Genomic DNA, 72,089 nt, shown 5'->3' with positions numbered 1-72,089 from the left:
TTACCACCAGAAGCAGCAGTAGTTAACTTAGCCAAAAGTTCACACTCACCCATTAACCTCAATGGGAGAGATCCCATTAATGGCAACTGACAGGTAAAAAAACAAACAAAAAAAAAATGGATACTTAATAAAAAAAAAAAAAAAAAAAAAAACTCAACCACAATAAATAGTTAAGTTGGCAAGGGAAACAGAAGTATCCAAACAAAGCCAAACACCATTAGCACTTTTATTCTTTTAATGTAAACTCTAAGAACTTCATCAAAAACAGACCCACAATTCTCACAGCACATACACTTACAAACCACATGACAAACCAATTACATAAATAATAATCAAATACAAAAATATATATAAGTTGAAATATACATTACATCTAACAAACTAATTAAGTAAATATATCAATTAAACTAGATAAACCCTTCTGTCTTTTAAAAATGCATTTAATGTTTATAACATCACTAAACCTGATAGCGTGTTAGAAGATAAACGCATCTGCCATAATGCTTCCTTGACCTCAAATTTTGTATTAGGAAACATGGCAACACTATCCAAACCATGAAAAGAAAATTTCCTAAAATTAAAGCAAACAACTGCATTTTTAGCTAAGGCATTCTTTAAATCGTTGTTTTTAATAGCTGTAACATGTAGGTAAATAAGGTTAGCAAATTTTCTGTTTTACTCACATACAAACTGGTGCAGGATTCACAGAATGCTAGATGAAGTGCTCTTTGATGTAGCAAGTGAACCCGTTTTTTAGCCCAAATTTTAGCTTTATTGTGCTGTAAAACTACAGAAGAACCTTCAAAAATACATCTACAATATGTCTGAACGTGAATTTGTCTGTGGGGCATGAATGAAGGGGGTGCCTGTGCCAACAAGATGCATGGACTCCAGTTTGTGATTACAATGCAGTGCTTCTCACGGCTTCTGGTAATCAGTAAACAGCTAAGAGACATGCATATTAGCTAATAACAAGGCCTTTGGTCATTGTAGCTAACGTGTGTTTGACACTGTTATGTGCAATCTCACTAAAAGGCCATTATTGATGTGCCTTACACTTCGTGGCACAGCCTGTTTCTAAATTCTGGCCTAACAGTTTAGAGGTGGTAGTCATATTACCTGTCTTCCAAAAAAAATTTGTAAGAAAGTTTGAAAATTTCTATATGCAGTTTTAGAATAACTGTATCTAATTGCCTTTTTAAGAAAAAATGATTGTTATATAGAAATCTTACTGCTCAATTTTTTCTTTGTAATGTGCTATCACAAACATTTAACATGTATAATGTTACAAAACACAGCTAAACACTAACACCCTCATTAAGTATTTTAGATCTGTTTGCCCGTGGCAAGTTTTACACAAATCACTTTAGAAAAACTATAGAATTCTAGTGCCTAACACCCACGTGATTTTGCCTACACAGTTTGCCAGTGATTGCATTTCACAGTTTAATCACGTATGACATGGATAGGACAATATGAAAGGGATTTTGCAGTTGCATAGCTCTCAGGTTTGTGGATAAATATGACCAAAACAATATGAGCTGCAGAATGTGTATGAGTAAGAGAACATTTTTATTTAGGTATAACATTTATACTGAATATGAGCAATGTTACTGAAGTCAACTAAAATCTCTTTATTAGAAGAAAGTAACAGGTAAAGTGTTGTCTCAAGTCGTTCTTTCCATTTCTAAGTATGTTTCAGGCAAAAAAAAATGTTGTTGCTGCCCAAGGTTGTATTTAGTATTTATGGTAAGGTATTTGATGCATTTGTTTAGTTTTACAGATGATAAGAAGTATAATACTTAATAGGACAATTTTTGTGTGGAAGAAACTAGGGCTGCAGTTCAGAAAACGTTCCCTGCATTTGTGGAAACTGCAGTGTCCAAAAGTTGTAGTTTTTGAAATAGTTTGAAATGCATTTCAGAGATTTGTTTAGCTCCAGTGAAGACCTCATTATTGGCTAATTTCCATATCTATGTCGTCCTCTTCTTCTCTTTCGGCTGTTCCCATTAGGGGTCGCCACAGCGGATCATCTGTTTCCATTTCTTCCTGTCCTCTGCATATTGCTCTGTCACACCAACTGCCTGCATGTCCTCTCTCACCATGTCCATAAACCTTATCTTAGGCCTTCCTCTTTTCCTCTTACCTGGCAGCTCCATCCTTAGCATCCTTTTCCCAATGTACCCATCATCCCTCCTCAACACATGTCCAAACAAACACAATCTTGCCTCTCTGACTTTGTCTCCAAACTGTCCAACCTGAGCTGGCCCTCTATTATACTGATTCCTAATCCTGTCCATCCTTGTCACACCCAGTGCAAATCTTAACATCTTTAACTCTGCTACTTCCAGCACTGACTCCTGCCTTTTTGTCAATGCCACCGTCTCCAACCCATACAACATAGCTGGTCTCACTACCCTCTTGTAGACCTTCCCTTTCACTCTTACTGGTACCAGTCTGTCACAAATCACTCCTGACACTCTTCTCCACCCATTCCACCCTGCCTGTACTCTCTTCTTCACCTCTCTTCCACACTAACCATTACTCTGAACTGTTGATCCCACGTACTTAAACTCATCCAACTTCACCAACTCTACTCCCTGCATCCTTACCATTCCTCTATCCTCCCTCTCATTCACACACACATATTCTGTCTTAGACCTGCTGACCTTCATTCTTCTCCTCTCTAGAGCATATCTCCACCTTTCCAGGCTCTCCTCAACCTGGTCCCTACTCTCACTACAGATGACAATGTCATCTGTAAACATCATAGTCCATGGGGCCTCCTGTCTGATCTCGTCTGTCAACCTGTCCATCACCATTGCAAATAAGAAAGGGCTCAGAGCTAATCCTTGATGTAATCCCACCTCCACCTTATCTCTCCCACTGCAGACCTCACCACTGTCACACTACCCTCGTACATATTCTGTACCACTCTTACATACTTCTCTGCTGCTCCTGCCTTCCTCATACTATACCACAACTCCTCTCTAGGCACCCTATCATATGTTTTCTCCAAGTCCACAAAGACACAATGCAACTCCTTCTGACCTTCCCTATATTTCTCCATCAATAGTCTCAGAGCAAACATTGCATCTGTTGTGCTCCTTCCCGGCATGAAACCATACTGTTGATTGCTAATCATCACCTCCCTTCTTAAGCTAGCTTCCACTATGCTTTCCCATAACTTCAAGCTGTGACTGATCAGTTTTATCCCTCTGTAGTTACTACAACTCTGCACATCACCCTTATTCTTAAAAATAGGTGCCAAAATACTTTTTCTCCACTCCTCATGCATCCTCAGACTTTCCAAGATTTCATTAAACAATCTGGTTAAGAACTCCACTGCCATTTCTCCTAAGCACTGCCATGCTTCCACTGGTGTGTCATCTGGACCAACAGAGTTTCCATTCTTCATCCTCTTCATAGCTGTTCGTACTTCCTCCTTGCTAATCAGTTTCACTTCCTGATTCTCTATCTCCACATCATCCAACCTTCTCTCCCTCTCTCTCTCTCTCATTCTCTTCATTCAACACACCCTCCTCGCTTGTGAGTATGATTCCCTCAATATCCTTTATTACCCTTACCTGCTGCACATCTTTCCCATCTCGGTCCCTTTATCTAGCTAATTGGTATAGGTCCTTTTCTCCCTCTTTAGTGTCCAACCTTTCATACAACTCTCCATATGCCTTATCCTTAGCCTTCATCACCTCTCTCTTTGCCATGCTCCTCATCTCCTTATACTCCTGTCTACTTTCTTCATCTCTCTGACAATCCCACTTCTTCTTCGCCAGACTCTTCCTCTGTATACTCTCCTGTACTTCTTTATTCCACCACCAGGTCTCCTTGTCCTCCTTCCTCTGTCCAGATATCATACCAAGCACCTTTCTAGCTGTCTCCCTTACCATCTCTGCTGTAGTTTCCCAGCTATTCCGTAACTATTCACTGCTCCACAGTGCCTGTTTTAATCTTCCCTGAACTCCACCTCACAATCACCCTTTTTCAACTTCCACCATTTGATCCTTGGCACTGCTCTCACACTTGTCCTCCTCTTCTTGATCACCAACGTCATCCTACAGACCACCATTCTATGCTGCCTAACTACACTTTCTCCTGTCACCACTTTACAGTCTCCAATCTCCTTCAGACTGGCCCTCCTGCACAGGATATAATCCACCTGTGTGCATCTTCCTCCACTCTTGTATGTCACCTTATGCTCCTCCCTCTTCTTAAAATACGTATTCACCACAGCCATGTCCATCCTTTTCACAAAATCCACTACCATCTGACCTTCTACATTCCTCTCCTTAACACCATACCTGCCCATCACTTCCTCATCTCCTCTGTTCCCTTCACCAACATGCCCATTGAAATCCATTCCAATCACCAGTCTCTCCCCTTGGGTACACTCACCACCACTTCATCCAACTCACTCCAAAATATTTCTTTCTCATCCAACGCACACCCAACTTGCGGACCGTATGCACTAACAACATTCATCATTACACCATCAATTTCCAGCTTCATAAACATCACTCTATCCGACACTCTTTTTACCTCCAAAACACTCTTGGCATACTGTTCCTTCAGGATAACCCCTACCCCATTTCTCCTCCCATTCACACCATGATAGAACAATTGGAACCCACCTCCTATACACCTGGCCTTACTTCCCTTCCATCTGGTCTCTTGAACGCACAATATATCAACCTTCTTTCTCTCCACCATATCAGCCAGCTCTCTCTCTATACCAGTCATACTGCCAACATTCAAAGTTCCTACCCACACTACTACACTCCTAACCTTCCTCCTCACTTTCTGCTTTCGGGCATGCCTTCCTCCTCTTCTTCTCCTTCTCCTCCTTTGGCCAACAGTAGCCCAATTTCTGCCAGCACCCTGTTGGCTAACAGTAACAGTAGTGGTGGCGGTCATTGTTAACCCAGGCCTCAACCGATCTGCTATGGAAATCTGTATTGTTGTGTGCATATGTTATTTGGCAGAGGTTTTACACCGGATGCCCTTCCTGAAGTAACCCTCCCCATTTATCCGGGCTTGGGACTGGTACAAAGAAATGCACTGGCTTGTGCATTCCCAGTGGCTGGGTTAATTTCCATAGCTATGTATAGGATTTAATTACTACCAATGCTAAACAGCATGTTTCAGTTTTAATTCCCACTGGCAGCCCATACTTTGCATTGGCAGAGGCACCCTCCTTATTCACTCTGCCCCCCTCCCACACACACATACGCACACACACACACACACACACACACACACACACACACACACACACACACACACACACACACACACACACACACACACACACACAAAACCACATGCACACACACAGTCACAGACATTCCTGCACATGCATAAATAGTGACTCAGCATGACCCCACCCCCAATTAGCACACGGACCTATTCAAGCATGCAGACTCCCACTCATAACTCTTAGCTGTCACTGATTTTACAGAATGTCCCTGATGTTGCATGTTATTTTTGCCTTGTCCCTCATAAACAAATCACTAAGGACTACAGCTAGTCAGTGATTCCTGAACATAGAGTTTCATACTTCTTATTCTACAGAAAATGCACTGCGACACCAAACCTGTTATTCTATTAACCTTTTAAGTAAAATGGTATAATAGTTAAAAAATGTTCCTTAGATGGAGGTCTTCATTCCTACATTATCTTTGTTTTCCTTAGTTACTTTTTTACACACTTGCAGACATTCATATGTGCACACACTACACACACAATCACACACACACACACACACACACACACACACACACACACACACACACACACACACACACACACACACACTCACTCACATGGGCATTCGCTTTACAAGATATACTCACCCCTACCCAATCGCACTCACTGACACACTCACACATTCACCTGTGTGCACAAAAACATACCCTACCAATCCCCTAACTATCTCCCTACTGTGATCATCCAGGCAGACACACACTGAGTCCTCCAGACACACACACACACACACACACACACACACACACACACACACACACACACACACACACACACACACACACACACACACACACAAACAGGCTCACCTGAGACCACTCATTTCTTGCTGACATGCACATGTGCAGCCACACACACATACACACACTCATACATACTCACCCACCACTACATCTCTTCTAAATGTCCGAACACTTTCCTGCACCATGATGTCTTCACTATAATGGCAGACTATAACATTTTGGCCATGTTCATTAACATGGTCAGTTGTGTTAATGTATGCTTTTGACTTGCTATGCAAAACCCTTTCTGCTAGTATTTCCAGGGCAGAGCACATGGTTAGTTAGCATATACCACTCCCCAAAATGCCTCATTCACATGTAGCATAGCGATGGAGATGATACACTGCAATTATCCTACTGACTGTATGGAATCACCATGGGTGGCCTGCCTTTGAATCAGAAAGAGCATCCACCATTGGTATTCTTTCAAAAGTAAATTATGTGTGCCTGTTGTCAGGAAAGGCTTGAGCCCTTTAGTATTAATTATGACATGACTGTGGTGGGAGGACAATATCTAAGAGCTAGAGACATGAAAATGTAATGAAAATGTAATGTGGTTCTATTTGGAAGTGGTGATCATATGACAGTGTTAAGGGAGGTGTTGAAAATATAATTTAGAACTGAGCATAGTTGGTCTGTACAGCCTTTAAGTACTTTGCCCAGTATTTTATAAAGACCAGCATCCTTCCTGGCATTCAACTTCTTAAGTTGAGATCTCAGTTCATTGGAGTTAAGGCTGAGCATCCCCTGTTCCTAGTTCTTTGGTAGTCTTGTAGCAACCACATTGTTTTTCTTGTCAAATCTGCCAAAGAAGGAGTTCAATCTCTCCAGGAATTCAATGTTGTCTTCACACTGAGCTGACATAGTTTTATAGTCAGTAACTGCTGTATCCCTTGCCAGGGACTCCTGGTGTCCCTCATGTCTGCAAACTGACTTTATCATTTCTTTCCATATTTCCTCTTGGCCTCTTTAATGCCCCTTTTAGGTTTGCACTAGCTTTTCTGAGACCCTTCTTGTCCTTGGCCCTGAATGCTGCATGTTTTGCCTTCAGGACATCATAGACTTTGTTGTTGACCCATGGCTTTTGGTTTGCTCTGATTGTGATACTTTTGATGTCAGATACATCATCAACACATTTTGTGATGTCAGCTACTACTGATTCCATGTAATCATCCATGTTCACCTTCTCATCTGACATAGCTGCCTCTTTGAAACTGGCCTAGCAGGTACTATCAATGCAGCCTTGGATACATTCCAAAGACCCTTCATTCTAGCCACTGTTCTGCTTAACTGTGGGCTTTCTCTGATCAGAGCTGGTTTGTTGGCTGGTAGAAGCATGATGGTAAGATAGTTAGAGCTTCCTAAGTTAGGTTGTTGTATTGCTCTGTAGGCACCTTTGATGTTGGAATATATCTTGCCCAGAATGTTTGCACCTCTTGTAGGAACATTTACAAATGGATACTAGTGGAGTAGCACCTCTCTCAGATCCGCTTGATTAAAATCACCAGCAACCACATGTGCAAAGTCTGAGTTTTTTCTCTGCAGCTCACAGACAGAGTAATAAACATTTCTCAGGGCCTCAGTGGTGTTTGCACTGGGTGGAATGTATACCACTGTTACATATATTCCATTTAGCTCTCTAGGTACATAAAAGGGTCTGCATTTCAAGGACAGGAACTCTAGATTATCAGAACAAAGTGACTGAACAATCTCACAGTTCTTACACCATCTTTGATGCAGACTCCACCTCCCATGGCCTTTCCACACAAAGCTTGACATCTGTCTGCATGACATAGTGTGAATCCTTCTAAGCTAACAGCACTATCATTGGTATTGTTATGCAGCCATATCTAAGTCATCATCAATAAACAGGTATTTCTCTTCTTATTTTTGCTGTAGAGTTCTAGCCTCAGGTCATCCATTTTACTGTTCAGCGAGCATGCATTTGCTAGCAATATTGAAGGCAGAGCAGGTCTGTGAGGATTATTTTTCAGCTTTGCAGCAATTCCAGCCCTGCAGCCCCTTTTTTCTGGTTCTCTGACATATTTTCCTCTTCTGTCTTGTCCTGAGTGTTCCAGAACTTTCTGTCTCATGTTTTCGGCACTTTAAGGTATGCTGGGTTAAAGTACACAGCTCCAATATTTCTGTGAGTTGTGGTAGGCTGCAGGAACTGGGGCAATGGCGGGTTCAGTTAGAATAAATAATGGAGGTGCGGCATTTAGAAAAAAAGAATAATGTGCTGACACAATGTTGAGTAGTATGAAGAGAGCAGCAACCTATTAAGGTTACACACACATCAGTGAAGGGCAGGACTGTATAATGAAACTCTGAAGCTTTGATAGTGACAGTAACTGCACTGCCAGAACAACTGGGCTATAAGTGGTCTTATGGCCCAAGTAAAAGCATCAGGTAAGTGGCAGGCCTAATGCTATGCATATCTACATGCATAAATAAGTACACTATATCCATGATGTGGGCATTATGGCAACTCATACGTGTTCACTATAGCAAAGTGTCTAGCCAGTTTGGCAAATAAATGAGGTATAAAGAAAGAGATATTACTAATAAAAATGAAAAACAACAAGCAAATCAATATCCAGAAAGATAATAAGAAAGAAAGAAAGGTGTGGGCCAAGAAGAGTATACACACACACACACACACATATATATATATATATATATATATATATATATATATATATATATATATATATATATATATATATATATATATATATGTGTGTGTGTGTGTGTGTGTATATATATATATATATATATATATATATATATATATATATATATATATATATATATATATATATATATATATATATATATATATAAAAACACACTTTACTGAAGTTCAATTAGACAAATTCAGTTTTGCAAAAGTGCAGTTATTCAAAAATGCACTTTTGCGAAAATCAATTCAGCAAAGAGAGGTCGCTGGTTTCAGGATCCTGTGGTGTTATAGGTGTATTACTCCTTCAGTTGTATATATGCCGCGGTGGTACGGCGGTAGCGTTGTTACCTCATAGCAAGAGGTTATCCCGTTCGATTCTTGGCTGGGCTTGGGAGTGCCTTCTGTGTGGAGTCTGCATGTCCTCCCCGTGGTTGGGTAGCGTTCCAAAGAAATACGTGCGTAAATGGGCATGCCTTCGTTGAAGGTTGGGTGTCGAACTGGCACCTTGGCATTTCGTAAAAAATCTACTGCCAATCATTAGCAGAATGGAGTTCCACTGTGGCGACCCCTTACCAGGAAAAGCTGAAAGGCAAACAACAACTTCTTCAGTTGTATATGGGAGAAGAACCTATAATGTAAAGATAGCTTGCTGTTGTAAATCACAGTACAGTAAAGATAAGGGAATATTCCCTTTGCTCCACTGTAGTGCGCTCTCGGAGTTAGTATATATAAGTAGTGGGGGTATGGGGGGTGCAGCACCCCTGCATAACTGTGTTTACTGTATTTGTTTTTCTGGTTCAGTGACTTGATTTTTGCGAATGTGTGTGTTTCAATAACTGCACTTTCACAAAACTGGACTCACCTACTATATATATATATATATATATATATATATATATATATATATATATATATATATATATATATACAGAGAGATAGATAGATATAGATATATAAATATATTTTAATGGCTAGCATCACATTTTTACAGAAGGTAGAGTTGGAGGGTTGCAGGGGAAACTGTGGATAGAATGGAAGGTAAGGGGAGAGGTAGTAGAGACAGAAAAAATAATAAACATATAAAGCAGAAAAAAAGACTGACAGGGGAGGTACTTAAACATAAGGCAGAAAAGATGAAGACACATGAACTTAGAAATGAAGGACAACTGGTTGCAATGTGGACTCAACTACATGAATTAATTGTGAGGGACAGAAAAGGATGATGGGTACAATGATTGAGAAAATGAGGTGTGATGAGGGCCTGCCAAAACAGTCCAGTCAGGAATCCAGTCAAATGTCACTCACACCTCACATCACGAGTGGGTGCCTCATAAGGTGGTCTGATGAATAGAACTGGTTGACTATGTGATTCTATCAAATGTGCAAGGAGGCACTTTAGGTTGTCAGAACAAGGACACAGCCTCCAATTCACCTCTGTTATCATCATCCAGTGCTCTTTGTGCAGGGTAACAAAAAAGCACCCCTCTACACCATCACAGGTTAGAATCCTTCACTAGGCCTCCACAGAAGGTATTACGGAGGCAAAAGGGTGATGGTAGGACAGGCTGAAGACCATTTGAGGGCTTCAGTATGATAGGGCACAGAGGATAGTGCTAGACAGGTTGCAGTCCTGCTAGGGTTGCTTAGCACTCAGGGGACTGGACAGGACATGCTGCATTTCTACTGCATGGGCTCAGCATGAAAGAGCTCAGGGGATAGGGCAGGACAATTGCTATTCTGCTGGAGAGCTCAACCCTGCCAGAGTATAAGAACAGAGTGAGGTCTCTTTATTTTTCTGCTAAGAAAGTTGTTTGAAATAGCACTCCATATTTACAAGGATAGTGTGACATGTTACATGAGATATATGGCCTACAGTTCACCAAGAACAGACTGTGGTACCAGAATAGATACAAAGGACAATAAGTATGCTAACATGCTCACCATATCTCATAACCTCTCAGCTCAAGAAATCTGAACAAAGACAGAAGTAATGGGGGGCAAATGCCCAAAAATAAGGGCAAATTTTAAATATTGCTCCTATAACCTTAGAAAGTTGTTAAAATAACAGGTTTTGAATTATTAAATTAAAAAAAATTCTAAGCTTGTTTCCTGCCTTTCCTGTAAGTCGTCTAGTCCAGATACAGATTTGCTGTATCCAGGACTGTTTGTTAGCTTTTGAGCCCCCAAACCTTTCTGTGTTGGAAGGAAGCCTTCTAGCTTAATTTCGTTTCTTAGAACTAGCCAGTTTTTAGTTTCAGCACTCAGATCTGTTTCTTTGAGCTCAGCACTTGTTCAGAACTCGTAAGCACTAAATAAGCTACAAATTACTGCAGCACTCAACTTTCCTCACTTGTCTAGAGGAAAATAGTGTTTAGTACTTAATAAATAAGCACCTATCCAGGCATGTCTAATGATCAGCTCCCGGTGTTTTCTCCTGTCTACCTGATGAATCTGGGTATCTCGGGGCAATGCAGCAATTGCCTCATATACACAGACAATCCTCTCCTCCTACCTTCCAACACTACAACCTGTGAGAAATGCACATATATAGCCAAACTGGTAGCAAAGCTTTCCTCACCCAAGACTGGACTAGACAGTTAAGAGGAGAAGGTAAACACTTTCACCATACCACACTCATCACATAGTCCCTCAAAACCTACACCACCAAAACACACCCATAGAAACACAAAACACACACCTACATTCACGGAAGCTCTCAATAAAAATCTACCCAAGCAACAGGGAACTCCAAAGCAGAAATGCAAGCAACCTCCACCCCTCCAAAACAACCCAAATGGCACATAGCCCACAAACTCAGTGAGCCACTCAACCACAGCCCATAAGGCATAAAAACGTACCCAACAGTCTAGTCATAGGCACACTGATGTTCCACTCACTAGGCTAAACAAGGAGAAAGTTACTCCTTCTCCTGCTAGCCCCATAATGCACACACTCAGGTCACTCCACAACAAGTACAAATATGACTCTGTCATTGTCCATGTTGGTGTGAATGACCTGAGACATACCTCCCTGTTCTACATGGAAAGAGACAGGGAGGAGCTGTCTGATCTTGTAGCCCAGGCAGGTATGACCCTAGCCATGATAGGCATCCTGCCATCACCCAGAATGATACCACAGTACAAGGACAAAATGATTGACCTCAACAGTTGGCTAAGCTTCTGGTGTCATTCTAAGGGGATCCAGTATCTGTCTGCCTAGGATGACATGATCAACAAACCATGGTGCTTTGCCAGAGTTGGCCTGAACCTGTTGCCCTCGGGATTTCAGATACTGGCTAAGGCTCTTGCCACCCCTATAGTACCTTTATTAGGCAAGGTTCAAATGACAAATTCACCACCATAACATGTACAAGCAAGCAAAATCTGAGGGTAATGCTACTCAATGCTAGAAGTCTAATCCTCAAAATGCACTCACTCAAGCCACTCCTTAAAATGGAGAACATCGACATCTATGCAGTGACAGAGACCTGGTTCAAGGCTCCAGAGAGCACCCCTGCATTACCAAGCTATAATTCACACCACACCTTTCGGCCACCTAACCTGGACCGAAACACTAAAGGCGGAGGCATGTCCATATTCATTAAGGATATCCACACCTCCAGGCTAGTTGCTCAGCATAATGCATCCGAGATTATCCAAGTGCAACTAACTCTGGGCAAGACCGCAATCCAAATTGTAGCTTGCTACAGATCCCCCACCATGCCCCAGGATTCCCACTCCTCATTTTTTGATACACTGGAAAATATTAGGGTACAATCTAACACCCTAATGATGGGCGATTTCAACTATCCCACCATTAACTGGGAAAACTACTCATGTACCAACTCTTGTGCTCAACGTTTTCTGGAATTCATAAATTCCAACGCCTTGGATCAACTTATCCACACCCCCACCAGGGGCTGCAAAATCCTAGACCTGGTCATTACCTACATGGGCAACCGGTGTTCCACACCAGAGGTCAATTCCTTGTTGGTCAGATCTGACCAAAAGCTAATCACCCTAGACGTCCACATCCCACCCCGACCCCCCCATTAGGGAAACCACCATAAAAAATTTTTCCAAAGCCAATTTCACACTGCTTAAGACAGAAGTGGCAAATTTCACGACACCCATGCTGATGGACAATAGAGGTACAACTGCTGAATTCTATACAAATGCACTTTATAAGCACTTACACAAATGCATGGATCGTGCAATCCCTAACAGAACTAAGATGCTATCCTCCAAAAAAAGGAAGCCAATCTGGTGGTCCCCTGCCATAAACAAACTCTACAATAGAAGAAAGAATCTGTTGCCAAAAAGAGTAAAATCCCATGATTGCAGGAACTCCCTGGTCAGCCTCAATAAGAAGCTGAGAACCCTCTTAAAATCCTCCAAAGCTAGTTACAAAAACAAAATTGCCACTGATTCTAAAGACAACCACAAAGCATTCTATAGCTATGTCAAGGATCTCAATGGCAACACTCAGATCTGCTCTGAGTTACAGCACAAAGGCACTAAATATACAGAACCAACTGATGTTGCCAACATCCTGGCAGATAGGTTCATTGCTAACTTTACCCCTCTCTTAACCCCTAATGGGACCATCTCTATACCGGAAGAATGCAGAATTCCTGTAATCATGGCTGCACAGGTAAAAGACACACTCTTCAAAGCCATGAACACAGCATCCATGGGACTTGACAACATCCCAGGCTGTATTCTACATGAACTACAGAATGAACTGGCACCCCACCTAAGTACCATGTTCAATCATAGCCTCACCTCAGGCTTTGTGCCCACTGAATGGTGCACAGCAACTGTTTTCCCACTCCACAAAGGAGGAGCCACCACAGACCCCGGAACTACCATCCCATTAGCCTGATGAGCCTGGTCTGCAAGGATATGGAACGTATCATCATGGAACTTATAAACAATGACATAGTTAATCCCCAAACTCTGGACCTTACCTAGTTCTGGTTTGTAAAAGGCAGATAATGTCTCCTAAACCTGATAGACTTCTTTGAAGTGGTCACCAAAGCCATAGATGAGTGTATGGTGGTTCACACAACCTATCTAGATCTCGCCAAGGCTTTCAACACCATCCCCTACTCTGGAATTATAGATAAACTCACTAAACTAGGTATAAATCGATATGTCACAAGATGGGTTGCCAATTGGCTCACTGACAGAACCCACACTGTGAAAGTAGCAGACTCTAAATCCAATTTCAGACCAGTGACAAGTGTAGTACCACAGGGTTTAGTCCTGGGTCCACTCCTGTTTGGTATCTACTTCTCTGAAGTACAGGATAACACAGAAGGTCTTCGGCTAACAAATTTCACAGATGAATACAAAGTAGGAGCCATAATCAAAACCCCTAACAATGTGGATATCCTACAAAAGGGCCTCACTGAGACAGATGCCTGGTGTCAAAGCCATGGCCTCAAGCTCAATGCCAAAAAGTGCATTGTCATCCCTTTTGGTAAAAACTCTGTATCCATGAACTACCACATAGGTGGTAGTCTACTTAACACCGAAAATGTGATAAGAGACCTTGGGACACAGGTGGACAGTAGTCTCTCTATTGATAATCACATCACCACAATAGTCAGGAACTCCTTCTACGTGGCACACCTCATCACAAAAGGTTTATCATCCAGGAAAAAAGAGGTCATTGTTCCCCTCTACTCATCACTCATTAGACCCATTATAGAGTACAACACCCCTTTTGGTATGTACCTCACAAGACATCTACAACAACTGAAAAGGCCACAGAAATACCTCACAAAGAGAATTACTGGCCTCAAACAGCTGTCCTATGCAGATTGTCTCAAAAATCTCCAGCTTTACTCTGTCATGTATCGCCTACTCAGAGGCGATCTCTGCCTAACATACAAAGCTACGTCAAACCCAAAGCTGTTGGACATGCTCCACTTAAAGAAATCCCAATCTCTCCAAGCTACACACTCTAGGGAGCTAAACCTTGTCACCACAATAAACAGAACATGCTGGAGGGATAGATTCCTGTCCCAGAGACTTCCCATACTCTGGAACAAGCTACCTATCTATATCAAACAAAGCCCCTCCTTAGCACTCTTCAAGAAAAATTTTGATGATTGGATGGGAGACAGGAAATTCACCCCGGGGATCACTTCTGTGGCTCTGCTCGACAGGGACACAGGAAAATAATTTTCTTGGGTGACGAAAGCCAGGATACCATTTGGCTAGGCTTATGTAGGCCCTGGGGCCAATAGCTTAGTACCTACCTATGAACCTATGCATTTTCTAAAAGAAATGAAGTCTGAAGCTCAAATGTCTGCCATTATTTACTATTATTTAGTGACTTCAATCCTCAATAGTTTGCAGAAACCACAAATTTTATGAGGGACAGGCCAAAAATATAAGACAAAAATCTGGGCAGTTGAGAGGTATGACTCACTGCTGCCACACTATGATACAACATTAGAATGTCTATACTATAGTAACACACAGCTCTGGGGTAGGAGATATGGTCAACTGCTGGCTGGCATGGGCAGTCATGAACATACATAGCAATCCAAATGCATAACCATCAGGCATAGACATCTTGTCATCAGAAAGGAGTAAGTCTAGAAAAGTTCACTGCCAAGGAGACAATGATGCTATTATCAGCACTGTACACAAATGGCATGTGTAACCTTGAGAAGAGTAAACTTAGTAAGGCTTTCTGTGATCAGATGTATCAAGGACTGGTGCAGGGCATCTGTACATTGAGCAGCCAAAATAGGGCAACTGGAAAAGTGAGTCACAGAGTCAATGCTATGTTAAAGAATGACAAGACAAAGGCCCAGGAAATTGCCAGAGACAGGTTGGTCACTAGAAGTGGACCATCTGTACAGATACAAAGTAAATTACACCAATTTGAAAGACAAAAGCTTTGCTTGCTACTTCGATTGCTTGTAGTACATAATTTTACCGTGTTCTACTTTAAAGCTTACATTGAGCGTATTTCTACTCATGAAACGTAATAAAGTACGCTTAAAATACTTATTCCACATTGGTATTGTGCCACAATCATTTGAAACCATATAACAAGTGAGCATTGATAATAAAAAACCTTTAGATGCCTGGTTAACAGTATTCCTTGAATTATTTACGTTCCCCATTGTTGTTTATAATGTATAAATGTTTACTCCTTCCAAATAGGTCATCGTTGTTAATGTATTTAACAAGTATATATCCTATAGATGTATGTATGCAATAATTTTTATTTTTACTTTACTAAACTTGGACAATTTTGTGAAAAATATTATAAATAAAACCTTTTCAGAGGTTTTGTTGTCAACAAAGTGTAAACCGAAGCTTATTAAGGACTACGATGTGTATCGACAGTACATTACTTTACTAATGTTATAATTTAATACACTTATAAAAACCATTTTATTAAACATGTTAAGTATGAATTTATGAAATAAATAAAATAAAATAGACATATAAACATTATAAATACAATTGTAATAAATTAATATATCCTAAATTTTATATTTTATGGACATCTATTAAATAAATAATTAAATGGGATAATGAATAAATATATGAATATTATATTAATTTAAAAACCCTGTTTAAATATAAATGTGAATATAAATATGTAAATATAAATATTATATTATAAATATATATATATGTTGTAAATGTCTTAAAAATATGTCCATTGCTGTACATAATAAAGACAAGATGTGTTTAGTTCATGTTGTTCTGAACAAAGCCTCGGCCAAAAAAGGCTCAAAGAACAAATGAGCTGTAAATGTGTATAATTACATTAAATGACAATATATTTAATATTAACAGATATTTTTAGTCATATAAAATGACATATCTTTATCTACAAGTTATTTAAATATACCAAAAAATTGTTTGTTAAAATCTACTATGTTTATGTAGATAAAATTCTTAAAAGTTTGTCATGGTTACAATTTTGCCCTCCTTAATTTAAGGAGGCTAGTGATACTAATGGCTTCATTAAGTCCAGGGGGTTTCGATGCATTTAATTTTAACTGCCAATTCAGTTCTTTAAACTCTATAGAAGTTTCCCAATCTCCCCCCCTGGGGTTGAGAGGAACCTGCTCAATAACCAAAAATTTTGGTGTCATCTTAGGGCAGTTAGCGAGATGTTTAACAAATGCGTTCGTTTCTTTCATTTTGCGAATATCGTAAAGATGTTCGTAAATTCTTTTACGTAATGTTCTTTCAGATTTGCCCACATAGAAACTATCACATTCTTGACAAACACCTAAATAGATGACACCCTTTGAGCCACAGTTACAATAACATGTTGATTTTAAGGTAAATTTCCTTGATTTAATATAATAAACATTGGTTTCAATAATAGAGGAACATTGTTTGCAACTATTACATTTGTAAGTTCCAACCTTACCGCCTCTATAAACCATTTGTGATGGAAGTTGTTTTTCAAACATGTCCTTTAAATTAATATTTCTTGCATCTACGAAAGTTGGCCTTTCTGGTATCCATTTCTTAATGTCTTCATTGGAAGTTAGAATAGGCCAAAATTTACTAACCATGTTTTTTATTTTAGTGGTGTCATTATTAAAAGTGCAACTAAAAGTAGTTTGGGAAAAAGGGGTATTCAACATAACTTCAGATGTGGTATTTTGTGTTGAAATTGGCTCTGTACCTGTGCCCAACAATGGACTGTATATGTCAGTTCTTTTTAATAAAACTTCTTGGTACATTTCTTCTATTAGAGTCAAGGGATAACCTCTCTCAAGAAATAGTTTTGTCAACCTTTGGACTTCATCAGAAAACCTCTTATCAGTGTTACACATTCTGGAGGCCCTGATGAATTGGCCTTTCACAATGCCTTTCTTCTGTGAGAAAGGATGGGCACTAGTGAAATGGAGATATGTGTTGGAGAAGGTTGGTTTTCTATAAATTGAAGACTCAAACATTTGTAATTCCACATTTTTACACAGTAACACATCAAGGTAGTTCATCTGATTCTCGTTAATATTAAATGTGAATTTTAGAAAATCAGTAGTCTCATTTATATAAACCAAAAAAGCATCCAAACTTGTTTTAGTACCTTCCCATAAAATACATATATCATCCAAATATCTTTGGTAGTGCAATATGTTATTTTTCCATTGTGATGCAAATATAAACTCATTTTCCCAATGGCAAAGGACAATATTTGCGTATGCTGAGGCACATGGTGAGCCCATGGCAACCCCTTTATTTTGCTTAAAAAATTCCCCGTTGAAGTAAATAAAATTGTTATTTAAAATAATGTCCATAAAATCTGATAATAAATTAATAATGTTGTTACTAAAATTCGAAAATTCAGTTAAAATTTCATTGAGCCATTGTATACCAGTATCATGTGGAATGCTTGGGAACAGTTCTATTACATCTATTGTGACTAAAAAATTCACTTTAGAGAAATAGCTCTCTTTAATGTTTTTTAGGAATTCCCATGAGTCTTTACAAATGTGTTGCATCGATGTAATAACCTTTTTAAGTGTTGAATCAACAAATTTGCCCAGGGGTTCTGTGATGCTCCCTGCACCCGCAACAATAGGTCTAAATTTAAGAGGTTTTAACCCCTTGTGTACCTTGGGTATCCCAAAAATTACTGGTGTGAGAGGTTTGTTAACTATTAAGTAATTATAAAGTTTTTCGTTAATAACACCTTGTAGTAACATATCATATAAGGTGATTTTAATCCTTGCATATGCAATATTCAGTTCATTTAATGAAAGTGTGCTGTACTGTTCTGTGTCCTGAAGCATATTATAGATAGCTTCCTCATATTCATTTTTATACATTAAAACAACACCACCCCCTTTGTCTGGTTTCATTACCCGTATTTGCTCATCCCTTAACTGTTTAATAAGGGTAAAAGAATTTTTTGATAAGTTGTGTGTTGGAACCTTCTTCTTGGGTAAATTTCTTACTTCAGCCTCTACCAAGTCTTCAAAAATTTTTATAACGGGGTGCAGGGGTGGGTTGAATGTACTTGATCTGCTAACCAGATCTTTTGGGAAACTTTTACCTTTGAAAAAGATGTCCAAATTCAATTGTCTTGTGTATAATTTAAATTCTAAAATTGTTTTTGTAATGTCTAAGCTTTTAGAAGGTACAAAGTGAAAACCCTTTGTAAATAAATCAAAGTATGTATCATTTACTTGGTTTTCTGTAAAGTTAAAAATAGTAAAATTGTTCTTGGTTTCAATTACACATGGAGAAAAATGTGAATCAAATGCAGTGTTTTCATTAGTATACAACAACATCATCTGCGCTGTTTCCCCCACGCTTGCTGGTTCTGGAACTGTGTTCTGTTCCCTTGCCTGCATTGGGGAAATTGAAAACCCTGATTGTCAACATTTTTTGGGGTATTGTTGTTCATATTACTGTTATTAGAATGCTTTTGGGCAAGACGCTCACTACGCCTTAAAGTTTCAGTCAATGGTGTGTCACCATTTTGATTTTCGAAAGGTGGGGGCCCTCCATTTCTATTCATATTTCTAGTGGACCAATTTTGTTTAGTTATGTAACATTCAGCAATCCCATTTTTATAATCATTCAAGTCTCTTTCTAGTTTCTTAACTTTTCTTTCCATAATTTTAAAACAATATTGATCCACTTCATAAAACACATTATTGTAGTCTTTCTTAATTCTGGGAAAAGAAATGTCAGTATTCATAGAGTCATTAATCGTATTAAGTTCTTCAAGTAAAGTGTCCGCTTTCTTTACATAGTCTTTAATCATTAAATGCAACATTTCAAGACCCGTGCAGTCAAATAGCTCGGAAATTTCCTTGTGAAGGTCTGAGCCTGCAATTGCATTATTTGGAAACTTGTTAATCCGTAGACCCCTGGGTACTCTTTTTACTTTAATGCATTCTTGTAAATAATCAATTTCTAGTTTAGTTGCTTTAAAAGAATACAATTTGTCGCTAAACAGTGAGAAATCAGAGTCTATTTTGTTACTATTCGTAACATTACTATGCACAGTACCTGTAGAAAAAGCGAACTGCTTATTAGTCCAAACATCGAAATTAAATGACTTCTGCGTATTCTCCGTTGTAGGGTTAGCCAGTTGTTGCTGGGATGAAAAGTCTTTTCTGTAAGCAGTAACGGGTTGTTGCTCCGTACCATTAGAGGAAGGTGGTTCACGTAAAAAAGAAGAAGTGTTGCTCCTGTTCACGCCAAATTCCTGCTCCTGGTTTGCAGCAATTCTGCTGCCAGAGTTAGTGTTACTGTCCTTGATAGAATTGGATAGCTGAGTAATCAAGTGAATTACTTGCCGGAATTCGGATCTGGTAACCGGAACATCATCTGCTACATCACTAAGTAAAAGCGGTGTTCCCTGGAAGTCGGGAACCTCAGTGCCTTCTGCCATGACCAACACCAAACGAAGTAAAAAACGAACTAAGTCCCACAAAACCAAGAAAATATATGTGCAAGCACTGAAGCCCAATAAACTCTCCTTTAACTGGAACAAAATATTCCTCCAATTGTAGATAAAAAGTTCTTTTATTACTTTACCATTAGTTAAAAAGTGCACGAACAGTTGATAAAACAAAATGTAAATCCAACTTGCAAACTCAAGTAGATCAAGCGCTTTCACCTGTTACCATGACAGGCTTTTTCAAGATGAACCACCTACAGAACCTATTATGCTTATATACAAGCTTTTAAAACCAATTAACCAATTGAAGCAAGCACAAAGTAAATTACACCAATTTGAAAGACAAAAGCTTTGCTTGCTACTTCGATTGATTGTAGTACATAATTTTACCGTGTTCTACTTTAAAGCTTACATTGAGCGTATTTCTACTCGTGAAACGTAATAAAGTACGCTTAAAATACTTATTCCACATTGGTATTGTGCCACAATCATTTGAAACCATATAACAAGTGAGCATTGATAATAAAAAACCTTTAGATGCCTGGTTAACAGTATTCCTTGAATTATTTACGTTCCCCATTGTTGTTTATAATGTATAAATGTTTACTCCTTCCAAATAGGTCATCGTTGTTAATGTATTTAACAAGTATATATCCTACAGATGTATGTATACAATAATTTTTATTTTTATTTTACTAAACTTGGACAATTTTGTGAAAAATATTATAAATAAAACCTTTTCAGAGGTTTTGTTGTCAACAAAGTGTAAACCGAAGCTTATTAAGGACTACGATGTGTATCGACAGTACATTACTTTACTAATGTTATAATTTAATACACTTATAAAAAACATTTTATTAAACATGTTAAGTATGAATTTATGAAATAAATAAAATAAAACAGACATATAAACATTATAAATACAATTGTAATAAATTAATATATCCTAAATTTTATATTTTATGGACATCTATTAAATAAATAATTAAATGGGATAATGAATAAATATATGAATATTATATTAATTTAAAAACCCTGTTTAAATATAAATGTGAATATAAATATGTAAATATAAATATTATATTATAAATATATATATATGTTGTAAATGTCTTAAAAATATGTCCATTGCTGTACATAATAAAGACAAGATGTGTTTAGTTCATGTTGTTCTGAACAAAGCCTCGGCCAAAAAAGGCTCAAAGAACAAATGAGCCATAAATGTGTATAATTACATTAAATGACAATATATTTAATATTAACAGATATTTTTAGTCATATAAAATGACATATCTTTATCTACAAGTAACATATATATATATTTATAATATAATATTTATATTTACATATTTATATTCACATTTATATTTAAACAGGGTTTTTAAATTAATATAATATTCATATATTTATTCATTATCCCATTTAATTATTTATTTAATAGATGTCCATAAAATATAAAATTTAGGATATATTAATTTATTACAATTGTATTTATAATGTTTATATGTCTATTTTATTTTATTTGTTTCATAAATTCATACTTAACATGTTTAATAAAATGGTTTTTATAAGTGTATTAAATTATAACATTAGTAAAGTAATGTACTGTCGATACACATCGTAGTCCTTAATAAGCTTCGGTTTACACTTTGTTGACAACAAAACCTCTGAAAAGGTTTTATTTATAATATTTTTCACAAAATTGTCCAAGTTTAGTAAAATAAAAATAAAAATTATTGTATACATACATCTATAGGATATATACTTGTTAAATACATTAACAACGATGACCTATTTGGAAGGAGTAAACATTTATACATTATAAACAACAATGGGGAACGTAAATAATTCAAGGAATACTGTTAACCAGGCATCTAAAGGTTTTTTATTATCAATGCTCACTTGTTATATGGTTTCAAATGATTGTGGCACAATACCAATGTGGAATAAGTATTTTAAGCGTATTTTATTACGTTTCATGAGTAGAAATACGCTCAATGTAAGCTTTAAAGTAGAACACGGTAAAATTATGTACTACAAGCAATCAAAGTAGCAAGCAAAGCTTTTGTCTTTCAAATTGGTGTAATTTACTTTGTGCTTGCTTCAATTGGTTAATTGGTTTTAAAAGCTTGTATATAAGCATAATAGGTTCTGTAGGTGGTTCATCTTGAAAAAGCCTGTCATGGTAACAGGTGAAAGCACTTGATCTACTTGAGTTTGCAAGTTGGATTTACATTTTGTTTTATCAACTGTTCATGCACTTTTTAACTAATGGTAAAGTAATAAAAGAACTTTTTATCTACAATTGGAGGAATATTTTGTTCCAGTTAAAGGAGAGTTTATTGGGCTTCAGTGCTTGCACATATATTTTCTTGGTTTTGTGGGACTTAGTTCGTTTTTTACTTCGTTTGGTGTTGGTCATGGCAGAAGGCACTGAGGTTCCCGACTTCCAGGGAACACCGCTTTTACTTAGTGATGTAGCAGATGATGTTCCGGTTACCAGATCCGAATTCCGGCAAGTAATTCACTTGATTACTCAGCTATCCAATTCTATCAAGGACAGTAACACTAACTCCGGCAGCAGAATTGCTGCAAACCAGGAGCAGGAATTTGGCGCGAACAGGAGCAACACTTCTTCTTTTTTACGTGAACCACCTTCCTCTAATGGTACGGAGCAACAACCCGTTACTGCTTACAGAAAAGACTTTTCATCCCAGCAACAACTGGCTAACCCTACAACGGAGAATACGCAGAAGTCATTTAATTTCGATGTTTGGACTAATAAGCAGTTCGCTTTTTCTACAGGTACTGTGCATAGTAATGTTACGAATAGTAACAAAATAGACTCTGATTTCTCACTGTTTAGCGACAAATTGTATTCTTTTAAAGCAACTAAACTAGAAATTGATTATTTACAAGAATGCATTAAAGTAAAAAGAGTACCCAGGGGTCTACGGATTAACAAGTTTCCAAATAATGCAATTGCAGGCTCAGACCTTCACAAGGAAATTTCCGAGCTATTTGACTGCACGGGTCTTGAAATGTTGCATTTAATGATTAAAGACTATGTAAAGAAAGCGGACACTTTACTTGAAGAACTTAATATGATTAATGACTCTATGAATACTGACATTTCTTTTCCCAGAATTAAGAAAGACTACAGTAATGTGTTTTATGAAGTGGATCAATATTGTTTTAAAATTATGGAAAGAAAAGTTAAGAAACTAGAAAGAGACTTGAATGATTATAAAAATGGGATTGCTGAATGTTACATAACTAAACAAAATTGGTCCACTAGAAATATGAATAGAAATGGAGGGCCCCCACCTTTCGAAAATCAAAATGGTGACACACCATTGACTGAAACTTTAAGGCGTAGTGAGCGTCTTGCCCAAAAGCATTCTAATAACAGTAATATGAACAACAATACCCCAAAAAATGTTGACAATCAGGGTTTTCAATTTCCCCAATGCAGGCAAGGGAACAGAACACAGTTCCAGAACCAGCAAGCATGGGGGAAACAGCGCAGATGATGTTGTTGTATACTAATGAAAACACTGCATTTGATTCACATTTTTCTCCATGTGTAATTGAAACCAAGAACAATTTTACTATTTTTAACTTTACAGAAAACCAAGTAAATGATACATACTTTGATTTATTTACAAAGGGTTTTCACTTTGTACCTTCTAAAAGCTTAGACATTACAAAAACAATTTTAGAATTTAAATTATACACAAGACAATTGAATTTGGACATCTTTTTCAAAGGTAAAAGTTTCCCAAAAGATCTGGTTAGCAGATCAAGTACATTCAACCCACCCCTGCACCCCGTTATAAAAATTTTTGAAGACTTGGTAGAGGCTGAAGTAAGAAATTTACCCAAGAAGAAGGTTCCAACACATAACTTATCAAAAAATTCTTTTACCCTTATTAAACAGTTAAGGGATGAGCAAATACGGGTAATGAAACCAGACAAAGGGGGTGGTGTTGTTTTAATGTATAAAAATGAATATGAGGAAGCTATCTATAATATGCTTCAGGACACAGAACAGTACAGCACACTTTCATTAAATGAACTGAATATTGCATATGCTAGGATTAAAAACACCTTATATGATATGTTACTACAAGGTGTTATTAACGAAAAACTTTATAATTACTTAATAGTTAACAAACCTCTCACACCAGTAATTTTTGGGATACCCAAGGTACACAAGGGGTTAAAACCACTTAAATTTAGACCTATTGTTGCAGGTGCAGGGAGCATCACAGAACCCCTGGGCAAATTTGTTGATTCAACACTTAAAAAGGTTATTACATCGATGCAACACATTTGTAAAGACTCATGGGAATTCCTAAAAACATTAAAGAGAGCTATTTCTCTAAAGTGAATTTTTTAGTCACAATAGATGTAATAGAACTGTTCCCAAGCATTCCACATGATACTGGTATACAATGGTTCAATGAAATTTTAACTGAATTTTCGAATTTTAGTAACAACATTATTAATTTATTATCAGATTTTATGGACATTATTTTAAATAACAATTTTATTTATTTCAACGGGGAATTTTTTAAGCAAAATAAAGGGGTTGCCATGGGCTCACCATGTGCCTCAGCATACGCAAATATTGTCCTTTGCCATTGGGAAAATGAGTTTATATTTGCATCACAATGGAAAAATAACATCTTGCACTACCAAAGATATTTGGATGATATATGTATTTTATGGGAAGGTACTAAAACAAGTTTGGATGCTTTTTTGGTTTATATAAATGAGACTACTGATTTTCTAAAATTCACATTTAATATTAACGAGAATCAGATGAACTACCTTGATGTGTCACCGTGTAAAAATGTGGAATTACAAATATTTGAGTCTTCAATTTATAGAAAACCAACCTTCTCCAACACATATCTCCATTTCACTAGTGCCCATCCTTTCTCACAGAAGAAAGGCATTGTGAAAGGCCAATTCATCAGGGCCTCCAGAATGTGTAACACTGATAAGAGGTTTTCTGATGAAGTCCAAAGGTTGACAAAACTATTTCTTGAGAGAGGTTATCCCTTGACTCTAATAGAAGAAATGTACCAAGAAGTTTTATTAAAAAGAACTGACATATACAGTCCATTGTTGGGCACAGGTACAGAGCCAATGTCAACACAAAATACCACATCTGAAGTTATGTTGAATACCCCTTTTTCCCAAACTACTTTTAGTTGCACTTTTAATAATGACACCACTAAAATAAAAAACATGGTTAGTAAATTTTGGCCTATTCTAACTTCCAATGAAGACATTAAGAAATGGATACCAGAAAGGCCAACTTTCGTAGATGCAAGAAATATTAATTTAAAGGACATGTTTGAAAAACAACTTCCATCACAAATGGTTTATAGAGGCGGTAAGGTTGGAACTTACAAATGTAATAGTTGCAAACAATGTTCCTCTATTATTGAAACCAATGTTTATTATATTAAATCAAGGAAATTTACCTTAAAATCAACATGTTATTGTAACTGTGGCTCAAAGGGTGTCATCTATTTAGGTGTTTGTCAAGAATGTGATAGTTTCTATGTGGACAAATCTGAAAGAACATTACGTAAAAGAATTTACGAACATCTTTACGATATTGGCAAAATGAAAGAAACAAACGCATTTGTTAAACATCTCGCTAACTGCCCTAAGATGACACCAAAATTTTTGGTTATTGAGCAGGTTCCTCTCAACCCCAGGGGGGGAGATTGGGAAACTTCTATAGAGTTTAAAGAACTGAATTGGCAGTTAAAATTAAATGCATCGAAACCCCCTGGACTTAATGAAGCTATTAGTATCACTAGCCTCCTTAAATTAAGGAGGGCAAAATTGTAACCATGACAAACTTTTAAGAATTTTATCTACATAAACATAGTAGATTTTAACAAACAATTTTTTGGTATATTTAAATAACTTGTAGATAAAGATATGTCATTTTATATGACTAAAAATATCTGTTAATATTAAATATATTGTCATTTAATGTAATTATACACATTTACGGCTCATTTGTTCTTTGAGCCTTTTTTGGCCGAGGCTTTGTTCAGAACAACATGAACTAAACACATCTTGGACATATTTTTAAGACATTTACAACATATATATATATTTATAATATAATATTTATATTTACATATTTATATTCACATTTATATTTAAACAGGGTTTTTAAATTAATATAATATTCATATATTTATTCATTATCCCATTTAATTATTTATTTAATAGATGTCCATAAAATATAAAATTTAGGATATATTAATTTATTACAATTGTATTTATAATGTTTATATGTCTATTTTATTTTATTTATTTCATAAATTCATACTTAACATGTTTAATAAAATGGTTTTTATAAGTGTATTAAATTATAACATTAGTAAAGTAATGTACTGTCGATACACATCGTAGTCCTTAATAAGCTTCGGTTTACACTTTGTTGACAACGAAACCTCTGAAAAGGTTTTATTTATAATATTTTTCACAAAATTGTCCAAGTTTAGTAAAATAAAAATAAAAATTATTGTATACATACATCTATAGGATATATACTTGTTAAATACATTAACAACGATGACCTATTTGGAAGGAGTAAACATTTATACATTATAAACAACAATGGGGAACGTAAATAATTCAAGGAATACTGTTAACCAGGCATCTAAAGGTTTTTTATTATCAATGCTCACTTGTTATATGGTTTCAAATGATTGTGGCACAATACCAATGTGGAATAAGTATTTTAAGCGTACTTTATTACGTTTCATGAGTAGAAATACGCTCAATGTAAGCTTTAAAGTAGAACACGGTAAAATTATGTACTACAAGCAATCGAAGTAGCAAGCAAAGCTTTTGTCTTTCAAATTGGTGTAATTTACTTTGTGCTTGCTTCAATTGGTTAATTGGTTTTAAAAGCTTGTATATAAGCATAATAGGTTCTGTAGGTGGTTCATCTTGAAAAAGCCTGTCATGGTAACAGGTGAAAGCGCTTGATCTACTTGAGTTTGCAAGTTGGATTTACATTTTGTTTTATCAACTGTTCGTGCACTTTTTAACTAATGGTAAAGTAATAAAAGAACTTTTTATCTACAATTGGAGGAATATTTTGTTCCAGTTAAAGGAGAGTTTATTGGGCTTCAGTGCTTGCACATATATTTTCTTGGTTTTGTGTGACTTAGTTCGTTTTTTACCATCTGTACAGAGTCATCTCAAAGAGGTGGAATATTTCCTGGTATGCATCTCCAGGGAAGGTGAGAAAACTCTCATACCTACCATTGCAGGCAATGGCTTGGATGGGATAGTTGGGCTGGTGATGACTGCTTGAGTGTCTGTAAAGGATGCACTAGCTATGTGCAATTCTTAGTACAGACAGTTGTAACCATGAATGTCTAACTCTCAGAAAGATGTACATATCTGTCATTCTGGGGCATCTGGACTTCAAAAATAACAACCTTCCCCACAAGGGATGTGTGTGCCCACAGGCTAGGTATAAGATTGGCATGTAGTAGTCTGTTTGTAATAATGTTGCGGGAGTCAGAAATATAATTCATCTTTGCAGTATGTATGTTACTTGTATGCATTCAAAGATTCCCCTGGGAGAGGCTACAGCACTACCAGCTGGAACATAGCTGATGGCATTTGGTTACTGGTACATGACAATGATGACATTGTATGCATACTTCAGCTTTGAGCCAAAGTGGCACTATTAGCAGCTTTAAGAGTGGAGAGCACACTCAGATCACCCACACCAGATATGATCATGGATGGACAGGAAGATCAGACTTCATCCTCTGTGTTCAGTGAGGGAAGTTACATCTATGTGATTTCCACCACTACTACACATGTGTCGCCACCACAGTTGGTATCAGAGGTGTACACTATCTCCAGTGTGTGTGTGTGTGTGTGTGTGTGTGTGTGTGTGTGTGTACATATTACAGAAGGCTATTTATACCATGTCTGCAGGAAGTTCCCAGACCTGCCTGCCACACTTAGACTCAATCAATGGATGTGTACATCAGTGATAAAGGCACAGATGGCTATTATTCACACCATGTCAAAGATGATGGGTATGTTGAGTGGCCTGTGAGAAAAACTGGAACTGCTGTATGGGCAGTAGGACATCATAAAGGACATCAAGCAATGCCTGCAGAGTGACATTGTATGTAGACATGTGGAAAAGTTATTTCTTTGAGATCATTAGTGGTCTTTGTGAGCCATTGGTGAACTAAAGAAGATAAGGATAAGTGGTCACCATGGCCATGTGCTGGGATGGATGTTCATTGCAAAATGACATGCCAGGTTCAGACTGATGGCACACACTGCTCTGAGATAGCTTCATGTTCCCTATTGTCCATTGCTGTCTCTGCCCTTGGTCATGGATAATCATGTGATCATGGATGATGCAATTCCAGCTGCACAGTGGTTACACCCCATTAGCAAGCCAATCAGGGTCCCAGAGTTTAGCACCATTGGATTTCTTATACTCCCCTGTATCTCTATCATGAGAAACACTTGCATGTTCCCAGGTAAGTACTGGGCTATCGGCCCTTGTGCACCATTTTAAGCCTATCCAATTTCACTTTCAAAGATGAGAATCATATCCTGTACATTGTGTCTGCGATGTAAACACTTTAACCAGTATACTAAACCTCAACTGATGTGTCTCTACTCAGTGTTGTGAATGCCAACATTCCAAACAAATGCCAAATGGGTGCCATAGTAGGCTTACAGTACACACTACTGACATGGCATGCCATCATTTGCTCATAATCACTCTAGTCTCCTTATACTACATGGCCATGCAGCACACCGATCCAGCATTGTATCCATGGAAGCTCCCATCCATCATTTGGTAATGTGAACTCTGACTCCCCTAAACTATTGTGGTATGCAGGCTACAGTATCTTAAACTTGTGGCCCATTGACCTATGCTAAATTTGTTGACTTGTGTTATATCCCTTTTTTGGCAATCTTCAGCTCTGTCCAATCTATACTAATGATGGTAACTGTGCAATGCTCATCCATCTGGCCTGTGTAGTTATGATAATGTCTGATGGCCAACTTGGCTATTCAGTGTCCTGTAACATATATCTTGGTTGTGCTATTACAAGCATCAGATTTGATCTCTGTCTGTCTTGTTATGGCCCATAACTGCAGACCAGACATTCTTCTTTGCAATGCCATTATGTATTATGTCTGCATCTTCCTCACATGGCAGACCACCTCAGCTGGGATCTGTGATGACTGTTCTTGTAAATCCTCTTCTTCCTTGACTGCTGCTGCCTCAGGTATGGTAGGAAGTGCTATTGTGTACTTCTGCATCCACAGTTATGCCAGGAAGTGCTATGCTGCATTTCAGCTGCCATAGGTATGTCAGGAAGTGCTGTAGTGTACCTCTGCTGACATAGTTATGTCAGAAATTGCTACAGTGTACCTCTGCTGCCACAGGCATGTCAGGAAGTGCTATGGTGTATCTCCGCTGCTACAGGCATGTCAGGAAGTGCTTTGGTGGACCTCTGCTGTTATAGTTATTTCAGAAAGTGCTAAGGTGTGCCTCTGCTGCCACAGGCATGTTAGGAAGTGCTATGGTGTACTTTGTCTGCCACAGACATGTCAGAAAGTGCAGTGGTGTACCTCTGCTGCCGCAGGCATGTCAAGAGGTGTGCTACGGTGTACCTCTGCTGCCACAATTATGTCAGGAAGCACTATGGTGTACCTCTGCTGCCACGGGCATGTCAGGAAGTGCTATGGTGTACCTCTGCTGCCACAGGCATGACAGGAAGTGCTATGGTGTACCTGTGCTGCCACAGCTATGTCAAAAAGTGATACGGTGTACCTGTGCTGCCACAGGCATGTCAGGAAGTGCTATGGTGTACCTCTGCTGCCACAGGCATATCAGGAAGTGCTATAGTGTACCTCTGCTGCCACAGGCATGTCAGGAAGTGCTATAACATACATCTGCTGCCACAGCTGTGTCAAAAAGTGATACAGTGTACCTATGCTGCCACAGGCATATCAGGAAGTGAAACAGTGTACCTCTGCTGCCACAGGCATGTCAGGAAGTGCTATGGTGTACATCTGCTGCCACAGGCATGTCAGGAAGTGCTATAGTGCACCTCTGCTCCCACAGGCATGTCAGGAAGTGCTATAGCATACCTCTGCTGCCACAGCTATGTCAGAAAGTGATACAGTGTACCTATGCTGCCACAGGCATGTCAGGAAGTGCTACAGTGTACCTCTGCTGCCACATGCATGTCAGGAAGTGCTATGGTGTACCTTTGCTGCCACAGTTATGTCAGACAGTGCTACAATGTACTTCTGCTGCCACAGGCATGTTAGAAAGTGCTTTGGTGTACCTCTGCTGTCACAAATATGTCAGAAAGTGCTATGGCATACCTCTGCTGCCACAAGAATGTCAGGAAGTGTTATGGTGTACCCCTTCTGTCACAAGTATGTCAGAAAGTAATATGGTGTACCTCTGCTGCCACAGGTATGTCAGAAAGTGATATGGTGTACCTCTGCTGCCACAGCAACATCAGGAACTGCTACTGTGTACCTCTGCTACCACAGGTATGTCAGAAGTGCTAGAGTGTACCTTTTTCAAACTAATTTCATAGCACTGTGTTATCTAACATGGTGCAGATGACAGATATCTTACCACAGTTCTCCAGAACATTGTGCAATACTCCACTAGCTGTATCCAAGCAGTAGACGTAGGTCTTCAATGGTTCAAATTCACTTTAAAGGATGTAATATGCCTCAAACAGTGTGGTGTTATATGCTATAACTGTTGATCTGAAGATTGCCAAAAAGTATTATTACCCACAGTTTCAAAATGTATCCTGCATTCCCTGCAGCCACAACAGTTTAGACCATTATGAGAAGCCTGCAGTATATGTTCAGGAGACCAGTCTAGCAGGCACTGTTTGTGTGGGAAAGTGTGAAGCTATGAACCCAACTGTCAACCCACCTAAAAAGCTGATATAAGTTGCACATGTGCTAGAGCTAGTTGTGGAATTCATTGCAACTGCCTGAATGGTACACAGACACTTTGTTATAACCCATGTGCATTGCAGACCACCTGGTTGTTGATGGAATGGCGATCCGTCTAGTTGTACATTGGATGGCATTGCAGGTGGAGAAAATGTAGCCATGATAGGAATATGGATGCAGTTGATGACTCCCAGGAAATCAGAGAATTGGGTTGTATTGTATAATGGCTGTATAGTGGTGGTTTCTCCCCTGTTGTCTGTGGAAACCACATAGGCTGCTACACATACTGCAGCAATTTATCAAGGAATGGGTGTAGGAGTCATGAGGACAATGCCTGCAAAACTCCTAACAAGTCCTCTCTTGAAAGCTGAAATGTTATCATATCAAAGTTGGCTAATGCTACAATAACTTTATTGTCAACTGTCACAGACACTCTGTATATCCTTGCTGTTTCCATGTGATGATGGCACATGTCATCTACTTCCCGTATGGCATCTCTGTGCGGATTGTAGTAGATAATGACAAACCGAAAACTTGTTGCAAACACGAATGCTGTGGGCTCAAGCACTTCACACCCAAACGAACAATAAGCTTACTGTAAACAACTTTTTTATTCACCAAAGATATATTGTTAAGCGCTTTTCATCCCACCAAGTTGTGGAACTTCTTCAGACAACTGTAACAAAGCAACAGCTAAGTTTAAATAAATGCTTTGGTGCCAAACTACAAGCGCCGGGGCTGATAATTTAAAACAGTTAAAACTACATAAAACCATTTGATGATCTGAAACCCGGATCCTGTAAAAAATATAATAAACAGAACATCAAGAATCTTCTACCATTATATACATAACTGTAAGATCTTTTTTATTATATTAAATTTGTAATTAAAACGCTGATGTAACAGCTCCTATGTGTTCGCTTACCTTAAATTAAATATGCATGGATTTAATGCGCAAACAGAACCGCACATTCTTGCAAGGTTAAAACACAGGGAAAGATTATCTGTGTATAAAACTGTACTTATTATCATACAAGTACTGTGCAGTAAACCTAAGGTTGTGCATGATATTATGTAGGTACTGTGCACTGAGGGAAAGGAAAATAAAAGAAAATAAAAGAACGGAAACTAAGGCTCCATAAAAGAATAACAAACAGGGGAGAAGCATCACTTCTACTTATGCTGTTGTGTGTACCTGTAAGTAAAATGTTGAAAACATTGCATCCTACACCAATTAAAACACATTGTGTGCGACAAGTGTATACTATGTATATTTGCATAGGACATCACCCATCTTTTATACATCGTATGCATAACTTTAGAATGTGTTTTGTTGAATTTAAAATGCTAATGTGATAGCTTCTGTGTGGTCGCTTGTCTTACAATTACATGTACATCAGTTTAATAAATGCTAAGACTGTAACCACACACACTTATGAGATTACGCTAAGACTGTAACCACACATACTTATGAGATTACAACGAAGGCGAAAATATCTGTGTGTGAACTGTACATATTAGCATACAAATACCATGGAAACGGCTTAAGGTTGTACGTGATATTGCATAAGTACTGTGTATTGAAGGGGGGGGGGAGAGAAGAGAGAGCAGAGGGGGAAAGTGCTAAGGTACCAAAAGGGGATGACAAGAAGAAGAAGGAAAGCAGTAACATGTACTTATACCATTATATATACTTGTAAGTAAGGTATTGAAAACATTACACTGACAATTATTAAAACACATTGTGTGCAACAAATATATACTGTTCATGGGGTGTTGTGTATGTAAATACTTTCATAAACAAATATAGACAACCATGCCATCTGCATTGCAAATAAATATATGACGATCTATATTGACTTATGAATGTATTTACATACACACACACAACCTTTAAATATCAAATAGTCATCTTTGGATATATTATTAATTCTTATAAGTTTTTTAACTATATAGTCCAGAAGTATTATTTCAGGTTATACTATGAACATTGACATTGATATCAGATTTTTTTGATTCATAATGTTGTAGTGTTAATATATAGTTATAAAAGATTTAAGGGAATGTTTTTATTGCATAGTTTTAAATTTTCGGATTTAGAGATGAATTTAAACAAGCCGTTGATTTGTTATGTTTTCTTTTTGTATACTTGGAAATGTGTGTTCACGTTTCTCTTTCAAGAATACTCACAGTGTTATGCTTATTTTAATTGAATGATTGGTTTTATACATTTTTGTATAAAATGCTACTTAATTGGCCTTTGGTTTTGTCTGAAGAAGGAGAGGTATTTTCCACTCCGAAAGTGCTAATTAAATAGTCAGTTTGAATTAATTTTTATTGCTTCGTCTCATTCTCGCTACCTTTGTGTTTTAAACAGTTTCTTTGTTTTAAGTTCATTGTAGCAGTTTGTGTTAATGGCGAGCGAAATTGGAGCGTCACCTCAAGGCTCACTATTTACTCAGGAAGAGCTGAACAACAGTGCCAACAGCAATAATAAGGCTGCATCTGGAGAAGCGAACGCCGTCGGTAATCTTACGGCCCTTATTCAAATCTTATTGGGCCGGGTTGATAGTCTCACTCAAAGAATGTATGCTATTTCAAATACTGGTTCAACAAGCAACTTTGGCAATCAAACAAGTCAACGTGCTTTAGCGGAGCCGAACCGCTCTTTAGCTGCCGTATTCAATATTGGAGCACCTAGTGACATCCAAGCCGGCGCAGGCTTAGTATTCAGTGATATTCAACCTAACCAAGGGACAGGATTCCAACAGAATATCAACCGCAATGGCGGTAATAACACTCAGGATGCAGAAATTAGTTCTGCTCCTACTATTGGGAATTTTTTAAACAACAACAACTTTTTTGATGACAACATTGTGAATGACACTCCTCATGAAGAGGTCTTGATGGTGAGTAACATTACCAAACTTATCAATGACTTTGATCACAAACTATTTCGTTGTAGGAAGTTACAGTTAGAAAAAGCCTAATTGGAGGAATGTTTAGGGAAGAAACTTATCCCTAAGGGTCTCTAGCAATGGCGTTATCCTGTAGGCTTGCTGGAAGGCTCACAATTCCATTGTGAACTCTTGAACCTATTTGACAAACAAGGGTTCGAGTTCATAATTTTACTTATCAGCCAATAAAAATCTGAAGTGGGCAATCTAAAAAGTGAGCTGGAAGTACTCGAATACACAATTAAATCTAGCAGTGAATTCCTTCATTATAAGCACGATTATGTTCGGATTTTTACCAGCATTGAAGCCACTATGGCAAAAATGCTGGGTATCAAAAAGAAAAAAATTGCAAGATATTTACATGAGTACGCTAACAACAGGGCATACCCTCGTCCACCTTTTATCTCTCAGTCTGTCAATACTAATGGGGTTCCCTTAAAACCCACTGACAATACTCAAGAGGATAATCTTAACCCCCACAATGGAGAACCCATTACCAATACAGAACAAGCACAACCCCTCTGTAGAAGTGAGAGAATAAATAACAACAACAACAATAAAGCTTATAATAGTAATTCTCACACCCAACATCAGGATGTTGGTTACGATAATAACCAACCAGGTATAAGTCACCAACAGGGTTTTCCAAGGAACCAGAATGGTCATCACGTGAATCCGAAGACGAACAGGAATCAGGGTCGTACGCATAACAGACGGAACCAACACAAGAGATAACTCAACTTCCTTCTATAAATCCCCAAATACTTTCAAGCTCAGAAGGGGATTTTAAAATTTACAACTATACTATTTTAGATATACCCCAGGACATTGTTGACTTTTTCTCTAAGGGTTCGTCGTTTGTTATGAATACTAATATGGATCTTGTAAAAACTATAATTGATCTGAAACAATTTGTCTGTAAATTGAATGTAAATGCCATAATGGGGGTGGATTCTACCCTCACTAATTCACTTAGGGTTTCAAGTCTTTTCAATCCACCTTTACATTCAAACCTAAATTCTTTTGAAAAGGTGTGTGAGATTGATTTAAGGGCTATTGGCACCAATAATTCAACTAATAGGAATGTTAATATTAACATCAACAGAAACCAATGTGACTTCATCAATCTACTACGTGAGTGTAACATAAGGGTCATGAAACCGGATAAAGGGGGTGGGCTTGTCTTCATGGATCAAAACACCTATGTTGAAAACATGAAATTGACATCTTACTACCAGAACTTACACATTAGTTAGTGCAAATGAGGTAAATATCGCCCACAAAAGACTTAAGTGCATTCTGGATGACCTCTTTCTGGAAGGCATTACTGATATCGATTTGCATAACTATTTGACCATGATAGCCCCTAGAACACCAGCCCTATTTGGTACACCTAAAATCCATAAGAAAATCAATGACCCCCCTTTTAGACCGATAGTTGACAGGCGCGGTTCTATTACCTATGGGTGCGCTAAATATGTAGACAGTATTCTAAGACCTTTAGTTGAACAAGAGTCTCAAATTTGCAAGGACTCTTGGAGTTTCCTAAATGAGGTAAGCAAAATCCCTTTCCATCAATAATATAATTTTCTTACAATAGATGTTAGGGACCTCTACACTGTTTTACCTCAAAGTGTAGGTCTTGAATGGATTAGAGAATTTATGGTACTGAGACATGTAAGTGATAACACCATTTACTTAGTTGGAACTCTGCTGGAGATTGTCTTAACTAACAATTACATGTTGTTCAATGGGCAAATATATCTCCAGAAGACCAGGGTGGCCATGGGGTCACCCTGTGGAGGGAGTTTTGCCAATTGTATAATGGCACACTAGGAGAAGACCTTGCTGTTTAAAAACAATCTGTTTCAGAACAATGTCACTTGGTACACCCATTACCAAGACAACATGTTCTTGGTTTGGAAAGGTCCCAGTGCCCTAGTTCCGGATTTCATTACTACTATTTCTTCCATGACTGATTTTTTTGAATTTACCTATAATTTATATGAGAACAACATCAATTTTTTAGATATTAATTTGTTCAAAGACATGTCAAACTCCAGATACAAAAGTACCATATATAGGAAACCCACTTATTCCAACTCTTTCCTGCACTTTACTAATTGTCACCCTTACCATCAAAAAAGAGCCGTTGTTAAGGGTCAGATGGTAAGGGTGGCTAGGATGGTCTCTGATGAGACAGATTTTTTGATGAATGTGAACTCTTGGGATCTAAATTGTTCATCAATACAGGTTACCCTTCATCTATGGTGGCAAAATTTCTGCCGAAGTCACCTATAAGCGCCAAATAGGTCACTTTAAACCACTTCTGTTTAGTGATACCCTTCACACTAGTGATGAAGTTAATAGCCAATGCCATAGAATTACAGAGAGTGATGTACAAAGTTTTCATATTAGTTTCCTGTGTACATACAGTCTTGATTATTTCTTAATAAGAGACATCTTAAACAAAAATTGGGCCCTAATAATTGAAGATAGTGGGCTAAAGAAATTGTTTGGGGACAAACCTAAAATAACTTACAGGAAAGGTGCCAACCTTAAAGCACTTCTAGAAAGATCGAATAAGGTTGCACAAAGTAGGATTAAAGGCATGTTTAGATGTGGGGCATGTCAACAGTGTAGGCGCCTAAGTACTGAGTGTCAGGTCAACATCAGAGGTAGGAAATATAAAATTCATGGCAAGTATAACTGTGAGACCAAAGGAGTTGTCTATTCAGCTTGTTGCCAAGGATGCACTGCTTTTTACATAGGGAAAACTGAAAGAAAGATTAACCAGCGCATCTATGAGCACCAGTATGCCATCAGCAAGAATGACACCACTAATGCCCTTGCAAGGCACATTATAGAGTTTCCGGAACATAAGTTTAAATTTGCCATACTAAAACACACAAAAATTGTCCAGAGAGGTGGACCCTGGCAATTAAAATTAGAAATGGAAGAGCTCTTTTGGCAAATCAGAACTGTAGCTTATCTACCTCCAGGGCTTAATGAATATGTTTCTGTTAAATGCATTCTTAAATACCTTGCCCCAAGGAGGTAGTTGTTCTGTTCTGTTTACAGCTTTGTTAGTTTTTATTTCAAGCTTTCTCCTGTTTATTTATATATGAATGTGTTCTCTTGCAAGATACCATTTTTTACATACTCCTAGTACACCATCTTATTGATAGTAATTAATATCTAATTTAAATATCAAATAGTCATCTTTGGATATATTATTAATTCTTATAAGTTTTTTAACTATACAGTCCAGAAGTATTATTTCAGGTTATACTATGAACATTGACATTGATATCAGATTCTTTTGATTCATAATAGGTTCATAGGTTCATAGGTTCATACTAGGCTATCTGCCCTAGGGCATTTATAAGCCTAGCCAGAGTGTGTTTGGCTTTCGCCACCCATTTTAAATTAATTTTGCTATGCCTTTTTTTGAGGTTAGTATACTGTGCCTCTGTCTAACAGTGACACAGAAGTGATAGCCGGGGTAAACCTACGATCTCCCATCCACTCATCAAGATTCCTCTTGAAGAGAGTCAATGTGGGACTCTGCCTAACCTGGACTGGGATTTTATTCCAGAGTGAAGGGAGCCTCTGGGTTATGAATCTGTCCCTCCAGCATGTCCTATTTATTTCAGTGCTGAGGTTCAAGTCTTTCGAGCCAGAGCTCGATGGGATTCGATTTTCTGAGGTGCAGCATGTCCATTAATTCCGGGTTGGACATGGCTTTATATGTCAGGCACAGATCGCCTCTGAGCAGGCGGTATGCCACTGAGTAGAGCTGGAGTTTCTTTAACTGGGCAGCATATGGCATCTGTTTGAGCCCTTTGATCCTCTTGGTGAGGTACTTTTGGGGTCTTTCCAGTTGCTGCAGGTGTCTGGTAAGGTACATCCCAAAAGGGGCATTGTACTCAATTATGGGCCTGATAAGGGATGAGTAAAGAGGCACAATGACCTCCCCTGATCTAGATGTGAATCCCTTCATGATTAGGTGGGCTATATAAAATGTTTTTCTAACCACTTTGGCCACGTGGTTGTCAAATGAGAGATTGCTATCAACTTGGGTCATCAGGTCCCTAATGACTTCTTCTGTACTTAATGGATTACCACCTATGTGGTAATTTGTGGGCACTTTGTTTTTGCCAAAGGGGATGACTATACACTTTTTGGCATTTAGCTTGAGGCCATGGCTCTGGCACCAGTTGTCTGTTTCTATGAGGCCCTTTTGGAGGATGCTTGTGTCGGCTGGAGAGTTGATTATGGCACCCAGTTTGCAGTCATCTGCGAACTTGGTCAGCCACAGTCCTTCCGTGTTGGCCTGTACCGCTGAGAAATATATACCGAACAAGAGAGGTCCCAGGACTGAGCCTTGTGGGATGCCACTTGTAACTGGTTTGGAGTCTGACATGGCTCCAGCAATTCTAACCATGTGGGTTCTGTTCTTGAGCCAGTTTGCAAACCATCTAGTGACATAGGGGTTTATATTTAAGCTGGTGAGCTTATCTATAATGCCCAAGTGGGGTATTGTATCGAAGGCTTTTGCGAGGTCCAGGTAGGCTGTGTGGACCACATTCCCCTCGTCAATGGCCTTGGTGACTCTTTCAAAGAAATCGACCAGGTTTAAGAGGCAGGATCTGCTCTTAACAAAGCCAAACTGGGTAGGATCCAGTGTCTGTAGGTCCCCAATATCTTTATTTATGAGGTCCATGATGATCCTTTCCATAGCTTTGCAGACCAAGCTAGTCAGGCTTATGGGGCGATAGTTTCCAGGATCCGTTGAGGCACCACCTTTGTGGAGAGGGACCACTGTTGCTGTACGCCACTCTTTGGGTACATATCCTGTAGTAAGGCTAAGATTGAACAGTAGTTTTATGTTTGGGTTTAGCTCTTCTTGGAGTTCATGTAGGACGCAGCCCGGGTCACCATCTGGTCCCATTGATGCTGTGTTTTTTGCTTTGGAGAGGGCGGCTCTTACCTGAGCATCTGAGATGTCAGGGGGGCAGCACTCTGTTGGGATAGATATTTGCCCTTTTGTTGGGGAGGGGGGGGAGTTTGCACTGAACCTGTCAGCTAGGATGTTGGCAATGTCTATGGGCTCGGTGTATTTTTTGTAGCATTAATATATAGTTATAAAACATTTAAGGGAATGCTTTTATTGCATAGTTTTACATTTTCGGATGTAGAGATGAATTTAAACAAGCCATTGATTTGTTATGTTTTCTTTTTGTATACTTGGAAATGTGTGTTCACGTTTCTCTTTTAAGAATACTCACAGTGTTATGCTTATTTTAATTGAATGATTGGTTTTATACATTTTTGTATAAAATGCTACTCAATTGGCCTTTTGTTTTGTTTGAAGAAGGAGAGGTATTGTCCACTCCGAAAGCGCTAATTAAATAGTCAGTTTGAATTAATTTTTATTGCTCCATCTCATTCTCGCTACCTTTGTGTTTTAAACAGTTTCTTTGTTTTAAGTGATATTGTCTTTGTGCCGTAGCTTTCCTTTTTTAAATGCTAATTTTATACATTCATCAAGACTAAATATCATTCTTGTATCATCTGAGAAAAATTTAACCATTTGTAGTGGTTCTTTCAACTCCTCATTTGATGAACCATGCAGTTTTAAGTTATCCATAAAAAGAAGATAAGAAATCTTTAAACAAGGTTGGTTTTTGGAGCCACATTGTAACTAAGACCTAATCTGTTAAGTGAACAGCTTAATGGGTTAAGGGCAAGACAAACCAACAGTCGTGACAAAGAATCACCTTGGAATATCTCCCACTGATTTTTTTTCCTCTGGGATAATAATTTGTCCTTTGTAATGGCTCAACTGCAAAGTAGTTTGCCACTGTTTCATGGTCACTATAATGTAATTGATATTGATTGATATGGGATTTATCTTATACATTTTTAAACATTCCTTTATCCATGAATGTGGAATGCTGTCAAATTAATTTTTGTAATCTATCCATGCCATACTTAAAAAATCTCCCCCTTTTACAACCCTCTATTAAGGCTTATTTAAAAACAAATGATCCACTGCTCCATATGACTTTCTTCTGTTACAATGTTGTTCTATAGTCAAAATTATTTTTCTATATGACTACAGTGTTGACATAAATTATTGCATATTGTTTATATATATGCAGAAACCAGTTTATTGTTGTTTAGTTCTTAGCCTGTTTGCAGTTGACCTCCTAAGGATGAGTATCATGTTCCTGTTGGTGTCTGTTCAAGATGTACATGTACGTAACTCTTCTTCAGGGCTAAATCTTTGTGTAAAGTTGTTAATACTTTTAGCCAGAAGTTAAGGCAGTGTGTCTGGGACTGAGGTTTCCGAATAGGAACTTTTTAAATGTTGTCAAAATTTCTGTAGCTGCTGCTTCATCCCATTTCATATCCTTTACCTTAGAGCTCCTTTTGCTTTTCATTCTTATACCCATTTAGCATCTTTGTTATGCTCAACAAGATCTTCATAAATACTTCTCAAAGATGTGCCTATTCCTTCATGGTTTAGTTTAGTGGTGTTTCTATTCCTTTTACTTTGCTTCTCAGTTCTTTAAAAAAATGGGGTCATCAATGACTTGCTTATTTTCTAGTTTTTCTTTGTATTTATCTGCACACATTCTAAGTGTTTCTGTTTGTGCTATTTTTTGTTTATTATTGACAATAGTATATGATAAATCCTTGTATGTTTTGAAGATTGGCATTGCTTTTGCCACATCTATCATCATAAATATATTTTTTGATGATCTGTTCCCTTTCTATTTTCTTTTATAAATTATATGTTTTGTCTTAAATGCTTTATAGTGTTTGGTATTTGATGCTTCCATGATGGCATTTTGCTTGTTGCATTCCTTTCCTTTGTTACTCTGAGATTTTTTGTGGTAACATATTTCCATTATTAGTTTAGCTGCATGGTAATATATTCTATTTATTTCTATTACATTATGTGCATTTCTCTTAACATTCCTCATTACTGTATTCATTTGTTTTACCAGCCTTATAACAGTATGGTTCTTATTTTATTTCTCCTTAATATGTCTATTCTTCTCTTTTAAATCAAGCAAGTCTTCCCTTAAATTATTTTCTTTTGGACTGAGAGTATCTTCTTTGCTCTCTATTTGTTAAGTATTCTACATAAAGTTCTAGAACATCTTCCTGTGATATATCCTCTTCAGAAGCACCATGTTTCATCTCTTGCTCCTTCATATTGGACCTCATTGGCTGATAGCTGCACAACATTGCCTGCATTGGCCACTGATTCCGGCTTCTTCCTTTGCTGTGAGACTTCAGTTGGACTTTCTTACCCGTCTCATACAGAATACTCCAGAGCATCAGCATATGGCAAATCTTCTTCAGATGCCTGCTGCTCCACCTGCTGCTCCTTAAACTGCGGGCTCCGTATTCCATCCTGTTGTGATATTGCCTGCATTGGATTCTCCACATTAAGTCCTTTACTTCACAGACAATCCACAACTTTAGTTTCTACTTGTGTGACTTCTGTGTTACTAATCCTCTTAACTACATTGCCGCTTAGTCTCCATATTTTTGTATTGTACAATTGTCCATATCCATGGGACTTTTCATTGTCTGTCTCTTCAAATATCTTAGGAGCTTTGTACTGATTTGTTAGGATTTCTCCTTTGCATAAATATTAGAACATACCAGATATGTTTTTCTTTTCCATGTTCATGTCCCATAACTCCCGCTTGTAATCTGTTTATGCTGATAAGCATTAGGTTGGAAGGGTTAGACTTTCCTGTAGCCTTCTTCCTTCCCCAATTAAGGTAAAAACAGCTTGCTTTCTACTATTTAATCAGATGTGTGTAGTGTGCTCTGCACCTCCAAACAGTGTATTTATCAATAAACTATGTGATACAAGAGTGCTACAAAAGGGAATTGGAAAATGGGGTATCTGCATTGTAAATTGAGAAGCAGGCAGGGAACTGTGTAGTTTTTAACAGTAGGGCCTAGGAACAGAGTACTGGGCATATAAAATGAAACAAAAAAGCGTGCTTGTAACTCATTTAACAGTAGGGCTTAGGAACAGAGTATTGGGCATATAAAAAGAAACAAAAAAGTATGCTTGTAACTCATACCTGCCCATGCTGCCTCTAGGCATCTGCATTACTGGTTTAGCCCCGCTCAGCTCTCTTCACTCACGGCTGCATGCCCCACCATGTCCCCATATTCCATGTGCCACCAGTAGTACTATGTTTATAGTACCACTGGCACACCCCCTTAATTAGCTAACCAACTACACGTGCTCCTAGAACCCAGCAAACTCCTAGCACAATAACACACCCTCTATCCACCCCACTATCCATATTAACCCACCCATAGCTATTCTATTCTCTCTAATCTTTTATCCACCACATACACTCAATGCAGACCCTACCCTAGTAATTTACTATGACTACAGCTAAAACACTAATGCTGCTACCCTTAGTACCCCTGCTATTCATTCCTTATCACCTAAGCTCCTATGAATATGTACAGCATCTTGAAATCCAATAACCAAACTCTGAGACACCAACCCAACATTTAATGTTTATCCACCACATAACCACCCCCTCTTAATTCCTCACCCCCAATTACCATCACCCGACTAAATACCACTACATTAGCTTAAAAAACAAAAGCTACGAAAAAATCATAAACACATTTTTTAAGAGTCATAAGCAACTTAAAAAATTAATCTTTTGAAGGATGGAGACATCCGCCCCAACCCTGGCCCATCCACAACAGTAGACCCAAGCACACCATCTAACAACTCAACATGTACTACCCAGATTGATAGACTTCCAAACTCATTTCTGGTCTGTCATCTCAAGATCAGAAGCCTAAACAACAAGATCCATAACCTACATGGACTCTTAGCTGTTCACTCCCTTGATATCCTCTGCCTCACAGAAACCTGTCTAAATCCAATAAGCAAAGATAATGAAATAACCCCCCCCTCCCACAGTACAACATCCTTAGACTAGACCAGATCTCCAGGAAAGGTGGCAGGGTAGCTGTACTATACAAGTCTACCCTAACAATAACAATTGACACCCAACAGCCACCCTAGTTTGGCAATGCAGAAATTCTCATCACCAAACTAATAGTAAACAAAAATAAATGCAGATGCATTGTCTGCATTTATATTCCACCCAGCAAGAATGATAATACTCTAAAAAATATTTTACATTGGCTAGCTTCTAACTATCCCCAGGAAACCATTGTCTTGGGGGACTTTAACTCATTACAGCCGAGTGACTTCTCCAGGTGCATCTGCAGTTACCTCCTACTATGCCTCTAGGTGTCAAATATTGCTTGTTCATATTTCTATTAATAATTCCAAACCCATGCTACACACAAGGTATCAGAATATTTTATCTAGAAGCGTACATGATGGCAAACACAATTGTATTGATACTTGACCTATATCAATGACTATTTGTTAGAATTGTAAGATGATAACTTCATTTTTTAAAGGCTGAAGCCATGCCCACTGGGAGTTAAACGTACACACTCAAAACAGCTGTACATTGATTGGAACACCTGTTCCTCTGAAACTCCCTCCACTGGGTTCCTATTAGAACGACACAAACACATTTTGTCGAATGCGTTTTCATCAACCCCTAAACAGTGAACAGACAGAACAGCGAAGTGTCTGTTCAGCGAATTCTTTCCCTGGGAAAGAAGTCACTTGGCTGCTTTGTTACTTTGCCATGTTCTGCACTGTAGTGTGGTCTCAGAGATTCCATTATCCAGTATAGCTCCCGAATGTAAATGTGCAACAGTTACTGACCTTAGGGCTAGGGTGCGGGTTAAGGTAAGTGCACATGTTTTAAACTGTTTACTTTTTTTTTGCATTAGATGGACGGTTGAGTTGAGTGTATATGTGTTTTCAGCTGTTTACTTTTCTTGGGAGGGCTAGAATTAGGGTTAAGGTAAGTGTGTATGTGTTTGGAATGGTTTACTGCTTTTTTTTTTTTTTTGGTTGGAATAGCTGTTCTGAGGTGTCGACATTTTCAGCATTCACTGAAATAGGGTCGATTTCACATCGTTCACTGTTTTAAGCATTCGATGTTGTAATATAGACCCCCCTCCACCCATTTAAATCTGCACATGTTTACTCGGATCATTGCCACCCCCACCAGATTTAGCAAAAATAGGTCAAAGATAGTATCCTTGATCGGATACTTTTTAACAGACACCCCCAAAATTACAAGTCAGGTACATTACCCGATGATCTAAGTGATCACTGCCTTACCTATATTATTAGGCTCAAAGCTGACATTCCCAACCAGCCCACCTACAAAACTATAAGAAACGTCAGGAAATTTAACTTTGACAACTTCCAAAATGAACTCAAAGCATGTAATTGGAATGTCTTGAAACGACTCCCATTAAAAGAAGCAGTTGAGTACTTCAGTACCAGATTTCTGGCTATCCTTAACCACTTTGCTCCTACCCGTACCATCCGTGTAAAAGCCACAGTTGCACCGTGGCTATCTAAAGAAAAAAAAAAAACAAAATTAAACTAAGAAACAATGCCTGGGCCAGGTGGCATGTTACCAAAACCCCTATGGACCAGCTAAGGAATAAGTCCAAAAAATGTGTCATTTTAAACAAAAAAAATCGCTAAACCCTCCTACAACAAAAATATCAGCTAAAACCTCAAAGGTTCTGGGCTGGTATTAACAATCTTCTCCACCCAGGCCGTTACACCACTCCTACCCCATCAACTGCCCTTGATAAATCCCCTGAAGAAATTGCAAACAGCTTCAGCTCCTTCTTTACTGAAACTATCCAGTCTCTAGCTACCCATCTCATTCCATCGGACACAAACACCAGCTCTCGCACATCTAGCCCTGATCCACCCAGCACCCAACACACCTTTACCTTTCAAACCATACCTACTAACCTGATCTGGACCTTACTCAAACAGCTAAAACCTACTACACTAGTTGCTGACCACTTTCAGCTGAATATCTTCAAAACGCAGCTGATGCCATAGCACTTCCGATTTCTATTCTGATCAACAGATCCATCTCAGAAGGATCCACCTCAGCAATATGGAAAATGTCACATGTTATACCTCTCCATAAAGGAGGAAGTTCCACAGAATTATCTAACTTTAGACCTATAGCCATTCTTTTACCACTAGCTAAAATCATGGAAAGATGCATACACAAACAAATCATGTACTTTCTTATTCAAAATGGAAAGCTCGCCGGCTCTCAGCACGGCTTTAGGCCATTCCACAGTACTACCATGGCTCTTCTATCTTTCTCTAATGGCATCAATCTTCATTGTAACAACAACAATCTTCAGCACTCTTCCTAGATCTCTCAAAAGCTTTTGATATGGTCAACAATCAGCTACTGCTCAATACCATACAAACAATCAGTTTAGACCAACATGCAATACAATGGTTTCACTCCTACCTAAACGGTAGACAGCAGGCTGTCGTATGGCAGAGCAAGCTGTTATCCCAACTTCCTCTAACCCTAGGTGTCCCACAAGGGTCCATACTAGGTCCTCTTCTTTTCTCTGTCTTTATCAATGATCAGCACACCACCATCCCAGCAATAACCTGCATCCAATATGCAGATGACTCAGTACTAATATGCTCCGCCTCCTCTCCTACACAACTTCTAACCCTTAGCCAGACCACTTTCAGCACAGTAGAAACACGGTAACTAGTCGCTTCCTGTTTCTAACTCCTAACAAAACTAAGCTACTACTTTTCTCCCCTAACCATAGAATTTCTCCTCCTTCCTTCAACATCAAATCTAGCCAAGACATAATCATCTCCCCTGATGACCATACAAAGCTTCTAGATGTAATAATAGACAACAACCTTAAATTTGATAAACATGTAAATCACACTATTAAGTCCATCAACAAAAAACATGACTCCCTGTACAGAACCAAACCTTTCCTCACCCCCCTTGCTAGGGTAGCTATTGACACCTCCTCTCTACCCTTATGTATGCCTCCCCTGTACTCACCAAACTATCCAAAACTGATCTCAACAAATTATCAGGATGTTACAATCATACAGCCAGATTCACTACTGGCATGGCTTTTAGGACCTACCATTGCCAGATCCTCAAAGCACTGGGATGGCTAGAGTATCATACCCTTCTACAGTTCAACCAGCTTATAGTAGTGCATAAAATACTCCATCAACCTGATAACACCCCTGCCCTCAAAAATATTCTCATCCCCTGACAATGCCCCCAGACCATTACGTTCAGCTGATAAACTATTGATACTGACCCAAAAATCCAACAACTCTGCAGGCGATGCTATATTTGCCAACTCAACCAGTAAAATTTGGAATCTACACCCTACTACCGTTACCAAGGAAACCTCACTACCCCTATTTAAAAGAGAACTCAAAAAATACCTCACATCTCATTGGCTGTGCTCTTGTTCCAAACCTGACTAACAACTTCACTAATACATGTCTTGCTACCCAACCTGCTGTTTAGCCAAGTATCTATACATCATAGCATTTGAATGTATAAGCATTGTGAATTATGAAATCTGATTGTATTCTATGGTCACATTTTCTGATACATGTCTGCCAATCAGATGTAAGTCTGCGCATTGTGTATATTGATATCTGCCTGTATTCTTTGTCTATATTTTTCTAAACATGTCTGCCTGAGTTTATCACTTTTTTGGTATGTGGAGCTTTTCTCCCAGGGCCTCTGCTGAAAATGGACGTATATCCAGTTGGACTATCCCGGTCAACAAATGTAAAATAAAATACATAAAATAAATAAATAAATTATTTTTTATATCATTCAAAAATCTCTGTGTTTTGTTCTTTATATTTTTACTCTTCTTCTGTCACTTCTTTTTCTAGGCAGCCAAATGTGTCTTTGTCTATATAATGTTTCAATGGATATGTTGTATTAATGAATGCAACTTTTTATTTGAATAATTTGACAGTTTTTCTTGTTCAAATATTTTTCTTTTCTCTAATTTCTTTCTTAATCTTTCTGTCTTTTCTTTCTGAATATCCTGTCTCTGGAAGTTCTGTTCTTTTTTAGTAAGTATGCATAATTTCTTCCTCATCTTCAGTAGTCCACTATGTCATCATTATGCCTCTTCTGTGGCCTGTCAGTTTTTGTGGACTACTTCTTTTTTCTAACACACAGTTGCCATCCTACCCCAGCCTGACCTAACCCTGTTGTAGGAATGTTTCCCCTGTTCTGTGGATTCTACACTGTCTTATTTTCCAGTCCTGGCACCATCATGTACACCAAGACCAGCACATTCTTATTCTGGGTTTTGTGTACCCAGATGTCTTTTTTATATTTAACATACTTCTCTCTGTGATATATGCTGTTTAAGATGCAATGGATATGTCAGTATCATCTAGGTGAGATTTTGTGAAAACAGGGTCCGTCATGCAAAGGTACTCACCAAGAGCTGAAGATGAATTCAGTCCTAGTAATACTCCTCTCCTTTTCTTGTTAACTTCATCACTCCATTCAGACTCTCTATGAAGTGCATGACAGAAGTGAGGAGAACAGGTGAAAGTAAGACAAGACAGGGAGACCATCAACTGGAAAATAAAGAGCATAATATTGGAGTATGGGAATCTGTAACTCTCCATGAACATTAACAAACAATGAGACAGACATTCTTCACAAAAATGGAATATGTTTCAGTAATACAGTTGGAAGCACTTTCAGTGCAAATATAGCAACTGCCTAGTGCAGTATTTGTCAGGCAGAGAAGTACTCGAGGATTTGATTTTGAATGTAATAAATATTTTTATTAGTTTGAGTAGTTATTCTGTATTTGACACTTTTTGTATTCAGCATGTCACTAGCTGGCATTCAGGATTATTTTGAGTACTGTTTGTGAAAAGAAAGGACTATTCTATAAGGTATGAAATTGGGAGCAAAAAACGACGTCAACAAATTCAGAATAAGTTTTTGGTAGCAAGTGTTATAATTTGGTATATGCAATGTAAATAAATGTAGCCAGCAGGTGACCGGCATGTGCATGTATCCATCCAACAGCATATGATAATTTGGATAAATCCTAGTAAAATGAGTTTTGACACAAGAATTGTCAGAAGGTTGTTGTCTAACCAAAGAAGGGCAAGACCTATAGAAAGTTGCCAGGAGAGCTGATTTACAAAGTGTAACAAAGGACATCTAAGGATCCAATAGCAGAAAGCCATGATATGTGGAACCTGCAAATCTGGACATAAGCTGTTTATCATTCAGAAATGTAAAAAGGAATCAAGATTAACAAGATGGCTTGGAATACACCTATGTGCATCACAATGGTGCAGTGGAGAAAATCCATTTCTTTTTTCTCTCACTGAAAAATGAGCCCAGTAAACATTAAACAATGCCTAGACGTGCTATTTAAAGGGATGCAGATTATTAGCAATGCAATGAAGCTAATACCATATTTGTGATTATGTTTAAAGTTGTGCAGTATTCACCTATATAATATTCTTAGTATATTTCAAAAGCTATTAATAAATACCGGTAAACAAATATCAAAAATAAATAAATAACTTACTTATAATAATACGTCATTTAAAATGTGTAATATTTGTTTAAAGATAATTTGAAATAGGAATGGCAGAAGCTTTTTTTCTGGATTCTAAGTGCTGCCTTCAATGGCAATATGCTCATTTATTTTATAGCTGGCTTGTACTAGATGGTGTGTTCTGTTAAACTGACACAGCTGCCATCCTGACTGACAAATGATCAGATTACCACAGTAACATGCTCCTAGCATGGATGATAGCAAAGCTAATAACAGCTGCTCAGTGGTAGCTTCAATACAACCGTATCAGTTCAGTGTTATCAGGCAGAATTACACTGCCAGCATAGGAAGTGAAAAACTGAATGCATGCACAAAACAGATCCAAGGTAAAGCAATTGCATGCACCTGGAATGAGGGGGTAATATGAAATTGAAATTATGCACCTTGTTCTTGGACACAGATATATGTACTCCGTTCAGCTAATTGTCTACATCAGTTTTCCTCTTATTCTGACCCTAAATAGATGTACCTGTTCCAGGCAATGACATTGACCTTTCTATTTCTAGAGGTCACTATGAAAAACTCACTTTGATTATAACAATATTTCACTATGTTGCTGTTGATTCTACTTCCTATGTAATTAAGTACAGTTGAACAGTAGGTTTTGAGTAATTAACAAAATATGTACTCACTTATGCTATTAGCTGCTGAAATTTATGTCACAGGTATTTTGTGGGAGTTCTCTACTGTATTTTTTGATGGCCACTTGCATTGTACTTACTAGCAGAGATACTCTTTGGATGAACAATAGAATCATTTCAAGTTAAGGAAATGGTTTCTTACATAAATTCACAAATGAGCTGTGGCTTCCTTTCACACAAAACTGAACTATTCCAATAGGTATCAGTGCCATTTAAGTATAAAGAAGAATGCTTTGGATCTGTACAACTGCATCATGATCACTTCATGTTTTCATAGAACATAATAAGTAAATACTCATATTTTGCAGAACGGCTTCAGTTACCATACTACAGTTGCAGTATCAGTATCACTGTGCAACACCACTGCTTAGTAACAAACATGAAAACTTCATTGTAAAGATAACATTTTCTACATACAGTTTTGCATACTTTTGCTGCAGCATTATTTTGATAACTCCATGTAAAGGTAATCTTTATGCAGTCAAAATGGGCATATTTTGTACCATAAAAGACAAGAAAGTTATGAACGGATTATGTATGACTGTAGTTAAAAGCTGTCATTAGTCTTACTAATGACCTGACTACAGCAGCTGTTTCTGAAAGGCCTTTGATGACACCAAGGAAGTCTTTCTGAACTAGTCCTTTAGCTAGTTATATAGGAAGCCATGTAGAAGTGAAACAGTTGGGCTGGAACTATCAAATGGGGCTAATGTAAAGCATTCAGCTGGAAAGTATCATAGACACCTGGGATGACTTGGCCATAGAAAATATAATTAACAAAAAGCATGGCTGTTCAGCAAGTCCTTAGGGTAATAAGAATGGCCAACATTATTTAAGTTGAATAATACAAAGGAAGAGGCACGATAGTATAAAGGAATTAATAAATAGTACTATGGTAGACATGGATGAATTCAGGTAAAACTAAAGGCATATTGGAAGAAGTGCAGACTTTTGCAATAGGTATGACGGTGCAGCAGAGTAGCAGAAAGTCAATTTGTCTTTTAAGGGCAGTGGCTATGAAGGTAAAAAAATGGACAGTCAAGAAATATTTGAAGATTTGTAAGGAAAAGGAGGTTGAAAAAACAGAGATAGAGAAAGATTATCCCCAGGATTCATGAAGCTTGCGCCATGCGCCAGAGTAGCATTGGCGATCTAGCACCAAATATGGCCGTCGAGCGATTCAGGTAAGAGCTGTTTCCATGTGGACTACCAGCATACGCCAGAGCTGCACAGCTCCCAGCACATGTATGCTAATTACCCCATGCGCAGCAGTGTAGCATGCAAATGAAGGTATATAGCGATTCATGAAGTTGTGCAGGTGTAGCGTAAGCATGTAGAAATGTAAACAAAAAAAAAAAAACGGTTTACATGTTGTCAAACATAAAATCAGAGCCATGAAAGCGGACCAAACCTATGCATTATAATGTTAATATATGCCAATGGCTAAATATATAGCCAATGGCATAAAACAACATACACAACATGTAAAAAATAACATTTAATTTCATGGCCACACCAAAGTAAAGTAAAACCACAGTGCATCGGTGCGCAAACGGGATCATAAGGAAAATATATTTAGATGTCATAAAACTGTAATGTAACGGAATTCATGATATCCCCATAATAGTCAATGGCACGCATGCTACACCACAACCATGGTGCAAGGGCTGCTAAGGGTCTGTGACAGTGTTCCGTGCGGTAACTTAGGAATTAGCAGTCAATGCCATGCAAATGAGTCAAGAAATACTGAATTGCAAATGTCCCGCCGGCGTAAGGATGTACCACATGGTGTAGCATTACAACACCGAGGAGTGGCCTGGAGGTAAACATGACATCAAAAGAGGGGCACGCCACCGTAGCTGTAAGCACATTGGATAATTGCTAATCTGTGTTGGGTGTTGCTAAGCAAAGCCGCCGGATAGCGATGTGGAAGTAACCATAGCTTTGCTTAGCTGAGAGCACACAAGGTAACCATGTGAACGTGGATGAAAAGGTGTGCACCACAGCTGAAACATGAAGGATACGGGAAGACAATAAGGAAATGCTGCATCATGGTAATTGGAATACAAATGAGTAATTAACACCTAGAATCTCACAGTGGGCCATAGACGACAGCTAACAAGGCTGCTAGCAGCTACCTGCAGAACAGGAAAGGGAAGGTGCCGTACAGCAAAGAAAAGGAACTGCCACAGCAGAACAACAAAAACTTGCTGTAGATTAGCTACATAACACATTTTCCAACATAATCCTAAGTTGTGGAAGCACAAAACAAGAAAGGCGGCAGCTGGATGCATGCCTGACAATGGGAGGTGAATCGGGTTGAAAATAGATGTAAAGGGCAATAGATGAATCACGGTAGACAAGCGTAAGTCAACACCAAAGGACCCACCATAGCAGTACCTGTTGTAAAACCAATAATTAAGATACCCTGCAGCTGGAATAGCACAAACACAACCAATTACACCAGCATCATCCATTGCACAATTGTATAAGGTGTGAAAGCCCCACACAGACAATTGTGCATTCCCAGACACTCTGCACCATTGGTGTATACAAACGGGGAACTTTTAATATGTATATGTTAGGGGCTGCCATAGCTTTGATTCACCAGCATGTGTTGGAGACTGATGGTGGTGTGGAGGATGATGCTGACAACCATCTCAGGCACCAGAGGAGGAGACGAGTGTTCAGACCCAGGGTAACTTACCAGGGGCTACATGATCTGGAGATAGTCGAGCGTTACAGGGTGGACAGGGATATCATACAGCAACTTGTTGAGCTATGCCAGCCACGCCTCAGAGCCAGAAGTAACAGAGGGGAACCCATCCCAGTGGGCATGAAGGTATGTGTAAGCTTGAGAATACTAGACACAGGTACCTTCCAAAGGCCTACTGGGGATATCATGGGGATCTCACAGGCTTCAGCATCCAGGGTACTCCACCAGTTTCTGGATGCCATGTTACCACATGCCAATGAGCACATATACTTCCCCCAAACGCAGGAGGAGTTGGCCAGCAATATGCATCTATTCCACTGTGTGGTGGACTACCCGGAGATACTGGGTGCAATAGACTGCACACACACATGCACATCAAGTCACCACCCGGTGAGCAGGGTAGGTGCTACATAAACTGCAAGGGATTCCCCTCCATCAATTGCCAGGTCATGTGCAATGCCCAGGGCATTATCATGGATGTGTGTGCTGGCAGTCCTGGAAGCTATCACAACTCCCACATCTGGCATGCCTCACAGCTGTATCAGGTATTTGCTATGGGGGACATCCCATATGGCCACCTGATGGGGAATGCTGGCTATTCACTGGAACCGTGGATGATGACACCCATCAGAAATGTACACACAGCCACGCAAGATTGCCATAATGAGGCACACGCAGAAACCAGAATCATCATAGAATGCATATTTGGGATGCTGAAATCACGGTTACATTGCTTGGACATATTAGGTGGAGTCTTGCAGTACTCTCCAGGAACGTGTGCCCACATCTTCATAGTATGTGCCATGCTACACAATATGATCCTGCAGAAACAGCTGCAGCAGGGACAGAATGGTGAAGGCCCTCACAGCCCACCACCATTGCCAAGGGACCCACAGGCACAGGGGGACTCAGACCATGAACACCCTGTGCTAGCCCCAGTAGGCAGATGGAGGCATGTCCAGTATGCCCATGCCTTGGCAAAGAGGGAACATAGAGCACACACACTGACAATGTAGGCACTCATGGACTGACACCCTTCTCCACCTGCACACACAGCAAACATGGATGGCACACACACACGACCACCTGTAAATTGTCATGTATAGGTGGTCTACTGTGTGCATCCTACACAGGTAGCCCTCAGCTATTGTACACACAACCGCCATTGGCACAAGTTAAGTCAATACCTGAATAGTAAATTAAGCTATCAGCATTTGTCCATACTGTATGTACAGGTTCATAGATACATAGGTAGGTACATGCCCAACTGCCGAGGCAACTCATAAGTATAGGCAAAACGTGTCTGCTGTCCCCACCCCATCGATCAACTAACTGTCCCTCTGTGGAGCAGATCCACTTGTGGGATCCCTGGGATGTAGCTACTGTTCACCACCCACTCTGCAAGGATTCCCCAGAGTGTCAGTGAGGAGTTTTGTATAATGTAATCAGGGATGTAGTTCCAAATAATGGGGAGTATCCCTGACAGGAATCTTCACAGGTGTGTACATGTTACATAGTATACCTTAAACACAGCTTGCATATATAGGTAGTTTTCCACAGAATAATAAACATGTGGAACACACAACCACTGAAATGTACGTTAATCACCCTTGCACTACCAGTGCCTGCTCCTAGAGGTAAGATATCACTGCCAGGATTAGAACAAGCAACCATGTACACATTCATCACAATAACAAACCACTAAGCTACCTGAGATGTACTAATGGCAGTCGTGTATACTGAAAGGATAAAACACAAAAGGTAGGAATGTGCTGAAATAGGACAAACTGGCATGTACACAATGAAAGGTGTATGTTATATATATATATATATATATATATATATATATATATATATATATATATATATATATATATACATATACATACACATCACTATATATATATATATATATATATATATATATATATATATATACATACATCATCATATATATATATATATATATATAGAGAGAGAGAGATGTCGATATATGGGGATATACATATATATGTAGATATATAGATAGGTTAACAACATCTACATAACCATGGAGGTACATATAAATGGGATACCTACTATTTACAGACTGATTTACATAATGACGCACGTAATCCCGAGGCTTATGGTCCGAAAGAACACAGTACCGAAACACCAGATACGCGAGGTGTAATCTCATGATGTTAATGGACAGTTAGTCAGTGCTTCTGTTGTTGCTGTTTGGGTAGTTTACTGTGTGTGCATGTGTTTCTTAGGGCTGTAGTGTGTGTAAGTGTGTGTTCTGTGTGTGGTGTGTGTTCTTGGGGGACTGTAATGTGTGGTTGTGGGTTAGCTTTGTGCATCTGTTTGTGTGACCTAGGATGTAGAATATTAAAGTAGGGGGTGGTGTGGGGGCACAGACACCTACATGGTGGGTGTAGGGGAGGCTTGTCCACCTGCTCATACATAGTGTAGGAAAGTTTTTTTGGATGTGTTGGGTAGCAGTGTGTCTCTGTGTGCATGTGTGTGTTCCATGTTTGTGTTACATTTGCGAGTTACTGTCGATGTTGGTAATGTGGGGTATGGGAGTCTGTTCCTGGGACTGTGTGCGTTGGAACTCTGTGGTTTCAGGATTCCGTAGGTCTCCCTTATACAGCGGTAGAAGTGTTCACATATGTGTATAACATAGACCATAGTAATCACACATTCTGCAACTACCAACCTTTATGAACAAAGGATATGGAGAGTATATGCCTATACACCATTACAAATATGTGCTATGGACATGAGCCAATGATAGTGTTACCACCTGTTCCACTTTGCGAGGGACGCTCCCTCTTTGGGCAGTTGTGTCCTGACCAAATATATTAAACGTGGCAAATGTCCTGGGATTGTAGGACATAATTATGTCCCATATGTACTGTAATAGTTGCATACAATAGTTGTTTCTGTATCTGAAGTATCTACATGGTACAGGAAACAGGATAAGCAACTAAACTGCTACAAGAATAAGCTTATAATTAGGCAAGAAAGGAAAGTTCTATCCCTTGAACTGACCGGGGTTTGTGTCAGCCTGTAAAATCAGATGTGTGTCCCGAAAAGGACCCACTATGGACATATGAAAAGGTGGCCACCCTAGCCAAAGAGGGTCAGTCACCAACACAACTACGATGACTGCAAATACCTATGACAGAAATACACAGCTATCATGTAGCAATACATTATTACATTCAGATGGATTACCGAAGGGATTCAAGGACTAACATCACCTGCATGAACCACATAACAGTGCCTTAATGAATCAGCCTGGAACCCTCACGCACATAGCGATTATGTATAAAAGTAGTTCCTACACACCTGCATTTGCTAAGCACACCCACCAACATCACCCCCACACCTAAACATATTACAATACAAACTGCAATAACATCACAAATCATTCACACACTGTACATCTGCAGAAGCCTTAACATACCTTGTCAGAGACACACTACATGGCCCTATGTGAAATAGCTGCTGTTATACAATGGAACAGCTGCTGATGTAATAGGGTTTGTTTGCACTAATCCCATTTCAGAGGGTTGTGCATACACCGGGATGTGTTAACAATTAGTGAGTAACAGCACAGTATGCTACACTTGTACACCAAATCAAGGATGTCTGGTGAGCACACTGTACACCACATAACAGTTCATGCATAGCCATATGGCCTTGAGCTGGCCAAACATCCTTGCCAGACTTAAACATCTGCAGAAGTATCAGGTACAAACAAACCCTGCATAAGTAGCACTGTTCCAAAATATAACAGCTGTACTCACATGTAGAACTAAATCATCTAGCCATTACACACAGTCCACGGGAGTCATGAAGCTAATATATCTCTGTGTGTCTCCATATAGCTGTTGAAATATATTGCAATAACATATCTAGGCTGTTTCCCTCGAAAGTAAGGCAAACGGACAACGCCCAAAAGGAGTACTCACTTTTACACCACTGTTGCCATTGTATCGGCTAATGGAGTAGCTGCACAGCTGATGTGCATCCAATTAACAACTTTGGAACAGCAATTGGTGGACAGGATACCACATGTTACCGATATGTAACTAGAAAAGAATGTGTTATCATACATTCAAACCATCCGTATATACCAGCGGAATGTTACAAAGAACATTGAAACACAAACTAAAAAGGATTAAATCAACTGTTAACTACACCTCGGGTTACTAATAAGGTATGTAGAACAGTCAGTATGTCTGTATATGTAGTACTATTCTATAGTATTTAAAGTGCACACAATCCATATAGTGGAAACAGTTATCTTGTAGTGATGTATTGTTGAGCATAGTAATGCTTGTAGTATTTGTGTCTACTGCTGTAGGTCACAAGGCAAACACCGCATACACCACAAGGGATGCTATATAAGGGCTTTGAACAGAAATACTCCTCACCAGCCAGCATCAGTGGCAGGGCAGGTCCAACTAGTATATGCTATAACAGGGGATAGTATATGTTGATATATTGTAACTGTAGCCATATGTATGGGTGTAATACAGAGAATAACATGTGGAAGGTTGGGCCACTGTGCAAGTATGTTTTGCGTTGTGGGATATTGTGCCAATAACTGTGTAATGTACAGTATTGTAGGCAGATATATATTACAAGCTACATAGCATTACTGTAATGGTAGGCAAACATTAGTTATGTCAATTGGCATTTACAATACACAATAACAGGATACATATGTCTTTTAGTGAGCCGACAGTTTATCAGCATGTTAGCAAAATAAAATGGAAAAGCTATTTAACTATCCATGCACATAAGACATGTAATATGTGCAAAGGTAGGTACTAGGCTGCCTTACCAAGGGTATCTGCAAGCCTAACTAGCGTGTGTTGTCTTTCGCCACCCCTATAGGTTGGTTCTCTGTGCCTCTGAATGGCAGAGCCAATAGTTCCCTGTGCCTCTGTCAAGCAGAGCCACTACAGTGATCCCCAGAGTACATGTCTGTCCCCCATCCATACATCAAGGTTTCCCTTGAAGAGTGCTCATAAGGGGCCCTGCCTGATGTACATTGGAATCATGTTCCAAAGCATAGGGAGTGTCTGGGTCAGGAAACTATCCGTCCAGCATGTCCTACTCACTGATGTGGTTAGGTGTATATCCCTAGAGCATGTGGCTCTCAGGGGCTTCTGTTTAGGTGGAGCATATCCAGCAATACAGGGTTGGACATGGGCCTTGTATGTCAAGCAGAGATCACCTGTGAGTATGCGGTATGCAACTGAGTACAGCTGGAGTTTCGTAGGTTGGGCTGCATAGTTCATCTGTTTGAGGTCAGTAATCCTCTTGGTGTGGTACTGGTGTGGTCATCCAAGCTGTTGCAGTTGTCTTGTAAGGAATATCCCAAATAGGGTGTTGTATCCTTTAATGGGTCTGATATGACATGTGTAGAGTCACAATAGCCCCTCTGATCTGGATGCGAACCCATTAGAGATTAGGGGGCCATGTAGAAGGATATTCTAACTACCTTGTCATTATGGGTATCAAAGGAGATTGCTATCTACAGGTGTTTCAGGATCCCGTATTACCTTTTCTGTATGTAGGGGACTAGCACCTATGTGTTAGTCTATGGGTAATTAGCTATATCCAAAGGGGATGACTATGCACTTTTAGGCATTCAGCTTGACGCCATGATATTAACACCAGGTATCTGTCTCAGTGCGACCCTTCCAGAGGGCGTCTATAACAGCTGGGGAAACAATTATGTCCCCTAGTTTGCAGTCATCTGCAAACCTTTTCAGCCAAAGCCCTGCTGTGCTTGCTGTACATCAGAGAAGTATATATCGAACATGAGGGGTCCCAGGACTGAGCCCTGGGGCACGGCAGTTGTAACTGGTATACCGTCAGACCTAGGGTATCCAACTCCCACTGTGTGGGTTCTGTCCGTGAGCCAATTTGCAAACCATCACATGACGTAGGGGTTAATGTTCAGGTGGATGGGTATGTTGATAATACCAGAAGGAGGAATGGTGTTGAAAGCCTATGAGAGATCTAGGTAGGCTGAGTAGACCTCCTTACCCTCATCTAATGCCTTGGTTACTGTCTCTAAGAAGTCCACCAGGTTTAGGAGGCATGGTCCAGCCTTAACAATGCCAAACAGGGAGGGGTCAAAGGTTGGGAGGTTCCCAATGTCTCTGACAGTGATCTATTATGTGCACCATAGCCTTGCAGACCAGGCTAGTCAGGCCTATAGGGAAATAGGTCCTGTGGTCCGTTGTGGTGCCATATTTGTGGAGTGGGATAACTGTTGCTATGCACCATTCAGGGGGCACTATGCCCGATGTGAGGCTATTATTGAACATGGTGCGTAGTTGAGGAGACAGTACGATCTGAAGTTCATGTAAAATGCAGCCTGGGATGCTGTCCAGTCCCATGGATGCTATGATATTGCCTTTAGAGTGTGCAGGTTTGAGACGGATCTGCCAGGATGTTGCCAATATCAATTGCTTCTGTAATGTTCGTGCCTTTGTGCTGTAAGTCAGAGCAGATCTAGTTGTTGACATCAAGATATGTGACATAGCTATAGAATGCTTTGTGGTTGTTGTTGTTATTAGTTGCATTATAGTTTTCGTAGCTAGCTTTGGAGGATCTTATAAGGGATCTCACCTTCTTACTGAGGCTGGCCAGGGAACTCCTCCACGCAATGTATTGTACTCTTGTTTGCAACAGTGTCTTCCTCCTGTAGTACAATATTTTTATGGCAGGGGACCATCAGATTGGTTTAGTTTATTATGAGTATAGTGTCCTGGTTCTGTTTGGGATAGCACTACTGCACTACTACCCTGCTGAGTCTGGTCTGGAAGGCCATGAACTTTGCTCACTTAAGTGCACTCCTGTAAGTGCTTATAGAGTGCATTTGTGTAGGAATCAGCATTGTAACAGTACTGTCCATCTGCATGGGTGTCATGACGTCCACCACGTCTGTCTTAAGAAGCATGTAGCTGGCCTTGTAGACATATTATACTGTGGTTCCCTTAATGGGGGGTAGGTGCGGGATGTGGATATCAATGGTGTTCAGCACATGGTCTGATCGGACCAACGAGGAGTTGGCTTCATGTGTGGAGCACCAGTCACTCATGATGGTAATGACTAGATCTAGGATATTGCTGCCCCTGTTGGGTGTGCAGATATGTTGAGTCAGGGCATTCGTGTTTATGAATTCCAAAAATCGTTGAGCTAATGTGTTGGTACACGAATAGTTTTTCCAGTTAATGGTGGGGTAGATTCAGTGAGACTTATGTGATGAGTGTGGTGTTGTGTGACTGTGTACCTTCTCCACATGACAGTCATGGTCAGGCTTAGTTGGAGAGACCTTTACCTCCAGTTTGGCTAGATGAGTGCATCTCTCACAGGTTGTAGTGTTGGGTGGTAGGCGAAGTGGCTTGTCTGTGTACATGAGGCAATGTGTACATTGCCTCAAGATGTCCAGATTCATCAGATAACACTGGCAGTTGACTCTTGGACATGCCTGAATACAGATCTACATTCACCTAGATAAGTGAGGAAAGTGAGAACAAGAGCTACATTACTCTATGCAAGTGAGAAAAGTATGTACATGTTCACCCTTACCTGTAGGTGATGTGGAAGATTGAGTGCTATAGTAATTATTAGCTTACATAGTGTTTACAAGTCCAGAAAAAGTGCTTAGCATGAATAAGCAATCCAGATAGGGTCTTGGATAATATAAACACATGGCCCCCTCCCCTCACAGATACACAAGCATATATCCATATACACCACAAGGCCCCTGTACCCACAACTATGTAGGTACAAGCTGCACTCAGTCTGCATGGGACCTTGCCACGTCACAGGTTGTATTATACACATATGGCAAAACAAGATGCTCTTCACATACACATCGTGTAAAACATAGCCCCATGTCAGGTTATGTACACACTGAATGGTGCACACCAACAGGTATCACAACCCACAAAGGGGGAGACACCACTGATAATGGGAAGTACTGCACTACTACCCTGCTGAGTCTGGTCTGGAAGGCCATGAACTTTGCTCACTTAAGTGATGTCAGCAGTACAGATGTAGATGACAGCATGGTTGATGTCACACTGCATATCATAACCTTGCCAGGTCATAGGACATCATCACCCATACTGTGTACCACCTACACTCGGTATACTAGATGTACATTCCTATGTCACAGGAGTGTTTTGCAACAGGACTGCTGGCAGAACCAACACTACAGAAGGTGTCTGAATAACACATGATCATCACACCAGTGGCAAATACAGTATGTCATGGTTAATGAATTCTGTTCCCCCTCATTGTAGTCCATACCTCACAGACAAACAGAAGGCATCTGCCTATTGAAGTATACGAATGACTATGACCTAGGAGCAATAGCTGACTCGCATCGTCACCCCTATGTTAATAACCCTGTACCCATGAGCTACCACCTAGGCAGGGGTCAACATAATGGACATGTGAGTGAGGGATGCAGCTGGGCAGTTGTCTTTCCTGTGATAGCTACGTTGCCACACCTGTCAGGGAGTCATACGTGGCAACCCTAATAATGATAGGGTGCCATTCATGAATATAGAGATCATTGTCCAGCCATACAGAACACTCAAGTGACCCATATCAGATCACATATTTCCTTTATGGGGTATTGGCCATGTGCAGATGGCCTACACCAGCCTTCCCATTCCCCATCTCCACTATGTAGCATGATGCATACCCTGAATAAATCCTTGTCCAACCCAGTGATGTCGGACATGCTACACATACTCATCCTAATCTCAAACACATACTTCATGGTCATCCATACTGGACAGATCCTTGTCCCATACACTTGACATAGTCCTGCCATACTATGCATTCCTGTCTGTGAAAGCTGCACATAATTCCCCTCTGAGACATGGTGTGATGACTGCATGGTAATGCATGGTATATGTATCATTAATCCTGTGGATCAGTAATGTGGCACTGCTCCACCTGGCCCCAAAGACCCGCCTGTTGGCTACTGCCAGGTAACCTTTCATCCTAGATGCATACATGGCCCATGGCATATAGCCCACTAGTTGACTTTGACTCTACATGCTATAGTTGACATCCATCCCTGGATGTGCAACACAGGTGATACATGGCAGGATGTTGTATCGCTGTACAGTGCTGTGTAGATGTATATGGCAGAACACATACATGTAAAACCTTATGTGAGCATGTCTGCAGGGTCACAGGTCATGTCTGTTAAGGCAGTGTAAGTCCTTATATGTGACATATACACTGCATCAAGATCAACTGCATTAATGTGGACACATCCAGCCATGTGCTGATAGGTAGGAACACCAGTACAGGCAAACAGACATGCCCACATCAAGACAGCAACCGCATGGAGTATGAGCAAAGTAATCAGGTGACACACACACAGATATATGGTGATAATATCCACTCAACATTGAGTGTCAGATGTGTGTGACACAAACACGTCAGTGTCATGTAGGTTTGCAAATACAACTATTTACACTGAATTAATGCAATACACATGTATGTTCAGCTGTAGCTCTGTATGTCTCTGAGGTACTGTGACCTGTCTCCATCATTATGTCTTCCAGGTATGCCGTGTGCAAGGCTTCCCCCTTTTACATGCTTGGAGGATGAAGCCCTCATCCCATACCTACTTGACAATCATGACATCCTGTTCAGCCATGTGCCACAGGATGCACAGCAGTGGGATGCCCTGTGGATGGAACTTCGCAGGAGGGTTAATGATGTGGGTGGCCACAACCGCACATACCAGCAGGTGCACAGACACTGTACAGACCTCATTAGATGGACAAAACAGCATGCGAATGCAATCGCCAGGGAACGAGGTGCGACCACCAACCCAGCCCCCATTCACATGTACCAAGGAGCTACTGGCCAACCTGGGGACACCTGCAGAACCACATCCACAAACCTTAGCCGATATTGTGGAGGTGGATATCTCTCAACCACTGAGCCTGGAGTTGCCTGGAGTTGCCTGGTAAGTCAGTACTGCACCTATAACAACTATATTCCATATATTCCATATAGCTGCATGTGTCACTGTACAATATGTAATGTAACATCATATGCAAGACATGTATACACACATGCTGCATACTATAGTATGCTACTCTGTGTATGCACACATGTGCATACACCATAGTATAGTCTAATGTACTGGTGTATGTGTTATGCACATTGCTTCCTGTAGCCTTTATACAGGGGTGGATTATGCTCATACTGCTGTGTTACTCCTATTTAGGTACCTCTGGCGTTCCACTGCGACAGCAGCCAGTTGCAGGTGAGAGTGTTATTATTTATCAGGAACCATAATGCACAAATCTATCTGCCATGTGGCCATTCACAACATGTACACATAATGTATGGTCCTGTCATAATATACAGGTCGGAACTGCAATGCATCACAATGACTATCCATGTGCAACACTTGCAAACTATGTGAATCATCTCACCGACATGAATCCTCACAAACTTTATTGCCAAATGTGTTGACAGCTGTGCATACATTGGTGAAGGTGCTGTTCACTTTAGGAATGTACAACAGATCTGATCTACACATGTGGGGAATACAAACAGTACTACACAGTGGGCTGGAGTATGGCCAGCACACAGGTTTCACCGGTGTGGATCATAGCCCTGCTATGAATGTCACACAATGTGATGTGCTATCTTGACATATCCATGACATCTATTGGCCTGGCTGCTACACTGCCTACCTAACCTGAAAACATATCCCACATACCACCCTTTATCTGCATAACCCTGTTGTAAGTGGAACATACATGTCATATGGGACAACACAGACATGTGAAATAGATGCCCATCACAATAATTTGGACAACACATGTACACACAAGTCCATGGAGGATGGCCAGAGACATGGAGCAACACACAGTCAACATGTTGTGCTTGTGTGTACACCCTGTCGTACAATGGCTACACATGGTTCAGCCATGGCCTTTGTATAATGGTCATAATGTAGATTTGGAACACTAGACATCCTACAGGCCTGTGCACATCTTGTGTAGGCGTAACATCGATCCACCACATAAGATGTGTTGAACATCTTAAGGGTGTTGCAACATGACAGCAGTCACCTGTACATTATCCACATCAGGCCACAGATACAGTACATTCCCATTGCTGATGATGGACATAAATGCCATACTAGCTCCTCGTGTGTGTGTGTGTGTGTGTGTGTGTGTGTGTGTGTGTGTGTGTGTGTGTGTGTGTGTGTGTGGTACACAGATGACATGTGGAACATGGTGTACCAAAGTGTTCGCCATGTCTGCCCATAGTTGCCAGGCTGCAGCAATATGGTTGCAGATGTGCATGGGTGTCATCCGTATACCTATCAGTGACCTGTGTCACAACTTCCACATCATGGTTTAGTGTGTATACACCTCAATGACATAGGTCACACTCCACAGTATATATATGTATTGTATATGAACACAGTCATGGCTATGAACCCTGTCTGTAATTCACACTGTATAGCACTAGAGATGTCTCATGATTCCCTGCTGTGCCCATGCACATCAGCTAAATTTGCAGTATATCTGTAGGGTGGACAGACAACACTGAATTGTTACACCATTGCTCCACTGTATGTTTGACAGGACACCATTGTGTTAAACATGTATGCATGTCATTGCACACGTCAGGAGATCACATGTCATACTACATGTGATTATCAAGGTCATATGCCACACATCAGGCAGGTGCACTGTTAACCTGTGCTGGTCCACATGGTGTAACACAGGGATGTATGCTAACCACTACTATGATTGTGTAATTTGTCAGGTCAACGTGTATGAGCTACCTCACATGCCCGCTCCCATAGTGGCGGTAGCAGCAGTAGTGCATCTGGTGCTGTGCTGTCTACACCATGACACAGCAGGCCACGTGCACATGGCCCAGGATGGTCCCAACAGGGACACGGTTCCAGTGGACTAGTGACATCAGACAGTACCCAATCTGCACCTCTGTCTAGTAGTGCTCATGCAACCCTGGCAGGCACAGGTCACATGTCCGTGGCCGGACACCGTGAACTGTAAAACCTTGCCTGTACAGTCTGCAGCTGTCAATAATACCCCTGGGTAGGCCAGACACATGGGAGAACTGTGTGCAGACATACACGCACACACTGTACACATATGTAGGGCACAGCAACACACACATGCATAACATCCACACACGCCCAATTAGATCAAAGGCCCAAACCCACAAACATGATGTCATCCAATGGTGCAGCCTAGGCCTCTGGCAAACATTAATACCCTGTGCATATGATGATGCCTATGCCGCATCCCTGACATCCACACCATTGGTGCAGGGACATGCTCATATGGTCTGATGCACAGGGTGAACAGACTAGGATGATACTTGTAGTTTACAAATGTTGAGGACTGTTGACAGGCAGCAGATATACCATGTAGTACAGGTGTACAATACTGTTAACAGTATGTGTCTTGTGTAACAACAGTGTAGCCTAGTCCTCTGGCAAACATTAACACCCTGTGCATATGATGATGCGTGTGCCTCATCCCTGACATCCACACCATCAGTGCAGGGACATGCTCATATGATCTGATGCACAGGGTGAACATATTAGGATGATATGTGTAGTTTACAAATGTTGAGGACTGTTGACAATCAGCAGATATACCATGTAGTACAGGTGTACAATACTGTTAACAGTATGTGTCTTGTGTAACAACAGTGCAGCCTAGGCCTCCAGCAATCATTAACACCCTGTGCATATGATGATTCCTGTGCCTCATCCCTGACATCCACACTATCGGTGCAGGGACATGCTCATATGGTCTGATGGACAGGGTGAACAGACTAGGATGATATGTGTAGTTTACAAATGTTGAGGACTGTTGACAGGCAGCAGATATCCCATGTAGTACAGGTGTACAATACTGTAAACAGTATGTGTCTTGTGTAACAACAGTAAGTGCATGTTGGTCATGATGTTTTGCTGTCCTTCTTCAAGTCTAATTGCACATTCCGGTGGATGTCAGTATTTGCAGTTAAGTGTCCCATATGTCAATGTGGACTACTCACAGGTATGTATGAATATACCAGCACGCACTGTGTAGCTGCCACATACCAGTAAGAATGTCCCACGTTACAAACACGTCTACCGTTCCAAGAGCATGATAGCTGTGTATTAAGCTACTGTAGCCACAGACGTGACATCCATAAAGGGTGACATTACAGGTACAGTTACATGGAGGGGTGAGGTAAGAGAGTGGTCTAGCTGATTACAAGGGTAGAGGCCAGTGGGAAGTGTGATGCCTCAATGGGAATCAGTAATACGCATTCCCATGACAGGATGCCAACACGCAACTGCACCCACACACTCAGATATTGACACACATGTATTCAGTGACACTGTAACACACACACACACTCACTCACACACACACACACACACACACACACACACACACACACACACACACACACACACACGGCTTCACCAACACAGAAACACACACTCGCACACAGTTGCTACTGATGGGATGAGGACCCCTGCCTATGTGCAAATCATCATTACAGTACTGTGCAGCTACATGACGCACCACAGAGAATACACATGTACAGGTAGTCACTACGGCCTAAGATCAGGGACATCAACTCGGATAGTTGAATGCATCGCCTGGATGGTGGGATGGGTCTTATCAGTTCAGTATGGTAACACACATCCTCACCCCATGGACCAGTCAGCCCTACATACACACACTGTGTCATTTAGTAAGAAATACACCTATGTCATTCACATACAGATACCTCACCTGTGTGAGATACATGCCCCTGCCTATGTCCTGCTTTCTACATTGCAGTCTCTACAGATGTGTACACTAGTGTACAGGAGAGTGAGTAACAACTGAGATGTATTCCCCGCAATACATGACATATATGGACACACACGCAACCACACATGCCAGTACTGTGAATCTCAGACCTGCCTAGCTCATGTTATGTATGTCAGACGTACAGCAGTATTGCATGCATTACAAACTGTACTGACACTTCCTGTGCCAACAGTGCTGATATATACACTAGGGACGTCATATCTATTAACAAGTGTCAAGTGATTTACCTTCACTGTCACCCTGACCACTGTCTAAGTTGTGTGTTATGTCCTTCAATTAACAAAACCATTGCTTACTGGTTACACAGGTATTGTAAGACCACTTGTGACACACCTGTGAGCTATCCACAGCAAACATCTGCCTGCAAAGATGCCCCGCCACTTAGTTATTTCAACACATCTGTCCATACCTGTGGTACATCTTTCTGTACATTCAGCATATCACCATATACAGTTGGCAATGTTGAGGCTGCATTGCAGCTGCATGATGTACTAGGATACATGCCACCTGCATGCATCTGCAACTGCACAGGCATGTTATCTGAATGCACAAAACTATGTGTGCAGGTGTGTAGGTCCTACAGTCCTGACATTTGGTCATGTTTGTAGGCATTGCAATTGGTGGATATGTGTAATGAGATACATGACACATGGACTGTTGTATGATATTATGGGTGACCAGTACAGAGGGGATGTTACCTCTGTCAACATTGATATCACACCTTATGTACTGTTAGCATTCAGCAGCCATGGACCTACATTCCATGTGCATGTGTGTAATGGCTGTAGCCACCTGTTTTCACAAAGGACTACAACAGCTATGGTATTTACAGGTATGTTGTTTGTGTGGCATGTACATATCCAGGACAAGTACATGTATGTCATATCCATACATGAGGGTGTGTACTGGTGTATAGCAACATACATCTGCTAATGGTGGACAGTACTGAGGGCCCTTGGTATGTGTACAGCTGACCTGGTCACAGACAGTGGTACCATTGCATTGCATAACACATGATGCAACTGTGTCAGTACATGTGTACTGTCTGCAGTTGATGTAGAGCTTAGTACAATACACAGGTCAAGGGTCACATGGGGTGTACTCATCTGTCATACAACATGTATATTTGCATGTTGGTGGTCTGAGAGCATGATGGTGTCTGCAGTTTGCATCCTAGAATGCAGCATGTGACACTGTGCCCTGCACATGACTCATCTGTGATGCCTTTCATGGGGGGACCGGTCAGTACATGTGAGTGGCCTTTATGTATGTGGGTACACCACCTGGAGCGGTCCGTACCTGTGTTATTGCCCACATGTCTGGTTCTGAGGTATATGGTGGTAGTGCTAGGTTCTGAGGTATATGTTGGTAGTGCTATTGTGCACTACAGAGACATCAGCCAGGTGTTCCTCACTGCACAGATGTCAGTACTCCCCATTGTTGGATCTACAGTGGCCAGCTGTGAATATGGATGCTATACATCTAGCACTGGTTAGCATAAGAAAACAATGCAGTTGTCCTGTAGGTGTATGGGTGTTAACCTGTGTTTAGGACATTTGCCTTGGAATGACACTGTGTGGGCAGATGCGACTTGGGTAATATCCACACTCCCTTGTATCACGGATGCATGTGATATGTGACAAAGGCCTGCCTACTGTCAGCCATGTCATCCCAGAATGACTGCCGATTTGTAAAAGACTGGTGTCAAATATATGTAGAGCAGCGTTCCCACTAACAATGACAACTACTAACACCAGACCCCATTACAATGTGTTCTTTATGTATACCTGTAATAGCATGGCCACTGTGGCCCTCCGTGTTTAACATCAGAGTGCATCCCAGTCAGCCCTGTGCTACTAGGAGTATCAGCATGCCCAGTATATTCTTGTGTAGATGGACACATAGTAGTGCATTCCTACCAGCCCTGTGCTACTAAGTGTGTGAGCATACCCCCTGTGCTACTAAGTGTATGAGCATGCCCAGTATATCCTTGTGTAGATGGACATATAGTGCATTCCGAACAGCCCTGTGCTACTACATTTGTGAGGATGCCCAGTGACACCTTGTGTTGGTTATGTGCCTCTGTGTATGGGCATGGCCATTGTAACCCTGTATAGTGGTAGTAGTCATCCATTCCACAAATGGGCATACTCCAGGGCAGGATGCATTCATACTTTAAACACACAGGTTCACAGGTATGTACATCTTAACTGCCAGCATCCCTGTTGATGTCCACATTCTCAGACGGTCATAATGACTGCCTTGACATGGTGCGATTTGTATATATGTAGTATTGTAATAGTAATCTGTAAATAGGCAGGTGTTCCATACCCGACACTGGCGTGTGTGTGTATGTCTGTCCCTGTTTGCCGGTGGACTCTAAATTGCTTTTAGACTGCCCACACTCCATACATTTCTTATACTCACTGTTAGCAAGGCTGATGATGTCACCCATATACAAATACACCTCTGGGAGGGCTGTGTCCCAGTAATCTCTTTAGCGCATTCTGTAACTGCGTAATGCTGTAGTGTAATAAAGTAGTTAGGTTAGTGTTCTAGTCCCACACTTGCCGTGTGTGTCTCCCCGTTTGCTTGAGGACTAAGTAATACCTTTATACTGCTCACACTCCATACATTTCTTATACGCATGGTTAGCAAGGCCGATGATGTCACCCATCTACAAATACACCTCTGGGAGTGCTGTGTCCCAGTAATCTCAGTAGCATGTTCTGTAACTGCGTAATGCTGTAGTGTAATAAAGTAGTTAGGTCGGTGTTCTATTCCTACACCTGCCATGTGTGTGCATGTCTCCCCGTTTCCCTGAGGACTGAGTAATGCCTTTATACTGCTCACACTCCATACATTTCTTATACCCACCTTTAGCAAGGCTGATGATGTCACCCATCTGCAAATACACCTCTGGGAGGGCTGTGTCTCAGTAATCTCAGTAGCACATTCTGTAACTGCGTAATGCTGTAGTGTAATAAAGTAGTTAGGTCAGTGTTCTAGTCCCATACTTGCTGTGTGTGTGTGTGTATCTCCCCATTTAACTGAGTAATACCTTTATGCTGCTCATGCTCCATACATTTCTTATACCCACCAATAGCAAGGCCAATGATGTCACCCATCTACACATACACCTCTGGGAGTGCTGTGTCCCAGTAATCTCAGTAGCACATTCTGTAACTGCGTAATGCTGTAGTGTAATAAAGTAGTTAGGTTGATGTTCTAGTCCCACATTTGCTGTGTGTGTGTGTGTCTCACCATTTGCCTGAGGACTGAGTAATACCTTTATACTACTCACACTTCATACATTTCTTATACCCACCGTTAGCAAGGCCGATGATGTCACCCATCTACAAATACACCTCTGGGAGAGCTGTGTCCCAGTAATCTCGGTAGTGCGTTCTGTAACTGAGTAATGCTGTAGTGTAATAAAGTAGTTAGGTCGGTGTTCTAGTCCCACACTTGCCATGTGTGTGTGTGTGTGTGTGTGTGTGTGTGTGTGTGTGTGTGTGTGTGTGTGTGTGTGTGTTATTGTGTGTCTCCCCATTTGCCGGAGGACTGAGTAATACCTTTATACTGCTCACACTCCATACATTTCTTATACCCACCATTAGCAAGGCCGATGGTGTCACGCATCTACAAATACACCTCTGAGAGTGCTGTGTTGCAGTAATCTCGGTAGCACATTCTGTAACTGCGTAATTCTGTAGTGTAGTAAAGTAGTTAGGTCGGTGTTCTAATCCCAGACATGCCAAGTGTGAGTGTGTGTCTGCCTGCATGAGACAAGTACAGTGCTTTGTAGTATTTGCTGTAGCATGTGCCCTAAATGCTTGTTGCTGCAGTGTGATATGATAGGGGCTTGTACACAGGACATAGCAAGTGTGTGTTTGTCTGTCAGAGCCTGTGTAAAGGTGGCCGTGATTGTCTTACCATTGGACATGTTTGGGAGCGGGTTTTGTAGTTTTCATAATATAGTATCCGTCTTATGACACATTGGCAACCTCACAAGGAGTACAGCTGTCAGTCAGCCACGGCACTGTGTTGGCAAGCCATACCCATGCATCTGGCAAAAGGGCTGGTGAACTAAGTATGCAGCCCTACTAGTAGCCGGTATATGTCCCACACCCATGTGCCATGCACATACAACCTTGCCTAGGATATGCCACTATGTTGCTAGTAACATGCACATTGAGGACAGATAGTAGGCATGATGTGACCACAGTGGCCTGTAGAGGACATGGCACCCTGTACAGTGGTACAATAGGCACATATATGCGGACATTGTGCCTTCACTATGTTCCACACTGAATGGCTGGAACATATGTGGTGACATCATATGTGATTCACTAAGGCCAGACAATGCTGTACACATGTGCCCTGTATGGACTAATGCCACTGACACCAGGGAATACCTGTCCATTCTATACATGCAGGTGCAGGGTCGACCTGCTCACTGTAAGCAGGTTTCGCCACACCAGGCCAGTATTGGCATATCAGGGTATAACAGGCTGTGTACACTGCATGTGACTGCCAAACCAGGTACACCTGTACATGTCACTGTACAGTATTGTGGGACATGCACATCCCAGGCAATGTCCATTTGAAGGACTATAAAACACAGACATGGCATGCATTGCAAAGCTATGGCCCTACACATTGGTAACCAGGATGTCAGGCCAGATATTGCAGTACCCATCTGTGTAGGACATTGCAGGCACTACACCCCTGTACTGCACACCATTGTCGGGTGATGCAATGGCAAGGATTACCCTTCACCCAGCCTTGTACAGCAATCTTGCACAGCCAAACACTACACACACATGGAGCAATGCATGCCTGCATGACAGTACTGGCACCCTGTGCCTGCATGTGGGTTGTGATGCTCCCATCCACAGTTAATCCCAGTATAAACCTCGTTGGCATACCAACAGTTGTCAAGCACTTTCACATGGCCTAGCCCATTGAACCTCCAGATATCCCCGGTGGTACATGTGGTCTAGTGCATTACTGCAGTGTGGCAAACTAAGTAGTTACATTGTGTATTTGCCGCCTTGGCAAAGGTGTCAATACTTGTCCATTAGAGTGTGGTTGTGGTGACAATGGCATTCGTTCACGTGGACTCATGTGTGCCACACCTAATGTATGTCTACTATATCTGTTGCAGATGGCACTCACTCACCTACACACATGTTCTTAAAGCACTGCAACATGCCGCCTCTTTGGCACATGTAGTAACGTCATGCACATGTAATAGTAATGAGTGGTCAGGGGTTTGCCCCTGTACTATTCAGCATGTGGCAGATTATGGTTAAGTCTCCAAGCCCTTCCCTGGTGTACATTACCTGTTCCGCACACACACACACTCTCTGGTAGATATGAAGGTGTACACCTGCACAGCAGCAGCATGTGTATTGTAACAAATGGAAATGGTCAGGTGATGGCCTCTGCACCTATTGCACTCCTTCTCTAGCTGATTGCATGTGGTACAGCTGTGATGGTGTTCCCATAGCCATCCGCAAGATAAACACAGTACACTATCTAGGGTAACATGTTATTATCTGGCCATGAGAGTCGCTATGAGTGGCACCTGGATGTGATTTTCTGACATGGAATCGCAGATGATATCTGGATGTACCTCAATCATTTTCAACAGTGGGAAATAGCCTAATGACAGGAGGGTGATGTGCCACACAACTGCAGCATGTAAGTGTAGCTATGCTGCATTGAGACTACTGCCTGTTTAACATGTGTGTGGTAATGGCTATTCTGCATGTTAAAATACAGACATGACAGTACTCTCTTCATGAGGGAACCCCATCTGTAGGGCCATCTGTGAATAGGTCAGTGTGTACAACCATTTGTTTCCTATGTTACACACTGAACACACTTCTGTGCACAGCAGAAGCATGGTCTGGGGATTGCAGACAGTACATGAAGATAGGGATGTGTTACTACCATCGCATCCCTGACTGGATATGTGTCACATGAGACAGTGGTATGACTGACACTGATGTGGGATTCCCAATGACAAGCCAATGATGGGCAA

This window comes from Protopterus annectens, chromosome 2.part1, assembly GCF_019279795.1.
Source record: "Protopterus annectens isolate FY-2018-M chromosome 2.part1, PAN1.0, whole genome shotgun sequence".
In the NCBI taxonomy this organism is placed as follows: Eukaryota; Metazoa; Chordata; order Ceratodontiformes; family Protopteridae; genus Protopterus; species Protopterus annectens.
The sequence above is the reverse complement of the archived record's forward strand: the minus strand, read 5'-3'. Positions refer to the sequence as shown.